Source organism: Chenopodium quinoa, unplaced genomic scaffold (genome assembly GCF_001683475.1).
Source record: "Chenopodium quinoa cultivar QQ74 unplaced genomic scaffold, ASM168347v1, whole genome shotgun sequence".
Classification (NCBI taxonomy): Eukaryota; Viridiplantae; Streptophyta; class Magnoliopsida; order Caryophyllales; family Amaranthaceae; genus Chenopodium; species Chenopodium quinoa.
The window spans coordinates 37,835-100,857 of NW_018745000.1; the positions used below are offsets into that span (position 1 = coordinate 37,835).

At 38.3% G+C, this 63,023-nt stretch overlaps 2 protein-coding genes across 3 annotated transcripts; both read left to right on the forward strand.

Moving 5' to 3' along the window:
* Nucleotides 1–4,481: 4,481 nt before the first annotated feature.
* On the forward strand, nucleotides 4,482–15,149 carry LOC110707444 (disease resistance protein RGA2-like). Its single transcript, XM_021885457.1, has 3 exons — nucleotides 4,482–7,433; nucleotides 7,560–8,301; nucleotides 15,063–15,149. Exons 1-2 carry the CDS (start codon nucleotides 4,565–4,567, stop codon nucleotides 7,595–7,597), a joined length of 2,907 nt encoding a protein of 968 aa, XP_021741149.1. The 5' UTR covers nucleotides 4,482–4,564; the 3' UTR covers nucleotides 7,598–8,301; nucleotides 15,063–15,149.
* Nucleotides 15,150–17,932: 2,783 nt separating this feature from the next.
* On the forward strand, nucleotides 17,933–60,727 carry LOC110707445 (putative disease resistance RPP13-like protein 1). 2 transcript variants are annotated; one of them, XM_021885459.1, is made up of 4 exons: nucleotides 17,933–18,233; nucleotides 55,613–58,464; nucleotides 59,630–59,697; nucleotides 59,850–60,727. In XM_021885459.1, exons 2-3 carry the CDS (start codon nucleotides 55,654–55,656, stop codon nucleotides 59,684–59,686), a joined length of 2,868 nt encoding a protein of 955 aa, XP_021741151.1. In that variant the 5' UTR covers nucleotides 17,933–18,233; nucleotides 55,613–55,653; the 3' UTR covers nucleotides 59,687–59,697; nucleotides 59,850–60,727. The 2 variants fall into 2 exon arrangements, with proteins under 2 accessions (XP_021741151.1, XP_021741150.1); XM_021885458.1 differs by having other exon boundaries at nucleotides 59,630–60,726.
* The last annotated feature ends 2,296 nt before the right edge of the window (nucleotides 60,728–63,023 follow it).

Genomic DNA, 63,023 nt, shown 5'->3' on the forward strand with positions numbered 1-63,023 from the left:
TGATCCATGTTCCAGTGAGAAATTATGAAACTTTGATCGCAAAATTTGGAGAAAGTGCAATAGGAAGATTTTCCTAATTGATTTAGGATTCTGGTTCATCATATTGTTTCGAGTGTAAACGAAATGCACAAGAGATACTTGTTAGCTGAAATGCCGGATTGCCAGAAGGCTATGCGCCTCATTCTCAGTTTGTGTCCTTCTGAGGGTTTTGATGTATTTTCGACTCTCCTATGTTCTGATGGTTCCTGCATGATTGATCACCAGATCGGTAAGCTCTTGCTCATACAACTTGCATTGTTGTTTCTATTGACTTTTGTTGTCATGGTTATATTATTGTTCTTATCTATCATGTGATTGTTGACTTCTTCATAAGAAGTTGTTAGTGAGACGAGGAAATTCAGCTTTCTGTGCAGTTTTCATATGAATATACGCTCTTTTAGAAAGGAGGGTGTATTATGAATGAGATGAAAACTGATTAGGTTTTTAGTTTGATATGCCAAATAACCAATCTTTCGTGTGACATTTCATTTTCAAAAAATTTTATGTTCTTATTTGTGCTCTGATATGATGAGTAGGGATTACTAGTTTTTATTGAGATAATGTTTTTTTCTGCAATATATTTGTGAATGTTGGGTCTATTGGAAAAAGTTTTTTATTTTTTATTTTTCTTTTCTTTTCCCATAATTTCACTTGTACATCTGTTCTTTTTTTTTTTTTTTTTTTTTGTTTGAAAGAACTTGTACATCTGTTTTTGTTTGCTCTTTCCATCCCGATTTCAACGCAGTACAGAAGAGGAACGAGGACTTGATAGCTTGAAATTATATCGAAAAAGACAAGGAAAACCCTTGCCACAACAGTATTGCTAACTTGCTGAGAGTAAAGTGAGTTTATGAACTCTTTTTTTAGAATAATTTTAAGTCTATATTTTCTTTTTCCTATAGTTAAATATTTTTTCTTTTTAATATGTTTCTCTTAATTGTGATACATGCGTGTGTGTGTGTGTGTCAGTGTGGTGTGTGTGTAAGGTTGGTGAATGTTGGTGCCTTTGCATGTTGGTCATATACCCCTGTTTCAATGAATGCCGAATGGGTGCAAACAAGTTTTGATATTTAGTTACTACTTATGATGTAATGCTATTAGTGACTTGAATGAATATCATAATCAATAGGAATGTTCAGTCTTCTGTTTATTCTAAAAACCTTAAGGAAGTCATTATATTAAGAGGGTTTAAAGGAACCTTTTTTATTAGACTTTTCTGGTTTGTGCACAGACATGGGTACAGGCTGGCACGCACACATGCGCACTCACTTACACCTTGCTCTTCTCTTTCACTACCCTGCTGCTCATATTTTCATCTGGTATACATTGATTATATATTAGTGTATCCCTCTGCTTGCTTAAACTCTGAAGTTTGGAAGAGTTCCAGGTGTTGTCTCATTATGTCTTGCACATTTGGATACAAAAATGGTGGATAATGGGTGTGAAATTGTACCTGAAGCATACATTAAGTGGATTACTGAACGGTGCACTTTTAGCCCAAAGAATGAAAAAAATTGAAAATAAAATAAATTAATAAATAAAATAAAAGCTTACTTGATAGCTTTGAAAGACCCTGGTTGCTCACCTTCCTTTGAGGGTCTGGCATTCAATGCCTTTTGTTCTCAGTATAGTGTTTTAGTGTTTACATTAATAGAAAGAAGGTAGATCTGAAATCTGAGTAATCAATTAAAAGGAGACAGGTAGAGAAGCTGAGGCTTTTGATCATTTCAGCGAACCAGATCACTGGTAAGATTTCTTTTGTTGCTGAACTAAGTTAACATTAATAGAGATAGATAGCATGTCGATTTGGGGGTGTGGGTGGCGGAGTTCAGAGTTAATATTGCACCATTTCTGGATTTAGTTTTGTTTCTGTTTCCATTGTTATATCTATAAGTTTCTATGTCAGTGCAAATGTTATAGAAGTTTTTTATTTTTAATTTTTTTGGGTGCCTTTGGCAATATGGCATATAACCCTGCTGATTATGAAAGGTATTCGTACTCTTTTTATTCACTTCAGCCTGTGATCCAGGCATCATTCCTCGCAATTTACATCCACCACGAGGAGTTTTGCTACGAGTCTTTAAAGGTTGGCTGCAGTCCTACACCGAGTCTGCGATTGCTGAATTTGTTCATGATTTTAGCTTTAATTTTTCTGCGTTAATATTACCTTATTTTAAGTAAATACAATCAATCTTTCCTTGATTCGGCTTTTATAATTTTAGATACGGAGTACTTTTGTTGATTAATATCATATGCTAAGTCAGGAAAGGAATGTAATAGTCTAGAAAGACTAAAGATGAGTGATTAAAAACAAAAGCTTCTACCAAGAGTATATTCACTAATGTAGCTCCACCAGTTTCAAAGTAAGAAATTTTATCCTTGCAATTAATAGTTTCTGATTTCCTTGAAACTTTACATCATATGACACATTAGCATATTATTAATTAATGGTTGATGACATTGGCTTTGCAAACTATGAACTTTGAGCTAAAATGTGCTCTTCTAGGCCACCATTGTATTTAGGTCAGATTTGATTCTCAAGAGGTATATGGGAGGTGCTTAAGAGAGTGAGAGTGTTTATGATTTTGTTTTGGGATACTTGGGCTCCACAATTAGCTGCTGCAATTTTTTTTGCTTTAGAAGAGAGCTTTCGTTCTCACCTCGAATTTGGATAAAAAGAATGAGTATATAAACTATGTTTATGATCTAAATGACGACTTCTTTACTACTAGGTTCCCATGGTGATGGTGGTATTCTCAAAAATAACGAGGGTGAGCGGTTCATGGAAGATATGCTCCCACAGCTAAGATCTTGCATCCAGGGATGTATCTAGATCTATAACAATGGAAATTTGACATACAAGGCCGTGGTGTAGGTGAGACACATTTTTGTTCTATTGAATATGCTTGATAGATAGAGCTACTCTATCTATGTACTTAGATATGAAATTATGGCTGTTGGGGAGGCAAAATTGCTGCAAGATTGATGAGGGATTGTATGCTTGAAAGACAGAAGAGCCTAGCTAGGTGTGGTTCAGAGCTTCTGGTAACATTGAATGAGCAATTGAAAATCGTTTGCATTGTTGAAGTAGCTCGATTTAGCTTATTCTCTTTGAATTATTACTGAATGGATATGGTAAGTATCTTAATATCTATTATGCATAACTATCGTTTACTGGTAATGAAAAGAAGGGACAAAATATATATGGTTGAAGAGAATTCCATGAATAATTAAAAAAGAAGAGGAGGAGAGAGAAAATGAGGAACAGCCGTCCTTCCTCCACAATCTCCCCCTCCGGTCAGCCCCCTTTCTTCCCCCTCCACGATTTCCAGCCCCCCTTCCTCCACGATTTCCAGCCCCCCTTCCTCCACAATCTCCGGCAGCCGTCGCCTCACTCCGACCACCTTCTCATTCCGGCGACCCTCAACATTTTCCTGCTCGCGTCTCTCTCTCTCAGTTCTCCATTGTAGCGCTTCCCCCTCCACGATTTCGAGCCCCCCTTCCTCCACAATCTCCGGCAGCCGTCGCCTCACTCCGACCACCTTGTATCCCCCATTGAAGCAGCTTCTGAGGTAAGTTGTTGTTTCTTTTACCATTTCCCAAAACCCATTTCCCAAACCCCATTTCCCAAAACCCGACCGACCCCAAACCCAGATTTCTAATCCCGATTCGCCGCTTCTTCTGCATCTGTCACTCCTCTGAAGTCGCCGGGGGATTTTGGTAACAGTGCGGCGGCTAGAAATTGGTTGGTGTCAATTTGGAATTGGAAATCGGTCTTTGGGTGGAGTGGCTAGAAATCGGAAAGGGAGAAGAAGGGTGATTTCGGGGGTTTCGGGGATGGCTGGGGTTTTGGGCTCCCAATTTCAGGCGGTTTTAGGGAGGGGTTAAGGTGGTTTAGGGGAAGGGGAGGGTGGTTCGAGGTTGAGGTGGGTGTCGCTGGATCTGGCGCGCGTTTTCAGGGGTAGTTAGGCGCCGGCGGGAGGCGGTCACGGTGGCGGAGGTGGGGGCAGGGTGGCTGGTTTTAATGTGGAGGAAGGACGGCTGTTCCTCATTTTCTCTCTCCTCCTCTTCTTTTTTTTTTAATTTTTTAATTTTTTTTGTTTTAATTCTTTATTTTTTAAAAAAAATAATATTTTTAAAAAAAATGGTCAATCAGAAGGTGACATTGACAAGTGGTGGGGTCAACTAACGGACACTGATGGTTAACTAACAGAAATTAACAGAAATGACATTTGGTAATATTGTACTAAATCTCAGTGACATTTGATGAATTTTGAAAAACACGATGGTATTTGGTGAATTTTTAAGTACTCAATAACATTTAGTGAAATAGCCGTTATTTAAGGCTAATATGGATAATAAAATACGAAAATATCAACCACATAAATTTATAGAAAAACTGGTAACTGTTCACTTACTTGGTATTTAATAGCCAAATACACTATTATTGCTACTAGTACTTTATTCAATCTTGCATAATAAGTATAATTAATTACAGTACCCTTCTCTTCTCATTGACCAAATAATGGATGGTGTAGGTAGAGCTGTATCTGCTGTTCGAACTCTTTTAGCAGAGCTGCAACGTCCAGAACTGAAGAATATTTGCTCAATTGTTGAATACAAATCCCAATTTTATGCCATCCAAGGCAGTGTCGAAGCCATCGAGCTTGTGCTCCGGGATTTTGCCGAGATCAAGCAGGAGTTCCTCTCCCATCAAGAGAGGGATCAAATCCATGAGATCCAGGAAGCCATCTATGAAGCTGAAGATCTGTTTGATGAGTTTGTCCTCATCGCGGCGCAGAAGCAACTTCTAGAGCCTGACGATACTTACATCAAGAGGAGCCCACTTACCTTTGATAATAGAGTGAGTCAAGGGTTGGAGAAGATCAAGAAGAATCTGGATGCTATTTATTACAACAACCAGTTTAGCTTTAAGCATGACCCTCAACCTATCAGGAACAGAAGGCCTGACACCTGTTCTTACGCGTATGAATCCGGTGTCATTGGAAGAGAGAATGAATTGGAGAAGATCGTTGGTATGCTGCTTGATCCTTCTAATGATAAACGTGACGTGTCTTTCCTTTCTATTGTGGGTAGGGGAGGCTTGGGAAAAACGACTCTTGCTCAACTTGTGTTCAACGATCCCAGGATAACAAGTGCATTTTCATGGAGAAAGTGGACTTGTGTGGGTTGTCAAGATCAGATCGAGCTTGATGTGAAACAAGTTCTTTGCAAGATACTTGGCCAGGATCATGAGGGATCTAATTACATGGAACGTGTGCAATCCATAATTCGAAAACAGCTAGCAGGTCAGAGATACTTGATTATTTTAGATGATGTATGGTTTGAGAACCGTAATCAATGGTGTGACTTGGTAAAATACTTGGCTGGAGGTCAAAGAGGATGTTGGATCATGGTGACTACACGCTCACATACTACTGCAATGATGGTGGATGGTGCTGTGCATGAGCTACAGATCTTTTCAAAGGAAAATTGTTGGCGCTTATTTGAACAAATGGCTTTTACAACAGATCAGTCATCAAACCCCCCCGATGAGCTGGTCGAGATTGGGCGAAAGATTGTTGATGGATGTGCCAGATTTCCACTCGCTGTAAAAGTGGCAGGAAGTCTTTTGTATGGTCAAGACAGGAGCAGATGGCAGTCAGTTCAAATAGGATTAGCCAGTTTGTGTATGCAAAAACCTGAGCTTTCAAAGCATAACCGATGGAAGACTTTGTCATTGACTCTACGTGCCATAGCAAGAATGAAGATTATGGTTCAGGAGAGATACATGATTCTTTACTGTCTTCTGTTTGGTGACATTTATGAGTTCGAAAGAGAAAAATTAATTCAATTGTGGATGGCAGCGGGGTTTTTAACAAAGGAGCCTTTGGAGGATAATGGTGATCGTATTTTTAATATTCTCTTGGAAAAGAAGTACATCTTACCTTCAAGAATTGGCATTTCGAGGCAGAGTAATTTGTATAAAGTGAATTCCGATATGATACCTGATGTTCGTGCCAGGGCAGATTCAATCAAAGACTTCAATATGAAAATAAGGGATGACAATGTTATGGCCAATCAGTTTGCTGATGTGTGGCATATATCTGTGCAGTCTAGCAACATTAACCAATCTTTCGAATCTCTCATGAAAATTGACAAGATAAAAACGCTTCTGTTGCTCGACGGATCTCTTCCCACACGAGTTCCACCTGATTTTTTTTCCACTTTGAAGTTTCTTACAGCATTAGATTTGAGTGGTAGTCGTGTAACAGAGCTACCAAGTTCAATTCAGGATGCAAAAGAGCTTTGTTATGTTGATCTTTCAGGCTCACCGATTAATAGGTTACCTCAGTCAATAGTTCATTTGCGAAAATTGCAAACTTTGAGGCTTAAAGGGTGTACAGATCTTTTTGAGCTACCTGAAAGAACGATGGAGCTTAGTAATCTTCGACATCTAGATTTTGATGTTCTCAGCCAATTGACTTTGATGCCAAGAGGAATAGGGCATCTAACGGAGCTTCGAACTTTACATGCATTCATTGTTGATGGGGAGGAACGCTGCAATATCCAAGAGTTAAAGCTTATGAATAATTTATCAGGAACATTTTGCATCTCAGGGTTGGAGCATGCGAGCTCACAGGATGCAGAAGAAGCAACTTTGATTGACAAAAAATGCCTTAAGCATTTGGAACTAAGATGGAGTGACTTTAGCGAATATTTTCCTAAGGAGGAATTAGTTAGAGTTATCGAGGGTCTAAAACCACATTCATCCTTGGAAGAGCTGAAGATTGTGTGCTATTTCGGAGAATGTCTTCCAAATTGGATGGGGGATCCTCAATATGAATGGTTGGTTAGTATTTCCCTATTCAAATGTGAAAATTGCTCTAACTTTCCTTGTCTTGGTCGACTGCCCCAACTCAACAATCTTGAAATATTCGAAATGAATGGTGTCAAAAAAATTGATCACACATGTTATGGTGAGGACAAAGATCGTGTAGCATACCATGCTTTGGAGAAGTTATCAATCAATGGTATGTATCGAGTGGAGGAGTGGAAAGGGTTAAGAGATGGGGACTTTCCTTGCCTAGTTAAGCTCATCATAAATCGATGTCCCAACCTAGCATTACTCTCTTCATTCCCAAGATGTCAATCTTTGAAGCATTTAGAATTAATAGATTGCCCACAACTTGAATGTTTGCCTGATGATATGTTGTCCTCCCCGCTTGATAGTCTAGTTATAGATGATTGTCCTTTGCTTAAAGAGACGTATTCAAAGGGAGGCGAAGATTCACACAAAATAGAGCATGTGAAAAATGTATGGATTGAATTAGAAGAGACAGAATCAAGCGATAAACATTCTACTAGTACTGAAGATGATGATTCCATTGAAGGTAAGCTTTCCTAATCAAATATACAGAGTATCATTCATTCTATAGGTTGAATTGATTAGTATTTTGAAACTCTCCTTGTACTCTTATAGTAGAATAATATCTTATATCTGATGAGCTTTTATGCAGGTACGCATCATGAAGAAAATATGGATGAATATGATTGAGTCACACTACAAGAATTAAGCTTATTTCCGACGGAAAATACGTCCGTCGGAAAACTGGAGGATTTCCGACGAAATTATGCCATTTCCGAGGGATAGAGTCCGTCGGAGACACCCTTTTTCGACGAAATTCCGACGGAAATTTCCGTCAGAAAAGGGTATCCCAGGTTCAACCACTACAAGAATCAAGCTTATTTCCGACGGAAACTACGCCCGTCGGAAAAATTCCGTCGCAAAAAGGCATATTTTCCGAGGAAAAAGGGTCCGTCAGAAAACTGGAGCATTTCCGACGATATTATTCCATTTCCGACGGATAATTCCGTCGAAAAATTTCCGAGGGAAAGAGTCCGTCGGAGAAACCCTTTCCCGACGGAATTCCGTCGGAAAAAGGTTGAACCTGGGATATCCTTTTCCGTCGGAAAATGGTTCTGCGCATAGGATACCATTTTCCGATGGAATTTCCGACGGAATTGCGACGGAAATTTCCGTCGGAAAGTTTTCGGCACTAAAAACCAGAATTGCCTAATTTCATTTCGGTTTTCCCAAATTTTTCACGCCTTCACCTTCCTCTTCCTCCACCTTTGTTCTTCACGCCTTCACCTTCCTCCATTGAAGCAGCTCCAAGCTCCATTTTTCAAGCTTCTTTCTTCCTCAAGCTTCATTCTTCTTCAAGCTCCACCACCTTCAACCCACAACCAAAAAACCCGGTTAGTTTTTTTTTATGTTAAAGTTTATGTTTATGTTAATTTATTAGTTTAACTTTTAATATGTAATGTTAATATTAATGTTAATGTAATATTTATGTTAGTTTATTAGTTTAATTGTTAATATAATGTAGGTTGATTATTGATATGTTAATTATGTTTTTATGTTAGTTTAATTAGTTTAATTTTTAACATAATGTATGTTGGTTATTGATATGTTAATTATGTTTTTATGTTAGTTTAATTAGTTTAGTTTATTAGTATAATGTATATGTTAGTTTAGTTTAGTTTAGTTTAGTTTAATTTAGTATAATGTATATGTTAGTTTAGTATAATGTATATTAGTTAAGTATAATGTATGTTAGTTTAGTATAATGTATATTAATTAGTTAAGTATAATGTATGTTAGTTTAGTTGAATTTATATTAGTATAATGTATGTTATTAGTTTAGTTTATATTATTATAATGTATGTTATTAGTTTAGTATAATGTATGTTAGTTTAGTTTGGTATAATGTATGTATGTTAGTTTAGAATTTTTGACAGAAGCGATCCCTGGCAACAGCCGGTTGGGTGAGACATTCTACGATGTTAAGAAGGTTGTTAAGGGGTTGGAGCTGCCGCATGAAAAGATTCATGCATGCCCCAAGGGATGTATGTTGTTTTGGAAAGAGGATGATGAGCTTCCTACATGTAGAGTGTGTGGCAATGATTGATACAAAAGAACTTTAAAAGGCAGCTTGGTTCCAAAGAATGCGCTATTTTATTTCTCGATCACATCTAGGTTGCAAAGGATGTTTGCAACGAAGAACATTTCAGAGGAAATGAGTTGGCATGCAAATAATCCTCGTGTCAAAGGCACGATGGCACACCCTAATGACACTGAAGCTTGGAGACAGCTTGATACCTGCTTTCAGAGTTTGCCTTGGATCCACGGAATGTTCGACTAGGGCTGTGTACAGATGGTTTTGCTCCTCATGGTAAGTTCGGGGGTCAGTACTCTTGTTGGCCCGTGATTTTGACCCCATACAATTTGCCTCCCTCAATGTGTATGAAAAGGCAGTTCATGTTCTTGTCGCTGATAGTCCCTGGTCCCAAAAACCCGAAGGGAAATTTAGATGTGTACATGCAACCACTGATACAAGAGCTGAAACAGTTGTGGGAAGTTGGCGTAAGTACTTATGATATATCAAAGAATCAAAATTTCAATTTGAGAACAGCCATCCTATGGACCATTAGTGACTTCCCTGCATATGGAATGTTGTCTGGATGCTCCACGGCTGGTAAGAAGGCTTGCCCGTACTACATGGAAAAAAGCAAGGCATTTTGGTTGCAGCATGGCGGAAAAGTTTCGTGGTTTGATTGTCATCGTCAATTTCTTCCTGCAGATCATCCTTTCCTAAAAAGTAAAACAGCATTTTGCAGAAACAGAGTTGAAAAAGGCGCACCGCCGCACATCATGTCAGGGGCGGAACTTTAGGAGTGTGTGAAAGACCTTCCGAGGGCCACGGGCCACGGATGGGCCCGAATCAGTGCAAGAGTTGAAAAAGGAAAAGAAAGGGTGGTTCAAGCAAAGTTGCCTGTGGGAGCTTCCGTATTGGAAGCATTTGCTGATTCGTAACAACTTAGATGTCATGCACATTGAAAAAACTTCTTTGATTAATTCTTTCACACTGTAATGGATGTGAGAAGACAAACTTCTGACACACCTTTGGCCAGAAAAGACATTGCCAAATATTGTAGGCGACCGCAACTTCATCTACAGGCTGATGACAGAGGGAATGAGGTCATGCCAAAGGCCCCATTCTGCCTCGATAAGGGTCAGAGGAAGGTTTTGTGTGAGTGGGTTCGTGACCTGCGATTTCCTGACGGTTACGCCTCCAATTTGAGCAGATGTGTGGATCTGCAGGCGTGTAGGATACACGGAATGAAAAGTCATGATTGTCACGTGTTCATGGAGAGGTTATTACCTGTCACATTGAGAGAATTGCTCCCTGTTCATGTCTGGAATGCAATTACAGAGATCAGTCAATTCTTTAGAGACTTGTGTTGCTACACAGTCACAGTCAGTGACATGGAACGGCTGGAAAAGAACATTGTCGAGATCCTTTGCAAACTGGAGAAGATTTTTCCGCCTGCATTCTTCAACTCCATGGAGCATTTACCCATTCATTTACCGTACGAGTCAAAGTTAGCTGGACCCGTGCAGTATCGATGGATGTATCCATTCGAAAGGTACTGAACCCTTGATTTAGTTTTTGAGCAGTCACAAATTCACCGTTTAAAATCATAATATACTTTAATTTCAGGTTCCTGAACCATATAAAACGGAAAATTGGCAACAAGGCTCGTGTTGAAGGTTCGATATGCAGCGCTTACCTAACTGAGGAGATATCAAATTTCTGCTCAAATTACTTCCAGCCGTCAGTTGACACAAAAACCCAAGATCTGGGTCGGAATGTGAATGCTGATGTTGACACCTCCCTCGACACCAATGACATCCCAGAACTGTTTTCGGAGGACACCGGTCGTGTGTCAACAGAGGGAAAATTGAGGTGGTTAGATGAAAAGGAATTTCAACGTGCACACTTATTTGTTTTATCAAACAGTGGCATATTAGGTGAATATGAAAGGTAATCTACAATAACTAAATTGTTTCCATCATATGATCACGTGTACTGAGTTTCACGGTCATTAACAAGTTCTGGCTGTCGTAGCAGGAAGTTTGAGGACCATATTCTTAGCACCCGTCCTACCTTGCGTAGAGAAGCTGTATGGGAGACATTCGAAACACAGTTCCCTAATTGGTTTAGGGACAAGGTCAGACCAATCTCAAATATAGGGATAATTATGGACTTCTATATGTACAATCCAGCTCAATTTTAATAATCCAAATATGACGTATTTTAATTTTATCTTACCGCTTATAGGTAATTGAAGAGAAACCAGGATCTGATGTGTTGCAAGCTTTGGCTATGGGTCCGTTCAAGAAAGTTCGCACTTGGAGCCGAATATTTGTTAGCGGTTTCAATTTCCATACGCAAGACTACGGCAGGCATAAGGGCACGATCAATTACGGTGTGTGTGTGTCCAGTCAAGATGGAGGAGAGTATTTTGGCATGTTACAAGACATTATTGAAGTTGTCTGCTCTGAGACTGTTCAGGGTCTAGGTGACACTCAGGTACCAGATTCGCTTACTCAGCATGAGGATCTGTCACAGCCCCGGAGCTCAGGGCAGTCGGAGCACGCACGAGGGTATGTAGTGCCACGCCTAGACCCGGGCACGCTCTGGTAAGAATATTACATCAGCTATTATATGCATTTCATGATTCACATTTCTAATTATCAAAAGCTACCGACGGCCTTTTTGTTGTTCTAAAACAGGTTTGATGACCAAATAGTGAAGAAAGCCGTCTCCGGTTCGATCCAGGGGCACTATACGGCGCCTTGGAGAAACTATGGAGAGGTTGACGAGGCCACGAAAAGTCATTGGTGGAACTTGTTCAGGGTATGTACCAGTACAAATAGTATTATTTTAAATGAAAAATATTTTGTTGTTACGTTTTACGAGTTTTGATTATGCAGCAAAATTTTACGTGGTCATCGGAGCTGGACAGTCAGGTACAATCGGCATTTAAAGCTCGGGCCGGTACCCGCCTTCGTGACATGTTTTACACTGTCACGAAGAAGATGAAAGGTGCGAGACCGTATTGGGTGTCAGAGGAAGTGCACAGGAAGATGATGGAGATTCCTGACTCTGATGACACGTACAAGAAGCGGTCCACACAGAATAAGCTGAACCGAAGAGGCGGTTCCATGGAGAATGAAGTGGAGGCAACCCACTTCCAGGGTTCCGTATCAGCCGTACAACATGCAAAACGGATGGTCAGCATATGAGATTTGTTGTTTTATGTTTTGCAGTAATTAAGTTTACAAATTAATGTGATTTATTTGTATTTATGTGCAAAGGCGGCGGAAAACCTAGGGAGGTTGCCATCCGCTGCTGATCTGTTCCTGAAAACGCACTTCAAGGATGTGTCGGGAAAAGGAAAGGTTCCGGCAAACAAAAAGTCCAAGGAGATTGCGGTAATAAATTCATTAATTTAATGTCGCTAAAATTTAAATTCAGTAACTAGGCTATGTTGGTAAAATCACAAACATTATCCCAAAACTTAGTAAAATGCTTCTAAGGTTCGTTTTCAATGCATGAACACTTGTAACTAGGCTATATTGGTATGTTAGTGCAAGTTATAGGGTAGTTTGATAAGAAATGTGAAAAATAGGCAAGGTAGAAGCCTTTTTGGCCCTTTTTCCCTCAAAAATCACGAATAGCGTCCCAAAACTTAGTGAAATGCTTCTAAGGTTCGTTTTCAATGCATGAACACTTGTAAGTAAGCTATATTGGTATGTTAGTGCAAGTTATAGGTTAGTTTGATAAGAAATGTAAAAAATAGGCAAGGTAGAAGCCTTTTTGGCCCCTTTTCCCTCGAAAATCACGAATAGCGTCCCAAGACTTAGTGAAATGCTTCTAAGGTTCGTTTTCAATGCATGAACACTTGTAATTAGGCTATATTGGTATGTTAGTGCAAGTTATAGGTTAGTTTGATAAGAAATGTGAAAAATAGGCAAGGTAGAAGCCTTTTTGGCCCCTTTTCCCTCGAAAATCACGAATAGCGTCCCAAGACTTAGAGAAATGCTTCTAAGGTTCGTTTTCAATGCACGAACACTTGTAACTAGGCTATATTGGTATGTTAGTGCAAGTTATAGGGTAGTTTGATAAGAAATGTGAAAAATAGGCAAGGTAGAAGCCTTTTTGGCCCCTTTTCTCTCGAAAATCACGAATAGCGTCCCAAAACTTAGTGAAATGCTTCTAAGGTTCATTTTCAATGCACGAACACTTGTAACTAGGCTATATTGGTATGTTAGTGCAAGTTATAGGTTAGTTTGATAAGAAATGTGAAAAATAGGCAAGGTAGAAACCTTTTTGGCCCTTTTTCCCTCGAAAATCACGAATAGCGTCCCAAAACTTAGTGAAATGCTTCTAAGGTTCGTTTTCAATGCACGAACACTTGTAACTAGGCTATATTGGTATGCTAGTGCAAGTTATAGGTTAGTTTGATAAGAAATGTGAAAAATAGGCAAGGTAGAAGCCTTTTTGGCCCCTTTTCCCTCGAAAATCACGAATAGCGTCCCAAGACTTAGTGAAATGCTTCTAAGGTTCGTTTTCAATGCATGAACACTTGTAATTAGGCTATATTGGTATGTTAGTGCAATTTATAGGGTAGTTTTATAAGAAATGTGAAAAATAGGCAAGGTAGAAGCCTTTTTGGCCCCTTTTCCCTCGAAAATCACGAATAGCGTCCCAAAACTTAGTGAAATGCTTCTAAGGTTCGTTTTCAATGCACGAACACTTGTAACTAGGCTATATTGGTATGTTAGTGCAAGTTATAGGGTAGTTTGATAAGAAATGTGAAAAATAGGCAAGGTAGAAGCCTTTTTGGCCCCTTTTCCCTCGAAAATCACGAATAGCGTCCCAAGACTTAGTGAAATGCTTATAAGGTTCGTTTTCAATGCACGAACACTTGTAACTAGGCTATATTGGTATGTTAGTTCAAGTTATAGGTTAGGTTGATAAGAAATGTTGAAAAATAGGCAAGGTAGAAGCCTTTTTGGCCCCTTTTCCCTCGAAAATCACGAATAGTGCCCAAAACTTAGTGAAATGCTTCTAAGGTTCATTTTCAATGCGTGAACACTTGTAACTAGGCTATATTGGTATGTTAGTGCAAGTTATAGGGCAGTTTGATAAGAAATGTGAAAAATAGGCAAGGTAGAAACCTTTTTGGCCCCTTTTCCCTCGAAAATCACGAATAGCGTCCCAAAACTTAGTGAAATGCTTCTAAGGTTCGTTTTCAATGCACGAACACTTGTAACTAGGCTATATTGGTATGTTAGTGCAAGTTATAGGGTAGTTTGATAAGAAATGTGAAAAATAGGCAAGGTAGAAGCCTTTTTGGCCCCTTTTCCCTCGAAAATCACGAATAGCGTCCCAAGACTTAGTGAAATGCTTATAAGGTTCGTTTTCAATGCACGAACACTTGTAACTAGGCTATATTGATATGTTAGTGCAAGTTATAGGGTAGTTTGATAAGAAATGTGAAAAATAGGCAAGGTAGAAGCCTTTTTGGCCCCTTTTCCCTCGAAAATCACCAATAGCGTCCCAAGACTTAGTGAAATGCTTCTAAGGTTCGTTTTCAATGCATGAACACTTGTAACTAGGCTATATTGGTATGTTAGTGCAAGTTATAGGTTAGTTTGATAAGAAATGTGAAAAATAGGCAAGGTAGAAGCCTTTTTGGCCCCTTTTCCCTCGAAAATCACGAATATCGTCCCAAAACTTAGTGAAATGCTTCTAAGGTTCGTTTTCAATGCATGAACACTTGTAACTAGGCTATATTGGTATGTTAGTGCAAGTTATGGATTAGTTTGGTAAGAAATGTGAAAAATAGGCAAGGTAGAAGCCTTTTTGGCCCATTTTCCCTCGAAAATCACGAATATCGTCCCAAAACTTAGTGAAATGCTTCTAAGGTTCGTTTTCAATGCATGAACACTTGTAACTAGGCTATATGGTATGTTAGTGCAAGTTATAGGTTAGTTTGATAAGAAATGTGAAAAATAGGCAAGGTAGAACCGTTTTGGCCCATTGTTGGCCCCTTTTCTCTTGAAACATCATTATTTCTTAATATATCTCGTCAATTTTCTATAGGAAACATATCATAAAATGGTTGAGGAAGCAAGCAGTCAGGAGTCTTCCAAAATCCAGGATGAACTGTACTGGGATGCAGTAGGCGGGCGTAACAAGAAAGGCCGAGTAAGGGGCTTGGTCGAGGTGCTGAGTTGTACTATCAATCCTCCTGAGGATCTGGGTCCTCTCAGCAGTACCACCCGCCGTCATCTGTTGTGGATGAGATCGATGCTCGGGTGCAAGCTCAAATGCAGGCCCAAATGGAGGCCCAGGTACAGGCTCAGGTACAGGCTCAGGTATAGGCTCAGATGGCGGAACTTGAGCGGAGGAACAAAGAGATGATGGACGAGATGTTGAGTCGCATGACCAGACTCAACACTCCATTCACATGTTCCCCGCCGATGCCGCCGCAGCCGCGAGACCCTTGGGACGACGACCCCGGTTGTGGGGGAGGCTTGGCTTCTTTTGCCGTCATGTAGCTTTTTGTTTCTTTTCACGTATTGTACATAATTTGAGATACAATGTAGGTTATTTAACAAAACTGAATGTAATAATTACAATTATTAATTTATGTTAATTGCTTTATTTTCAAATGAAATGTTATTATGTTTTAAATAGATTGTAGTAGCGAAGAACAGGTTAATATACAGAGACGAAATAGAAGCAAAAAAAAAAAATTAAAAAAAAAAAAAAAAAAGAACTTTCTGACGGAACAATTCCGTCGGAAACTACCCCCATTTCCGGCAGATTAATTCCGTCGGAAAAGAGGGAATTTTCCGGCGGATAATTTCCGTCGGAAAAGGGGAACTTTCCGACGGAATCTCTAGTCCGTCGGACATCTCCGACGGACTTTTCCACCCCCCTGGCCACCATTCTCCGACGCCATTGATCCGTCGGAAATTCCATCGGAATCGTCATTTCCGTCGGAATTCCGTCGAAAACGACCTTTTTTCCGACGAAGGGTTTTCCGACAGGCTGTTTCCGTCGAAAATGACGATTTCCGACGGAAATTGCCTATTTTCCGAGGGATATTTTCCGTCGGAAATAGGCTTAATTCTTGTTGTGTCATAACTTGGAATCAATATGTAAACATTTTGTTTGGCTTGCCTCACGCTCAAAGAATTGGATCATTCTAGTACTACTCAAGCTAGATTTGATTAAATAAACAAATACTTCCTCCATTCGTTACTTTTTAATGTAATACTGTGGTTCGATTGAATTTGTTAAAGATTATTCTTCGTTTTTTATTAGTTGATACATTTTGACTTTAGATTTTACTTTGACTAACTTTTGTGATTTAATAATAATAAAATAGCTATGTAAAACTTGTTGATAGTTAAAGATATTAACTATTGAATATTTACATGAACAAATGTAATTAAACAAATGTGTCAACTAAAAAATATAGCGGAGACAATATATAAATGGAAAACTTGTGAGAAAGGTTATTTTAAGTGGTAAATTTTGTGAGAAAGATCCTTGTGTAAAAAAGGTTGCAAAAAAAGATCCTTATATCCCATTAGGTTGTAAGGAGGACTTGTAAGAGGATTTCGATATTTGACTTTATTTTACGACCATTGACCATCACGTGACTTTAAATAACGCTCTTTTTTTTTGTCTTTTATTCCCTTTTCCCTCCAATGACTAATAAAGAAATTGACATATTTAATTTTTGAAGGATTAGTTATTGCAAAAAATTGATATATTGTTAGATATATAAGGAAATAAAATGTATTAACGTGAATATAATTAAAGTGGGAATTATAGAAAATTTAAAATTAAGTGTATTTAAAAAAGAAAAAAAAACCCTAGCCTCTTCTCTCTCTTCTTTCTCCTAAACCCTAGCCTCTATTGTTAATTTTATAGGGGTTTTCATCGGATTTTACTGGTGGAAAGCCCCAATCTTTGTTTCTTTTATGTTTTTTTGTTTCTTAGGTTATAATAATCTCCCTCGAAAGAAAGAGTTTATCTCCTTCGAAAGACAAGGTTTTTTCGATCTCCTTCGAAAGACAAGGTTTTTTCGATCTCCTTTGAGAGACAAGGTTTTATTTGCGCTTAATATGGTCTGTAGTTGTGTGGGGCTACAATTGATTTTTGCTTGGATTCGGATTAAGAAATCAGCACAAAATTTTTCTTTCTCACAATCAAATTATGAAGCGGCAACGGATCCACTCAAAAAGTTGTATGAGACAACAAATAGAGAATGTGCCGAATTGTTATATTTATGTATTTGGATTCTTAGCCCTTCCCTGGTTAATTCTTGTTTGATTTTGTTAAATCTGTTTTCATTATCGTTAATTGTCAATTGTAGATGTCGTATGACTTTCATTATTGAAATATAATGTCCTTTAGGACTTCTTTCAAAAAAAAAAAAAAAAAAAAAAAAAAAAAAATTAAAATTGTTAAAAGAATTCTACTAGGGCAAAAATTGTGACAATGTATTAACGTGAAAATAATTAAATTTGTTAAACTAAATAAAAAAACCAAACAATGAATATTAGTTAGTTGTAAAGTTGTGATAGGTTTGGTAATAAATAAGGGCAAGTTTGTCATTTAAATTCATCCTATTAAACACCTCTTTACAAACGCGACTATGAGCAATGTTTTTAAAAAAAAAACCTTATTTATTGAGGCAAATAAGCTTATCCAATAAGCTTACCAGCTACACTAAACACTAATATTGACTTACTTCCTTTGTCTCAGAATGAATGACACAGTCAAACTTTACATATAGGTTGATGCACTAATTTAACTTTATTTATATATAATTAAAATCAGTAAAAATTATACTACTAATATGAACCTTTATGTCAATATCTATTTAACAATATATATTAGGACCAAATATGTTTTTTATATAGTTTGTAAATAAAACTATACTCAATCAGCTAAAATTAGTCAAATCATCTAATTTTAACCAAGAAACTGTTTATCAAACACAACCTATATTATTGATGTTAAATTACGACCGAGATTTCGTTTGGAGTCCAGCTAATAGGCTAAATTATTACTATAATAACAGTCCATTCCCACTCTCCTCAAGTCATCAAGTGTCAAAGTCAATACTCTCCTCAAGTCCTCACTTCTTATCTTCGGATCCCTCAACTCGTATTTTCCTTCAATTATTGATTTTGAATTCCTCGAATCACCGGATCTGCTCATAAAATCATCATCTGAGCTCTGCAGTACTTGGTATTATCTCTATTCTTACACTTTCCTTTTCTTCATCTGATCTGTGTGTGATTGTTGGTTATTTTTTTTTACAGCTGGGTTTTCTTTTTATTTAGATTTTAAAAATGCTGAACTTTTTTAGCCGAGGATTCTACTTCGTTTTTATCTGCGACTTGATATATGTTTATACTAGGCACAACTTTAACTCTTTATTTTTTCAACTAAGATCCGGTTCATAACTTCATTTCACCCTATACAAGTTAAAGTAATTTCAATTTATTAAAAATTAGTAACATAAAGATGATATATAGGGCAAAAAGGGCAAAAAGGGGGGTTTGAATGTGGGGGCTGTTCTTATTTTACCTGAAGGGTTTGAATTAGCCCCCCACCGACCGTATTTCTCCAGAGATGAAAGAAAAGATAGGGAATCTTTCTTTTCAGAGCTATCGCCCCAACAAAAAAAATATTCTTGTGATAGGTCCTGTTCTTGGGCAAAAATATAGTGAAATTACCTTTTCTATTCTTTCTCCAGACCCTGCCACTAAGAAAGACGTTCACTTCTTAAAATATCCGATATATGTAGGTGGTAACAGGGGAAGGGGTCAGATTTATCCTGACGGAAGCAAGAGTAATATAGGAAATCAGTAAAAATAATTCAGTTTGGTAAAAATAATTTAAGTTTAACAAATATAATTTTAGTTTAATAGTAATTTCATTTCAGCCAAAATAATAAGGTAAGGTAAAGTGAAAAGGGCTTAAATATTTATAAGTGTTGGGTATTAAAAAAAGTAATCAGTATTATTAATCCAACAACATACATGATAACATTCATTAATTATGGTAGTATATTAGTTTAAAAAAATAATTCAAAGTTAATGTATATATAGTACAAGTACAAGTATAAAATTTCAAGTGATGTATTTATTTTTAAAAAAATATAGAGAGTATTTTGTAATACAAAGTATAAGAAAATTAATATTTTGAAAATAAATTAAAATTTACTCGACAACAATTAAAATAATACTCAATAAATTTTAATTTCATATACGTAGTATTAGTAATAATACAGGGTCAAAGTTGATATAAAATTCATGTTAAAAGTCAATGCATCTATTAATTCACACTAATAACTAAATAATCAAATATTAACAGTCTTTTCAATCTATATCAATTTTTTAACAACAAAAAATCTATAACAATTTAAAATAATAAAATGACTAGAAAATAAATGGTTTAAAATTTTTACTCCCTTTCTTTTCTTAAGCATCTTAGTGTGACTATTGTCTCATTTGTAAACTCTGTATACCGCTTTAACTAATGCTTTTACTTGATACAAAATACTTCGTATCAAACATTGGCATATAAATATTTGTTAGAATTTTTTTAATGTATAGTTTTTGAAGATTTAACTTTTTATCAAAAAAATTTATATGCGATTTCATCGTAGAAGTTACTTTATTAGTGTTATAGGGGTTACTCTATCAGTGCTATATGGGTGGGTTACTTGATCAATATTACATGATTACAAGTTCAGTATTATAGAGGTGTAAAGGATGATGATGATTAAATAATTATTACTATTAGTTATTATTTTTAATTTGTAATCCCTTGACTTACTCCTAATTTTGATAATGAAAAAATATCCCTTATTATTAGCTGATAGAGTATAAAATATATTCGCGAGCCTCAACAGACAGTTTAAGTTTTTGTTTGAGTTGGTCCTCTAACATGGTATCGGAGCAAGCGTGACACAAAGGTCACGGGTTCGAATCTCGTCCACCTCCAACTTTCAAGTGGAATATTTATATTTCACGCAGGGTATGAGGAGGCCCATGCTGCATCCACATTTCAAGCCCAAAGGGCTCTTATGTGAGGGGGTGTGATAGAGTATAAACATATTCATGAGCCTCAACAATCAGCTTAAATTTTTGGTTAAGTTGGTCCTACTAACCTACCACCACCATGATTACACTTTTTTTTTATCTCACCAATGGTGGTGAAGAAACCACTTCATTTTTTTTTCTCCCATATGTTGTAAACACATGCTAGCAAAATTCTTCATTTAAATTCTGTAATCAATGGTTCACAGGTCAACAACCGTAACACTAGGCGAAAAATGTAAATTAGCACCGGTTTAAAACCCCATTTAGCACCGGTTTTGAACCGGTCCAGATTTGAGGGATGCCAAAAACCAAAAGCATTCGCACCGGTTCAAAACCGGTGCCAATTCTTAGATTTCGCACCGGTTAATCGGTGCGAATTAAACTCTTTGGCACCGGTGCTAAAAGTACCCGGAGCGGTTTTTTTTTCTTTTTTTTTTTTTAATTTTTTTTTACATATAATTGGCACTGGTTAACCGGTGCCTTTAACAGTTTTTTTATTTTTTTTTTGTTTTCTAGCAATAAATAATAATACTACTAATAATAATAATAATAATAAAAAACCTGTACATCCTGCATTAATTCTACCATTTTATAGTATATAATTATAATTACTATTGTTGTTGTTATTATTATTATTATTTATAATATTAAAAATAATAATAATAATTTCTAAATTGAAATAATAACAACAATATATAAATATTAATTAATAATTCCAAATGCAATACAATGAAGTTTCATATTTACAATTCCTCAAAAAAAAAAAAGTGTCATATTTACAAACAATACTAATTAATAATGTAGTTAAAAAGTTAACAAAATACAAATTCAAATAGAAATCACATTTACAAATTAAAGGTTATGAAAGACGCCAACATGTCTTGAACTTCATTAAGTTCCTTGCTTGTCAACGGACCTCCCCTTTGTAACTTGTAAAACATGGAATAAACAAAACTTATGTTAGAATTAATTTCTTAGGTTATGCATGTAAAAATACATTTACAAGTTCACTTAGGCAAATATTTATTACTTAGGCCTATATGACTACTACTTCGCCTATTTCCTACATTTTCATCAAATCAACTCATTCTTTTTCATAACATGTCAATAGCACTTAGTTATAGGCGGCTAAGGCTTGAAATCACATGAAAAGAGCAATTTAAGGGTTTTAGGACGCATTTTCATCCAAAATGTCTCAAATAAGGCCTATATGAGTACTAGAATGCCTATTTCCTACATTTCTTATCAAATCAACATATTCTTTCTCATAACATGTCATTATTACTTTGTTATAGGCGGCTAAGGCTTGAAAATCACATGAAAAGAGCAATTTAAGGGTTTTAGGACTCATTTTCATCCAAAATGGCCCAAAAAAGGCCTATATCACTACTAGGATGCCTATTTCCTACATTTATTATCAATTCAACTCATTCATTCTCATAACATGTCAATAGTAGTTAGTTATAGGCGGCTAAGGCTTGAATCACATGAAAAGAGCAATTTAAGAGTTTTAGGACGCATTTTCATCCAAAATGGATCAAATAAGGCCTCTATGACTATTAGGATGCCTATTTCCTACATTTCTTATCAAAGCAACATATGCTTTCTCATAACATGTCATTATTACTTTGTTATAGGCGGCTAAGGCTTGAAATCACGTGAAAAGAGCAATTCAAGGGTTTTAGGACGCATTTTCATCCAAAATGACCCTAATAAGGCCTATATGACTACTAGGATGCCTATATCCTACATTTCTTATCAATTCAACTCATTCATTCTCATAACATGTCAATAGTAGTTAGTAATAGGCAGCTAATGCTTCAAATCACATGAAAAGAGCAATTTAAGGGTTTTAGGACGCATTTTCATCCAAAATGGCTTAAATAAGGCCTATATGACTACTAGGATGCCTATTTAATACATTTCTCATCAAATCAACATATTCTGTCTCATAACATATCATTATTACTTTGTTATAGGCGGCTAAGGCTTGAAGTCACATAAAAAGAGCAATTCAAGGGTTTTAGGACGCATTTTCATCCAAAAAATGGCCCAAATAAGGCCTATATGAGCACTAGGATGCCTATTTCCTACATTTCTTATCTAATCAACTCATTCTTTCTCATAACATGTCAATAGTACTCAGTAATAGCGGCTAAGACTTGAAATCACATGAAAAGAGCAATTTAAGGGTTTTAGGACGCATTTTCATCCAAAATGGCCCAAATAAGACCTACATGACTACTATGATGCCTATTTCCTACATTTCTTATCAAATCAACTCATTCTTTATCATAACATGTCAATAGTACTTAGCCACATGCGGCTAAGGCTTGAAACAACATGAAAAGAGCAATTCAAGGGTTTTAAAACGCATTTTCATCCAAAATGACCCAAACAAGGCCTATGTGACTACTCGGATGCCTATTTTCTACATTTCTTATCAAATCAACATATTATTTCTCATAACACGTCATTATTACTTTGTTATAGGCGGCTTAAGCTTGAAATCACATGAATACGACAATCTAAAGGTTTTAGGACGCATATTCATCCAAAATGGCCCAAATAAGGCCTATATGAGTATTAGGATGCCTATTTCCTCATTTCATATCAAATCAAATCATTCTTTCTCTTAACATGTCAATAGTACTTTGGTATAGGCGGCTAAGGCTTGAAATCACATGAAAATAGCAATTTATGGGTTTTAGGACGCATTTTCATTCAAAATGACCCAAAAAAGGCCTATATGACAACTAGGATGTCTATTTCCTACATTTCTTATCAAATCAACTCATTTATTCTCATAACATGTCAATAGTACTTAGATATAGGCGGCTAATGCTTGATATCACATGAAAAGAGCAATTTAAGGGTTTTAGGACGCATTTTCATCCAAAATGACCAAAATAAGGCCTATATGATTACTAGGATGCCTATTTCCTACATTTCTTATCAAATAAAATCATTCTTTCACTTAACATGTCAATAGTACTTTAGTATAGGCGGCTAAGACTTGAAATCACATGAAAATAGCAATTTATGGGTTTTAGGATGCATTTTCATTCAAAATGACCAAAATTAGGCCTATATGATTACTAGGATGCCTATTTCCTACATTTCTTATCAAATCAACATATTCTTTGTAATAACATGTCATTATTACTTAGTTATAGGCGGCTAAGGCTTGAAATCACATGAAAAGAGCAATTCAATGGTTTTAGGACACATTATCATCCAAAAAATGGCCTAAATAAGGCCTATATGAGCACTAGGATGCCTATTTCTTACATTTCTTATCTAATCAACTCATTCTTTTGCATAACATGTCAATAGTACTTAGTTATAAGCGTTTAAGGCTTGAAATCACATGAAAAGAGCAATTTAAGGTTTTTAGGACGCATTTTCATCCAAAATGGCCCAAATAAGACCTACATGACTACTATGATACCTATTTCCTAGTTTTCTTATCAAATCAACTCATTCTTTCTCATAACATGTCAATAGTACTTAGCCATATGCGGCTCAGGCTTGAAACAATATGAAAAGAGCAATTCAAGGGTTTTAAGATGCATTTTCATGCAAAATGACCTAAATAAGGCCTATGTGACTACTAGGATGCCTGTTTTCTACATTTCTTATCAAATCAACATATTCGTTCTCATAACACGTCATTATTACTTTGTTATAGGCGGTTAGAGCTTGAAATCACTTGAATACGACAATTTAAGGGTTTTAGGACGCATATTCATCCAAAATGGCCCAAATAAGGCCTATATGACTACTAGGATGCCTATTTCCTCATTTCATATCTAATCAAATCATTATTTCTCTTAACATATCAATTGTACTTTGGTATAGGCGGCTAAGGCTTGAAATCACATGAAAAGAGCAATTCAAGGGTTTTAGGATGCATTTTCATGCAAAATGGCTCAAATAAGGCCTATATGACTACAAGGATGCCTATTTCCTACATTTCTTATCAAATCAACTCATTCTTTCTCAAAACTTGTCAATAGTACTTTATTATAGGCAGGTAAGTCTTGAAATCACATGAAAAAAGCAATTTAAAATTTTTAGGACGCATTTTCATCCAAAATGGCCAAAATAAGGCCTATATGACTACTAGGATGCCTATTTCTTACGTTTCATATCAATTCAACTTCTTTTTTCTCATACCACGTTATTGTTACTTAGTTATTGGAGGCTAAGGCTTGAAATCACATGAAAACAGCAAATCAAAGGTTTTAGGACGCATTTTTTTTTTTCCAAAATGGCCCAAATAAGACCTATATGACTACTAGGTTGCCTATTTTCTTCATTTCTTATCAAATCAACTCATTATTTCTCATAACATACAATAGTACTTAGTTATAGGCGACAAAGGATTGAAATTACATGAAAAGTGCAATTTAAGGGTTTAGGACGCATTTTCATCCAAAATGACCCAAATAAGGCCTATGTGACTACTAGGAAGCCTATTTTCTACATTTCTGATGAAATCAAAATATTATTTCTCATAACATGTCATTATTACTTTGTTATAGGCGGATAAAGCTTGAAATCACATGAAACGGCAATTTAAAGGTTTTAGGACGCATATTCATCCAAAATGGCCCTAATAAGGCCTATATGACTACTAGGATGCCTATTTCCTAATCTCTTATCAAATCAACTCATTCTTTCTCATAACATGTCAATAGTACTTAGGTATAGACGGCTAAGGCTTGAAATCACATGAAATTAGTAATTTATGGGTTTTAGGACGCATTTTTATTCAAAATGGCCCAAAAAAGGCCTATATGAAAACTAGGATGCCTATTTCCAACATTTCTTATCAAATCAACTCATTCGTTCTCATAACATGTCAATAGTAATTAGATACAGGCAGCTAAGGCTTGAAATCACATGTAAAAGAGCAATTTAAGGGTTTTAATACGCATTTTCATCCAAAATGGCTCAAATAAGGCCTATATGACTACAAAGATTCCTATATCCTACATTTTTTATCAAATCAACTCATTCTTTCTCAAAACGTGTCAGTAGTACTTTATTATAGGCATGTAAGGCTTGAAATCACATGAAAAGAGCAGTTTAAGGGTTTTTGGACGCATTTTCATCCAAAATGGCCTAAATAAGGCCTATATGATTACTAGGATGCCTATTTCTTACGTTTTATATTAATTCAACTCCTATTTTCTCAAACCATGTCATTATTACTTAGTTATAGGCGGCTAAGGCTTGAAATGACATGAAAACAGCAAATCAAAGGTTTTAGGCGCATTTTTTTTCCAAAATGGCCCAAATAAGACCTATATGACTACTAGGTTGCCTATTTTCTTCATTTCATATCAAATCAACTCATTCTTTCTCATAACATGCAATAGTACTTAGTTATAGGCGGCTAAGGCTTGAAATTACATTAAAAGTGCAATTTAGGGTTTAGGACGCATTTTCATCCAAAATGACCCAAATAAGGCTATGTGACTACTAGGATGCCTATTTTCTACATTTCTTATCAAATCAACATATTCTTTCTCATAACATGTCATTGTTACTTTGTTGTAGGCGGCTAAAGCTTGAAATCACATGAAAACGACAATTTATGGGTTTTAGGACGCATATTCATCCAAAATGGCCCTAATAAGGCCTATATGACTACTAGGATGCCTATTTCCTCATCTCTTATCAAATCAACTCATTCATTCTCATAACATGTCAATAGTACTTAGATATAGGCGGCTAAGGCTTGAAATCACATGTAAAAGAGCAATTCAAGGGTTTTAAAACGCATTTTCATCCTAAATGGCCCAAATAATGCCTTTATGACTACTAGGATGCCTATTTCCTACATTTCTTATCAAATGAACTCATTTTGTCTCAGAACATATCAATAGTACTTATTTATAGGCGGCTAAAGCTTGAAATCACATGATAAGAGCAATTCAAGGGTTTTAGGAGGCATTTTCATCCAAAATGGCTCAAATAAGGCCTATATGACTACAAGGATGCGTATTTCCTATATTTCTTATTAAATTGTCTCATTCTTTCTCAAAACGTGTCAATAGTACTTTGTTATAGGCAGGTAAGGCTTGAAATCACATTAAAAGAGCAATTTAAGGGATTAGGACGCATTTTCATCTAAAATGACCCAAATAAGCCCTATATGACTATTAGGATGCCTAATTCCAACATTTCTTATCAAATCAACATAATATTTCTCATTACATGTCATTATTACTTTCTTATAGGCAATTAAGGCTTGAAATCACATGAAAAGAGCAATTTAAGGGTTTTTGGACGCATTTTCATCCAAAATAGCCCAAATAAGGCCTATATGACTACTAGGATGCCTATTTCCTACATTTCTTATTAAATCAACTCATTCTTTCTTATACCATGTCATTATTACTTAGTTATAGGTGACTAAGGCTTGAAATCACATTAAAACAGCAAAGCAAATGTTTTAGGACGCATTTTCTTCCAAAATGACCCAAATAAAGTCTATATGACTATTAGGATACCTATTTGCTTGATTTCTTATGAACTCAACTCATTATTTCTCATAACATGTCAATAGTACTTAGTTATAGGCGGCTAAGGCTTGAAATTACTCGAAAAGAGCAAAATAAGGGTTTAGGACGCATTTTCATTCAAAATGACCCAAGTAAAGCATATATGACTACTAGGATGCCTATTTCCTACATTTCTTATCAAATCAACTCATTCTTTCTCATAACTTGTCAATGTACTAAGTTATAGGCGACTAAGGCTTGAAATCACATGAAAAGAGCAATTTAAGGTTTTTACGTCGCATTTTCACCCAAAATAGCTCAAATAAGGCCTACATGACTACTAGGATGCCTAGTCCTACATTTCATATCAATTCAACTCCTTTTTTCTCATACCATATCATTAAAACTTAGTTATAGGCGTCTAAGGGTTGAAATGACATGAAAACAATAAATCAAAGGTTTTAGGACGCATTATCTTCCAAAATGACCCAAATAAGGCCTATATGACTACTAGGACGCCTAATTTCTCATTTTTTTTATCAATTCAACTAATTCTTTCTTCAAAACGTGTCAATAGTACTTTATTATAGGCGGCTAGGGTTTGAAATCAAATGAAAAGAGCAATTTAAGGGTTTTTAGATGTATTTTCATCCAAAATGGCCCAAATAAGGCCTAGATGGCTACTAGAATGCCTATTTACTACATTTTATATCAATTCAGCTCATTCTTTCTTGTAACAGGTCATTACTTAGTTATAGGCGGCTAAGGCTTGAAATCACATGAATACAACAAATCAAAGATTTTAGGACGCATTTTCTTCCAAAATGTCCTAAATAAGGCCTATATGACCACTAAGATGCCTATTTGCTTCCTTTCTTATCAAATCAACTCATCCTTCCTCATAACATGTCAATAGTACTTAGTTATTCACGGATAAGGCTTGAAATCACATGAAAAGAGCAATTTAAAGGTTTTAGGACGCATTTTCATCCAAAATGGCTCAAATGAAGCGTGTATGACTACTAGGTTGCCTATTTAATACATTTCTTATCAAATCAACATATTGTTTCTCATAACATATCATTATTACTTTGTTATAGGCGGCTAAGGCTTGAAATCACATAAAAAGAGCAATTCAAGGGTTTTAAGACGCATTTTCATCCAAAATGGCTCAAATAAGGCCTATATGACTACAAGGATGCCTATCTCCTACATTTCTTATCAATCAACTTATTCTTTCTTATAACATGTCATTATTACTTTTTATAGGCGACTAAGGTTTGAAATCACATGAAAAGAGCAATTCAAGGGTTTTAAGACGCATTTTCATCCAAAATGGCTCAAATAAGGCATATATGACTACAAGGATGCGTATTTCTTACATTTCTTGTTAAATTAACTCATTCTTTCTCAAAACGTGTCAATAGTACTTTGTTATAGGCAGGTAAGGTTTGAAATCACATTAAAAGAGCAATTTAAGGGTTTAGGACGCATTTTCATCTAAAATGACCCAAATAAGGCCTATATGACTACTAGAATGCCTATTTCCTTCATTTCTTATCAAATCAACTCATTCTTTCTCATAACATGTCAATAGTACTTAGTAATAGGCGGGTAAGGCTTGAAATTACATGAAAAGAGCAATTTAAGGGTTTAGGACGCATTTTCATCCAAAATGACCCAAATAAGGCCTATATGACTAATAGGATGTCTATTTCCTACATTTCTTATCAAATTAACATATTCTTTCACATAACATGACATTATTACTTTGTTATAGGCGTCTAAGGCTTGAAATTTCATGAAACGTGCAATTTAAGGGTTTTAGGACGCATTTTCATCAAAAATGACCCAAATAAGGCTTATATGACTACTAGGATGTGTATTTCCTACATTTTTTTATCAAACCAACTCATTCTTTCTCATTACACGTCAATAGTACTTAGTTAAAGGCGGCTAGGGCTTGAAATCACATGAAAAGAGCAATTTAAGGGTTTCGGGGCGCATTTTCATCCAAAATGACCCAAATAAGGCCTATTTGACTACTAGAATGTCTATTTCCTACATTTCTTATCAAATCAACATATTCTTTCACATAACATGTCATTATTACTTTGTTATAGGCGTCTAAGGCTTGAAATCACATGAAAAGTGCAATTTAAGGGGTTTTAGGACGCATTTTCATCCAAAATGGCCCAAATAAAGCCTATATGACTACTAGGATGCCTATTTCCTACATTTCTTTTCAAAACAACTCATTCATTTCCATCACATGTCAATAGTACTTAGTTAAAGTCAGCTAAGTCTTGAAATCACATGAAAAGAGCAATTTAAGGGGTTTTAGGACGCATTTTCATCCAAAATGGCTTAAATAAGGACTATATGACTACTAAGATGGTTATTTAATACATTTCTCATCAAATCAACATATTCTTTCACATAACATGTCATTATTACTGTGTAATAGGCGGCTAAGGCTTGAAATCACATGAAAAGAGCAATTCAAGGGTTTTAAGACGCATTTTCATCAAAAATGGCTCAAATAAGGCCTATATGACTACAAGGATGCGTATTTCCTATATTTCTTATTAAACTGTCTCATTCTTTCTCAAAACGTGTCAATAGTACTTTGTTATAGGCAGGTAAGGCTTGAAATCACATTAAAAGAGCAATTTAAGGGTTTAGGACGCATTTTCATCTGAAATGACCCAAATAAGCCCTATATGACTACTAGGATGCCTATTTCTTTCATTTTTTATCAAATCAACTCATTCTTCCTAATAACATGTCGATAGTACTTAGTTATAGGCGGCTAAGGCTTGAAAACACATGAAAAGAGCAATTTAAGGGTTTAGAACGCATTTTCATCCAAAATGACCTAATAAGGCCTATATGACTACTAGGATGTCTATTTTCTACATTTCTTATCAAATTAACATATTCTTTCACATAACATGTCATTATTACTTTGTTATAGGCGTCTAAGGCTTGAAGTCACATGAAAAGTGCAATTTAAGGGTTTTAGGACGCATTTTCATCCAAAATGACCCAAATAAGGCTTATATGACTACTAGGATGCCTATTTCCTACATTTCTTATCAAAACAACTTATTCTTTCTCATTACATGTCAATAGTACTTAGTTAAAGGCAGATAAGGTTTGTTCACATGAAAAGAGCAATTTAAGGGTTTTAGGACGCATTTTCATCCAAAATGGCTTAAATAAGGCCTATATGACTACTAGGATGCCTATTTAATACATTTCTCATCAAATCAACATATTCTGTCTCATAACATATCATTATTACTTTGTTATAGGCGGCTAAGGCTTGAAGTCACATAAAAAGAGCAATTCAAGGGTTTTAGGACGCATTTTCATCCAAAAAATGGCCCAAATAAGGCCTATATGAGCACTAGGATGCCTATTTCCTACATTTCTTATCTAATCAACTCATTATTTCTCATAACATGTCAATAGTACTCAGTTATAGCGGCTAAGACTTGAAATCACATGAAAAGAGCAATTTAAGGGTTTTAGGACGCATTTTCATCCAAAATGGCCCAAATAAGACCTACATGACTACTATGATGCCTATTTCCTACATTTCTTATCAAATAACCTCATTCTTTCTCATAACATGTCAATAGTACTTAGTTATAGGTGGCTAAGGCTTCAAATCCCATGAAAAGAACAATTTAAGGGTTTTAGGACGCACTTTCATCCAAAATGGCTCAAATAATGCCTATATGACTACTAGGATGCCTATATCCTACATTTCTTATCAATTGGACTCCTTTTTTCTCATAACATGTTCTTATTACTTGGCGAAAGGCGACTAAGGCATAAAGTCACATGAAAAGAGCAATTCAAGGGTTTTAGGACGTATTTTCAACCAGAATGACTCAAATAAGGCCTATATGACTACAAGAATGCCTATTTCCTAAATTTCTTATTAAATCAACTCATTCTTTCTCAAAACGTGTCAATAGTACTTTGTTATAGGCAGGTAAGGCTTGAAATCACATGAAAAGAGCAATTTAAGTATTTTTGGACGGATTTTCATCCAAAATGGCTTAAATAAGGCCTATATGACTATTAGGATGTCTATTTCCTACATTTCTTATCAAATCAACATATTCTTACTCATAAAATGTCCTTATTACTTTGTTATAGGCGTCTAAGGCTTGAAATCAAATGAAAAGAGCAATTTAGGGTTTTAGGACGCATTTTCATTCAAAATGGCCCAATAAAAGCGTATATGACTACTAGGATGCCTATTTCCTACATTTTTTATCAAAACAACTCTTTCTTTCTCAAAACATGTCAATAGTACTTAGTAATAGGTGACTAAGGCTTGAAATTAAATGAAAAGAGCAATTTAACGGTTTTGGGTAACATTTTCACCCAAAATGGCTCAAATAAGGCCTATATGACTACTAAGATGCCTATTTCCTACATTTCATATCAATTCAACTTCTTTTTTCTCATACCATGTCATTATTACTTAGTTATAGGCGGCTAAGGCTTGAAATCACATGAAAACAACAAATCAAAGGTTTTAGGACGCATTATCTTCCAAAATGGTCAAATAAGGCCTATATGACTACTAGGATGCCTATTTTGTCATTTCTTATCAACTCAACTGATTCTTTCTCAAAACGTGTCAATATTACTTTGTTATAGGCGGCTAAGGCTTTAAGTCAAATGAAAGGAGCAATTTAAGGGTTTTTGGATGCATTTTCATCCAAAATGGCCCAAATAAGGCCTATATGGCTACTAGGATGCCTATTTCCTATATTTCAAATCAATTCAACTCATTCTTTCTTATACCATGTCATTATTACTTAGTTATAGGCGGCTAAGGCTTGAAATCACATGAAAACTGCAAATCAAAGGTTTTAGGACGCATTTTCTTCCAAAATGGTCCAAATAAAGCCTATATGACTACTAGGATGCCTATTTTTTTCATTTCTTATCAAATCAACTCATTCTTTCTTATAACTTGTCAATAACACTTAGTTATCGGCGGCTTAGGCTTTAAATTACATTAAAAGAGCAATTCAAGGGTTTAGGACGCATTTTCATCTAAAATTACCCGAATAAGCCCTATATGACTACTAGGATGCCTATTTCATTCATTTCTTATCAAATCAACTCATTCTTTCTAATAACATGTCAATATTACTTAGTTATAGGCGGCTAAGGCTTGAAATTACCTAAAAAGAGCAGTTTAAGGGTTTAGGACGCATTTTCATCCAAAATGACCCTAATAAGGCCTATATGACTACTAGGATGTCTATTTCCTACATTTATTATCAAATCAACATATTCTTTCACATAACATGTCATTATTACTTTGTTATAGGCGTCTAAGGCTTGAAGTCACATGAAAAGTGCAATTTAAGGGTCTTAGGACGCATTTTCATCCTAAATGACCCAAATAAGGCCTATATGACTATTGGGATGCCTATTTCCTACATTTCTTATCAAAACAACTCATTCTTTCTTATCACATGTCAATAGTACTTAGTTAAAGGCGGCTAAGGCTTGAAATCACATGAAAAGAGCAATTTAAGGGTTTTAGGATGCATTTTCATCCAATATGGCTTAAATAAGACCTATATGACTACTAGAATGCCTATTTAATACATTTCTCATCAAATCAACATATTATTTCTCATAACATGTCATTATTACTTTGTTATAGACGGCTTAGGCTTGAAATCACATAAAAAGAGCAATTTCAGGGTTTTAAGACGCATTTTCATCCAAAATGGCGCAAATAAGGCCTATATGATGACAAGGATGCGTATTTCCTACATTTCTTATCAAATTCACTCATTCTTTCTCAAAACGTGTCAATAGTACTTTGTTTTAGGCAGGTTAGGCTTGAAATCACATTAAAAGAGCAATTTAAAGGTTTAGGACGCATTTTCATCCAAAATGACCCAAATAAGGCCTATATGACTACTAGAATGCCTATTTCCTACATTTCATATCAAATCAACTCATTCTTTCTCATAACATGTCAATAGTTCTTATTTATAAGTGGCTAACGCTTGAAATAACATGAAAAGAACAATTTAAGGGTTTTAGGACGCATTTTCATCCAAAATGGCTCAAATATGGCCTATATGAGTACTAGGATTCCTATTTCCTACATTTCATATCAATTCAACTCATTTTTTCTCATACCATGTCATTATTACTTAGTTATAAACGGCTAAGACTTGAAATCACATGAAAGTAGCAAATCAAAGGTTTTAGGACGCATTATCTTCCAAAATAGCCCAAATAAGGCCTATATGATTACTAGGATGCCTATTTCTTTCATTTCTTATCAAATCAACTCATTCTTTCTCATTACACGTCAATAGTACTTAGTTAAAGGCGGCTAGGGCTTGAAATCACATGAAAAGAGCAATTTAAGGGTTTTTAGACGCATTTTCATCCAAAATGGCTTAAATAAAGCCTAAATGGCTACAAGGATGCCTATTTCCTACATTTCATATCAATTCATCTCATTTGTTCTCATACCATGTCATTATTACTTAGTTATAAGCGGCGAGGGCTTGAAATCACATGAAATCAACAAATTAAAGGTTTTAGGACGCATTTTCTTCCAAAATTGCCCAAATATGGCCTATATGACTACTATGATGGCAATTTGCTTCATTTCTTATCAACTCAACTCATTCTTTCTCATAACATGTCAATAGTACTTATCTATACGCGGCTAAGGCTTGAAATTAGATGAAAAGAGCAATATAAGGGTTTAGGACGCATTTTAATCCAAAATGACCCAAATAAGGCATATATGACTACTATGATGCCTATTTCCTACATTTCTTATCAAATCAACATATTCTTTCTGATAACGTGTCATTATTATTTTGTTATAGGCGGCTAAGGCTTGAAATCCAATGAATAGAGCAATTTAAGGGTTTTAGGATGCATTTTCATCCAAAATGGCCCAATAAGGCCTATATGACTACTAGGATGCCTATTTCCTACATTTCTATCAAATCTACTTTTTATTTTTCATAACATGTCAATAGCACTTAGTCATAGGCGGCTAAGGCTTGAAATCACATGAAAAGAGCAAATTAAGGGTTTTAGGACGCATTTTTATCCAAAATGGCTCAAATAAGGCCTATATGAGTACTAGGATGCCTATTTCCTACATTTCTTATCAAATCAACATATTCTTTCTCATAACATGTCATTATTACTTTGTTATAGGCGGTTAAGGCTTGAAATCACATGAAAAGAGCAATTAAAGGGTTTTAGGACGCATTTTCATCCAAAATGTCCCAAATAAGGCCTATATGACTACTAGGATGCCTATTTCGTACATTTATCATCAATTTAACTTATTTTTTGTCATAACATGTCAATAGTACTTAGTTATAGGCGACTAAGGCTTGAAATCACATGAAAAGAGCAATTTAAGGGTTTTAGGACGCATTTTCATAAAAAATGGCCCAAATAAGGCCTATATGACTAGTAGGATGCCTATTTCCTACATTTCTTATCAAATCAACTGATTCTTTCTCATAACATGTTATTATTACTTAGTTATAGGCGGCTAACACTTGAAATCGCATGAAAATAGCAGTTTAAGGGTTTTAGGACGCATTTTCATCCAAAATGGCTCAAATAAGGCCTATATGAGTACTAGGATGCCTATTTCCTACATTTCTTATGAAATCAACATATTCTTTCTCATAACATGTCATTATTACTTTGTGATAGGCAGCTAAGGCTTCAAATCTCATGAAAAGAGCAATTCATAGGTTTTAGGATCGTGTCTCCTACAAGTGGAGTAGCTTGCATGGCTGAACCTCTCGAAGAGTTTTTCGTCGACGCTTTTTCACTCTCCGATCGTTGTTCACTCATCTTCTTTGTAGGTTTATCAATTCTTTTACGCTGCTCCACACTCCTTCTCTTTAAAGTTTGTCTTTTATTCGAAATTTGATAAAACAAATCACGCAATTGGTTAGAAAAGAAATCCATCCAACTCTTGGGAAGATAACCAGGCATAGAGTAAAGAGTGAACCCAAAATCTTACCTCGTTGATCAACCTTACCCAAGCACATGGCCATTGCACAAAGCTACCTTTTGCTTCCCAAAGTGTAGGAATCCCATCCTCCTCTACGGGCACCGGTGCTAGGATGTCCTCGAACCCCGCAATCACAGAATTGATCCCGACCGAGTAATGTTATGGCCTAAGCGGTCGCAAATGGCTCGTACCACAGGTCGGTTGTGCACTAGCATACGCAACCAAATGCAAAGCTCCACTGTTTGATAGCCCCGGGTGTAGAAGTGCACAACAGGTTTCTTCCTACACCAATTTGGAAGATCACTTATAAGAACCAAACATATCAGAAGGGGTCTTTTCCTACACAATTGATAATGTAACGAAATTCACTACGCTATAACTAAACAAAATCACCTGTAAATCTGGAAATTCATGAGGTGCTAGATTATCAAGTTCACTATTTTTGTATAGTGATATTTATGCAAAAGCTTCATAAAGTTCACAAGTTCATAGTTAGTTTACAAGTTTATCTGCAATTTCTTTGGTTTCCGGAGCCTTGATGACCCATTTTCCGGTTTCCTTGTCACGCGCATGCAGAGAACAAATGAAATCGCTAGCACGACTCACCAACGTAGTGATCGTGGAATCAGAGGGTTCTTTGGATGACCATAGAAGCGAAGTGGGGTATACTCCCTCCTTGACCCACGTTTCCCTCCATTCACCAAATGTCTTACACCCCATACGATGGGTGTATTGCCTCTGCAATGCATTTTTGGAATTTTGCTCCCGCAGTTCCTACATAATTAGAAATTTTAGTATCATTACTTCAAAAAGAGTTAATATATTATACAATTGTCGTAAGATTTACCCAAACTTACAATTGCTTCCTTTTTACTTCTTTGAAGAATGAAAGCTTCCCAATCATCTTTCGATACGCTTGGCCAATTTTTCCATGGGAGTTGCTCTTTCTCGATAACTTCATCATTTCCACCTCCATTATCCTTTCTGTTTCGGGGTTTTTTATGTGTCCTACGGGAGAGTTACAATTCCGAGACTGAGCTTGCTGACCGGCTGTACCTGCAAAACAACGAAACTCCGGTTGGGTGCAGTTCCGCCTCCAACGATCTAGTTAGAATGCGTACGAAGTGAATAGTGCGGAAAGTAAAAGGTTTCTCTCTGATTCAGAGAGAGTAAATGTAGTTCGGTTTTGTGTTTGGATATTTCTGAATGCCCATTAATGAGGAATTTTCCTCTATTTATAAGGCGAAGGGATCAAATTCCCTGCCAAATGAGAACTTGCCACGTGTCAGCCTGGGATTGGATCCCATTGGACCTTTCTGGGACTGACACGTGTCAGCCTCTGATTGGGCCACGTGGCTAGGGTAATTTCACCCTAAACATTTGCCCCTCACAGATGACACGTGGCTTGCCACGTGGCGTCTGTGACATGGCATGCCACGTAACCCTGGGTGACTGTTGTCACAATCTTGGAAGGGGACGGTTGGTCTCCTTCCCTCCAATTTTTTTTTTTTTTTTTTTTTTTTTTTTTTTTTTTTTTTTGAATCAAGGGAGGTGACGGTTCGTCTCCCCTACTTCTATAAAAGAAGTCCACACCCAATCATTTGCAACATTTGCAAATTTCCAAGAACTTTGAGAGAAAAGAGAGCTCTGACCCCGGCTGTTTCTATACACAACCGTCTTCCTTCTTTCTTCTTAACCGGCTTTCCTCCTTTTTCACAAACGCCTGCGTCAACCGGCATTCATTCAGGACAACCGTTCTTCACCGCTTGAGGTACTTTGAAGGCTTTTCTTTTATTTCTTTATTTGTCTACTCACCCGGCTTTAAATTTTAGTTCCCTTTGAAACACCCCCATCCGGTAACATACCGTATGGGGTAATTAGCCGGTTATAGCCTTTAGCTTTCAGACATCCCCCATCCGGTGTAAACCGCTTGGGGTACCCTTGGAAAACTTCCTCTTTTTTCTCAAAATCTCCCAATAGATCCCCATCCGGATAGCACCGCCTGGGGTGCTTTTGACAATTATTCAAATTTTCCAAAGCTTCTTCAAGAGACCCCCATCCGGTAAAGACCGCTTGGGGTATCTTTGAGCAATTTGCTGATTTTTTCCAAGGTTTTTCAATAAACCCTCATCCGGTCAAAGACCGGTTGGGGTGCCTTTGGGTAATTTTCTGATTTTTCCAAAAGCTTTCAATAAACCCCCATCCGGACATAACCGTCTGGGGTGCCTTTGGATAATTTTCTGATTTTTCCCAAAGCTTTCAATAAACCCCCATCCGGGCATAACCGTCTAGGGTGCTTTTGGGCAATTTTCTAATTTTTCCCCAAAACTTTCAATAACCCCCATCCGGGCATAACCGTTTGGGGTGCTTTTGGGCAACTTTGACCAAAAGCTTTGACCAATAACAACACCGCCTGGGGTATCTTTGGGAAAATTTTGAGTTTTTTGCTTCTTTTGCTGATCATAGACCCTCATCCAGACATGACCGTCTGGGGTGCTTTTGGGTGATTTTCTAATTTTCCGGGTGCTCATTTGCAGGAAAATCATTCGGTGACCGTCTGTGCTACATTCAAGCAACTCAAGACTTCAATTCTTCAAAGTACAAAGGTACCGCCTCTGGCCCTTTCAACTTGTTTGTCAATTTTTTCCGGGTGCATAGGTTGTTAGTGATAGATGGATTCACCCAACACACACATGGCACAACCTAGAACTGATGTCAACCGGTCACCAAGTACGGCTGAGTCTAGGACTGGGGATGCCGCCTGGGAGTGTTTGGTCCACTCTTATGCTAAGAATCCGACCGTCTCTGCTCATGTGCAGAACAGAATGGCCCGGACTAGATGGACGGCTACAGATCCCGATTACCAGTCCGAAGACTCAGCCGGAGCACCGGTTGAGGATGCCCCACTCGAACAACCGGGTGCCCCTAGTACGCCCAATGACAATATTCTTGAAGAGTCCGAATCAGGTGGTGAAGATAGCGTCCAACGATCCGGCTCCTCCTCTTCTGCTGAATCCTCCGGGCAGCCGGATGCCTCGGAAGAGGACAAAGAGGCCTACAAATGGCCGGCTGTGAACAACCCCACCGAGGCGTCTATGAGCGCCCGGGACATTGTCACCCTCAATGCAACACTGCCAGCATTTTTGGCAAAGAAGCCGGTTAGGGACGGCTGGGAGATTGTTGTACCGCCTGGGGAGGCAACCGTCGTCTGGGATGACGACCGGGACCATGCGGATAACTATTTCGGTTGCTATGAGGCGGCCTTTAAAGCCGGTCTCCGGTTCCCTCTTCACAAAGCCATCCGGGCCATACTAAGGGGGTATGACCTTGGTATCTGGCAGCTAACACCCAATTCATGGGTGAACATCCTGGGCTATATTGCCGCCTGCGAAATGCAGGACGTGACGCCTAGCTGGGAGGCGTTCGCGCATATGCAGTATCTGAGCCGTGCCCCAGGCGGTTGGAATGCGTGGTACACCCTAACCACGCATCCGGAGTTCATGATGACCCTAGACAAGCCGTCTAAGTGGTCAAGTTGGAAGAGCAAATTTTATATGGTTTCATCTCCTTCTCTCCAACTCAACCGGAGGTTGCGCCTCTACAACAAGCAGCCGGCTCTGCTGGGCAAGAAATGTGCCCTTCCCAAGATACCAGATACGGCTTGGGATCAGATCATGGAGTCGGGTCTGTTCAAGAAGACGACCATGCCACTTGATGATGGGACACAGGTCATTATCCCCAAATTTTGGGTCACTCATCTAGAGTGGCTGAAAGACGAGGCGTTCCTTTCCGCCTGCGGTCTTAGTACTATGTTTACCAAACGTATGTTAAAGTCAACCGGCCTTTTAAGCCGCCTGTGCTATGCTTGAATAACATTTGATCTTTTCTTCTATTTGTTTTGCAGAGAAAGAAAAAGAGATGAAAGGAAAAGAGATGATTTCTCCGTATATGACGCCGGCTAAATCAGCGGCTGAGATCCGCAAAGAACAGCTCGAAAAGAAGCGAGCTCAGGTTGCAGCCAGAAACGAAGGGGTAAGTTCCGGATGCTTTACTTTCTACCAGTTGTATGATATGCACTTAATTTAGCAATTCACCGGATGTATAAGTTGTAGTTCATACTCTTGAAAACCGGATGTATGAGTTGTAGCTCATACTCTTGAAAACCGGATCACTTTTAACTTGCTTATAATGACCGGCTAACCTGTTTCCTTTTGCAGTCGGGGAGCAGGAATGTTCCTCGCTCCCTTCGCCAAATGATTAAGAGGACCGGCGAAGAGCTTGCTCAGCCGGCCTCTACAAGGCAGAGAACAACGCCTCCTCCTCCTCCCGTCTCTACAAGGGCTCCGGTTCCTCAAGAGAGGTCAACCTCAGGCGGCAAAAGCCTTCGAGGCTTGATTCCGAGCTCACAGCCGGATGAGGCTGCTCCTAATGGCCGGGTGCTTACTGTAGCATTCGGATCAGGTGCGGCTGGGGGTAGTTCTACCCCTCAACCACAAACTCAAGGTATGGCTCTTGCCTTTGAACACTCCTGGCCGCTTGGACCTATTAGATTCAAGTCCCAGGCTACACAGTCGGGAGATTCTTCAGCCAGCCGGCGGAATATAGACGGTGCTTATGCAAATTACTTAACCGGTAAATCTGTTGATGTAGATACTTCTCGTTGGCCAGACCTCCAAACTTATGCCAAGAGAATGATCCGGACCCTTACTCGGTCCGAGAAAGAGGCGGTGCCGGGTATGGGCCAGGTCAACATTGACTGGATCAACTCACTGCTTGTTGAGGTATGTTTCGGTTGGGATACTTTTATGCAAATTTAGATTTTCCTGGTTGCTTTCTAACCATTTTCTCTTTACCGGCTGTATTGCAGGTGATGTTGAGGGTAGACGGGTTGAGAACCCCTCTACGCAAAAAGCAGGAGGAGGTAAGGGATGCCCAACGAAGGGCAACCGAATTAATTGATGTTCATCAATATAACTCCCTGATGTTTGAAATACAAAATAAAGCCCGGGAGATGAAACAGGATGAACTTCTCCGAAATGCCACGGCTGCTGCAGATGCTGCTAACAAGAAAGCAGCAGATTTTGAGCAACAAAGGAAAGGACTCCAGGCAGACGTCAAGAAATTGACGGGTGCTGATAAGGAGAATGCCAAGCTCAAGGACGATGTTGCCCGGCTGAAGGGAGAGCTTGCTAAGTCCCAAACTGACTTCCAAAAGAAGTTGGAGGCAGAGCAAGGCCGGCTGATAGACGAGAACGAGCGCGACTGCGGGGAACGTATGAAGATGGTGTGGTCAATGATCCATCCGGAGACTGAATACGCCTTCTTTGATTTGAGGTATCAGTATGCCTCTGCAGTCTATGATGCGCGAGCTCTCGGCATAGAGCAGCCGGCTCCTTTTGAGGAGTGGGCCGGCTTAGGTGAGCCGGAGGAGCATGCCGAGAATGAAGTGCCGGATGGGGCTGAAGCCCAAGTCCAGCATGACCAAGAGGCTCCTATTCCCGGTCAAGCCTAGCCGTCCCAGGAGCAACCGCCTCAGCAGCAGCAGCAACCTCCGCAGTAGTTTCTCTTGCCTTTTCCTATACTATCCGGCCTGCGTGCCGTGTATTTCTGTATCCATTTCCCGGATAAGGGTCCAGTTAACAATTTACTTTATCAATGTTAATATATTTACCGGCTTCGCTGGTTCGCTTTTGATACCTTTGCCTTACTTTTTGCAATCTTTTCATTATTATTGCTTTCAGTTTTTGCAATGAATCAAATTTTGCACGAGTATTGGGTCCATCTGCCCTTGAACGGTTGCTTGCTTCAAGTTAATCCAACTTGAAGTAGGCAGCCGTCCATATTACCACCCGGCTAACATATAGCTGTTAACTAGCCATGTGCAAAATGAACCAAGGGGTGACGAGCAGACGGCCAGGGGTTAGGCGAGCGCGTTACTTGCTGGAGCTGGATGCTATGGCATTCGGGTATATAGTACAACACCGCTTGTAGGGTCTTTAGATAAAGACCGACTACATAGGTTTCAAGAATACATCACCGTCAGCGTTGCCTTTGGGCACCGACTGGGTGTGCGAAGAACTAGGCCTTTCTGTGAAAGCCGGATGCCTGCCTTTGTGGATAGACGGTTTAAAGTTGTTGGGAAAATTATGCGCTTGCCCTGTAGGGCTTTTCGTTGAAAGCCGGCTACTCTTGGGGCTTCAAGATTTTAGACGCCGTCTGTATTACTTTTGGGTAATAGACGTCTGTATCTTGAATTCAAAGGATCATTCAACTGGCGTTGAGTTATGATTTCTAGAATAATGTGCCACCCGGAAGGGAGATGTTCTCTTTGACGATTGAATCCAAATTCAAATCGCCGGATGTCTGCCTTTTTGGACAGACGGTTTAATTTTATAAATCTAAGTATTACTTAGATGGGTGCCCGATTGCGTATTACGCATGGGACTTGATTTATGAATGTAATGAACGGATGAATATCCGGCTGCGCTTTGCACAATTACAAACGGTGGTCCGGATGTATATGTCATACATGGGATAGGTACAATATATATATTAAACAAATAAGTGCCGGCTGGGCATTGCACAGCTGGGACTTGATAAAAATAATTGAAATAAAGCATCTTTATTAATACACTCTATTACAAATCCTTAGAAGTAGTACTTTTTCAAGTTGTCTACATTCCAGGTTCTGGCTAGCTGCCTACCGTCTGGGGTTTCTAGCCGGTAGGTGCCGCCTCTGACTTTTTCGGTAATCCGGTAGGGCCCTTCCTAATTTGGGGTTAGCTTTCCTTTCTCATTTGCCCTACCGGTTGCCTCCATTTTTCTCAGTACAAAATCCCCTACTTTAAGAGGCCGCTTGTGCACTCGTTTGTTGTAGGCTCTCGTCATTCTCAGACGATATATTTCATGACGCAAGGCAGCATTGCCCCTGCGCTCCGGGAGTGAATCCAATGCTAGACGCATGGCCTCCCAATTAGCCTCTTCGTCATAAAGCATGACTCGAACTGTTGGCTCATAAAGTTCAATTGGCAGGACGGCTTCAGTGCCGTATGTCATGAGGAACGGGGTTTCACCGGTTGTCCCCTTTTTAGTTGTTCTGATGGCCCATAGAACATGCGGCAATTCTTCTGCCCATAGACCACCAACCCTTTCTATTTTCTTTTTGATGTCGTCTGAGATGAGCTTGTTGAAGGCTTCAACTTGGCCGTTTGCTTGGGACGGCCGACGGATGCAAAACAATGGGTGATCCCTTGATCCCCCAACCAGCTCTTGAGCATAGGAGTTTCAAATTGAGGACCGTTGTCAAAGACCATGGACAAAGGCACCCCAAACCGGGTGATGATGTTTCTCCAGATGAAGGAGATAACGTCCTTTGTCTTAATGCCCTTGACCGCCTCTGCCTCTACCCATTTGGTGAAGTAGTTTACAGCCACTAAGATGTACCTACGACCGCCTGAGGCAGGCGTATATGGTCCTAGAATGTCCATGCCCCATTTCGCGAATGGAACCGGGCTGTAGATAGCCGTCAGGTCAATTGCCGGACGGTGTATGAGCTAGCCAAATTTCTGACACTTGTCACACCTCTTCACCAATTCCATGACATCTGTCTCAAGGGTTGGCCAAAAATATCCTTGCCGCCTGGCCCTCTTGGCTAGGGATCTGCCGCCTATGTGCATTGCACAAAAGCCTAAGTGCAGATCCTCCAAGATCTCTTTCCCCTTTTCAGGAGTTACACATTTTAAGAGCGGCTGGAGGTAACCCTTTCGGTAGAGTTCCCCTTGAAATATTTCAAAACTGGCGGCCCGTTTTTTCAACACAGCCGCCTCAGCAGGAGCACCCGGCAGAGTGTCGTGTGCTAAAAATTCCCGGATGACATCCATCTAGGTAGAGCTTCACTCAAGAACTCCAATGGGGTCATGCTCAATACTTCTCTTTTCCACGACTTCCCAAAAGACTGACCTAGGCGCATCACAAGTGGCGGATGATGCCAGTTTGGACAACGCATCCGCCTGATTATTTTCTGACCTGGGCACTTGACTTAACTTGAATTCGTCAAGCGTCCCGGCTTCCTCTTTGACCGCCTGCAAGTATTTGATCATTGCCGGATGGGTGGCTTCATAGTCACCATTGTATTGGCTGACGATCAATTGAGAGTCTGAGCAGGCGTCAACTTTTCTTGCCCCTGCCGCCTTACACATGCGGATACCGGCTAGCAGGGCCTCATATTCTGCCTCGTTATTCGAGGCTTGAAACTTGAACCGTAGTGCATATTCATAAGTATCCCCTTCCGGGGATTTGAAAATTACGCCTGCACCACAGCCGTTCATTGTAGAGCTCTCGTCTACATACACCTTCCAGACCTGATCTGTATTATCCGGCTGGGTTGGCCTTATCATTTTAACAATGAAGTCGGCAAACGCCTGACCCTTCACTGCCTTTCTAGGCTCGAAGGTGATTTCTAAGCTTTGGATGGCAATAACCCATTTCAGAAGCCTGCCGGATGAGTCCAAGGTTGTCATTAGCCGCTTGAGGGGTTGGTCTGTATAGACCACCACCGGATGTGCCAAGAAGTATGGTTTTAGCTTCTTGACGGCCATGAATAGTGCAAGACCAAATTTCTCAACCATGGGATACCGCAGCTCTGCATCCCGGAGAACATAGCTAATGAAGTATACCGGGAGCTGCGTGCCGTCTCGCTCAGCAAGGAGGATGGCACTGAGGGCATGATCCGAAGCGGCTAAGTACATGTAAAACACTTTACCGGTTAACGGGATGACCAGCCGTGGCAACGAGTGAAGGTGTTCTTTTAGTTTCTAAAATGCTGCCTCAGCATTTTCCCCCCATTCAAATCTGATCTTCTTCTTGATTGCCTGGAAGAAGTAAAGGCATTTGTCACCTGACCGGCTGAGGAATCTACCCAAGGCGGCCAGGCAACTGGTAAGCTTTTGGACCTCTTTGACAGTATGGGGAGACTTCATGTCAATTACCGCCTGTACCTTGTCCGGATTAGTCTCTATTCCCCGTTGATCAATCAAGAAGCCGAGAAACTTTCCAGAGTCAATACCAAAGACGCATTTTTTGGGATTTAACATGACTTTATGCCGAAAGTCTCTCGGAGGTCAGCAAGGTGATCCGCCTGATGTCTGGATTTGACTATCATGTCATCAATGTACGCCTCTACATTCCTCCCAATTTGATTAATGAAGACCGTATTAATCATCCGTTGGAAGATAGCAGGCGCATTCTTCAGCCCAAACGGCATCACCGTATAACAGAACAACCCTTGATCAGTGACGAAAGCCTTCTTTTCTTGATCTTTTTTCCACAAGGGTATCTGATGGAATCCGGAGTAGGCATCCATGAAGGTCATCAGGGCATGACCGGCTGTAGAGTCAACCAGACTGTCAATCTTAAGAAGCGGATAGCTATCCTTTGGACATGCCTTGTTCAGATCTGTGTAATCTACACACATCCGCCAGTAACCATTCGGCTTTTTGACCAAAATAACGTTCGCTACCCAATCCGGGTAGTAGCATTGCCGAATGAACCCGGCATCTAGGAGCTTTTTGACCTCGGCGGCTGCCGCCTCATATCTTTCCTCACCGTGGTTCCTCTTCTTTTGCCTAACCGACTTTTTCTTAGGATCCACGGCGAGTCTGTGAACCGCTAGATCCGGATGTATACCCGGCGTCTCGTCCACTTCAAAGGCAAAGATGTCTTTGAACTCTTTCAGAAGTTGGTGCAACTCTACACCCAACTCCTCGAAGGAAACCGTCCCCACTTTGACTGTTCTCTCTGGACGGTTGTCATCCAGGATTAAATTTATGTTTTCACCATCCGGTTGGGGACGGAACTCATCTGATCGTTCCCCAATCAGTGATTGCTATTTTTTTGCCTTTTTTGGCGGCCATCGGGTGGTCCGCCTTTTTTTTCTTGCCGGCTGCTGAAGGAGCAGGCACGGCTTCCATGCTTTCGTCAATGAGGGTGGGTTTCTCATTGATGCCGGCTGGGGTTACAGTCGGCTTGATGGCTGAGAGGTAGCACTCCCTTGTCGTCTTTTGATCCCCACTCAGGGAACCCACCGTCCAATCATCCCTCTCGAATTTAATCAGCATGAGAGAGGGGATGATGACTGCTTTAGACTCGTTGAGGGTTGGACGACTCAAGATTAAGTTATAGGCGGTCAGTTCCACGACAACCAGGAACTTGACTACCATATGCCGTCTTTCCCCCTTCTCACCCAACCGGATGGGTAGGTCGATCCTCCCAACCGGATGCACAACTCCTCCCCCAAAGCCAACCAAAGGGTGAGGAGCCGTCTGCATACTACCAGGCTTGTATTTCAGCTTGGCCAAGTACTGGCAGCTTATAAGGTCAGACGAGCTCCCGTTATCTATAAGGATCTGGCCCACTCGCTGATTAGCGACCTTGCACTCTATGACTAGGGGTCATCATGAGGCCGTCTGACCTTGCCCCGGTCCTTCTCAGAAATGAGGAATTCGGGGAAGGTATCTCTCGACGCCTGGCCCTCATCCACTGAGTTGACCAGACGCCGGATGTTATCCTTTTCCCCCCGGATGGTTGGACCCCCTCCGGCGAAGCCGCCTTCTATTGTGAAGATGCGCTCTTCATCCGTATCAGAGCTGGCATCCGGCTTCTTGGACGGTTGCCCTTTGTTTTTCTTGGCACCGCCCTTGGCCTTTACCAAATATGACCTCAGCACCCCTTCATCAGCCAGACGGTCTAGTTGCCGCCTGAGGGTAAAGCAGTCATTGGTGTCATGGCCAATGTCCTCGTGGAATTGGAAATATTTGCTCTTGTCCCGGTTGCTGACGGGACTCTTCATTGGAGCCGGTTTTTCAATGTTGATCCGGTTCCTAATCTCCACGAGGATGGAGGACGGGTCCTTGTTGAACTCGTACCTTGGGACGTACGGTTTCAACTCCATCAATTTCTTCTGGGACGGCTGACCAGAACGGTCGGCTGCCCAGACTTCCTTTCTCTTTTTGCCCTCTTCTTTCGTAGCCGGCTGGGCTGGCCGGCTGTCCCTCCTATCGGACTTCTTGAAATTCGACGGATGCCTGATGACACACAGCTCTGTCGCCTATATATAGGCTGCGGCCTCCATCAGGGTTTCTTGAAGGGTGGCAACCCTCTTCCGAACGAGGTCGAACTTGAAAACCGACCCGTCTTTCAGACCCTTGAAGAAGTCTGTATAAGCAACCTCACCCGTCATGCTGGCTATCTGAATTCTCATCAGATTAAACCGCCTGACGTACGACCGGAGTCCTTCCTTGTCTCCCTGCTGTATGGCCCCTAGATTGAGGCTTGTCTTTTTGGCAGGGATATTCATGGAGAAGTTGGATGTAAAGTGATACGCCAACGTCTTGAAGTTGTTAATGCACCCGGTTGGGAGGTTTCCAAACCACCTTTGGGCTATGCCCTTGAGGTTGGTGTATGCCATGAGGTGATCCTCCGGGTTGGTGGTACCGTCCAAGGTACCTACCAACACGTTCTTAACCTTGGCCGGCTGGGCCGCCTCGGCTATTTCCCTATAAAACGCCGACGGCTGCTCACCAAGATTAAGCAGCCGGAGCTGCAGTCGGCTGACTGGATGGGTGCCGCCTGGCCTCCAAAGAGACCCGCCTGCATGTATGGGATTCCATAGGGCAGGTATGGCTGTTGAGGCGCATACGGTGCCGACTGGATGATCTGAGGGCCAGTACGCGCGGACATGCCGAGCGACTGACTACCTCGATTTGTTCCCGAATGCTTCATAGAAGCATTGCGGAAACTGTCTGGGAAGGTCGACGTAGAAGCCAACTCAGACATCTGCTGACTTCTCCTCTCCTGGATCAAAATCCGGGTGTCAGAGTAAGTCTTTTTAGACCCATCCAGCTGTACTTGCCGGATGGCCTTCCGTTGCGCTGATTCAAGGAAACGGAGCCTTAGAGATCGATCAGGGGTCCATCCGTCCCCTTTGGCTTTGGGTGCGGAGTAGGAACCCGGTCTTTAACTTGCTTCTTCCCCGAGGGAAAAGCCTTCTTTGCCGCCTGCCCCTCATTGAGGGAGAAGGCTTCTTTGCCGCCTGACCCTTCATTGAGGGGGAAGGCTTTTTGGCCGACTGACCCCCTGTTGGAGCCAATGGACTTCTTGATGATGTCCTTGATTTTCCCCTTGAAACTAGTCATGAATTTCATGAGTTCGTCTCGGGTGACGGGAGCTGAGCCCTCCGCCGCCTGGGGTACCCTAGCCGGCTGGCCGGCTGGGGGGTCAGGGACTGCATCTTCACCCCGCTCCCTTACTTTTCGGGAACGGGTGCGCTGTGATCTGAATGACCCGTCTGGGGCCACATAGGTGTCGATATCATTATCGTCACCACTGCCCGGGTCCGTGTGGACCTCGGACTCGACCGTAGGCCGCTTGCCTTCGGCCGGCGGTACATAGTCAGAAGTCATCTTGAAAGTACTCTCCCCACAGACGGCGCCAAATGTTTCGGGGTTTTTTATGTGTCCTACGGGAGAGTTACAATTCCGAGACTGAGCTTTCTGACTGGCTGTACCTGCAAAACAACGAAACTCTGGTTGGGTGGAGTTCCGCCTCCGACGATCTAGTTAGAACGCGTACGAAGTGAATAGTGCAGAAAGTAAAAGGTTTCTCTTTGATTCAGAGAGAGTAAATGTAGTTCGGTTTTGTGTTTTTGTGTTTGGATATTTCTGAATGCCCATTAATGAGGAATTTTCCTCTATTTATAGGGCGAAGGGATCAGTTTCCCTGCCAAATGAGAACTTGCCACGTGTTAGCCTGGGATTGGATCCCATTGGACCTTTCTGGGACTGACACGTGTCAGCCTCTGATTGGGCCACGTGGCTAGGGTAATTTCACCCTTAACACTTTCCTTTGCAAGATTTCTTCTTCTTTGGTTTTCTCACAACTCTCTTAGTGATCCACCCACGAACTAAGGTGGTCTTGAAGCCGCTGAATCTTTCCACTAGTAAAGATTCAAACACTCTTCGCTTGGCGGAATCATTAGGAATATTAAACAGACTCTGCAAGCACAAATAAAAGCGATTATTAGTTTCACCTTTTAAATAACAATAAGGTGAAGGTCTTTAAAATTGTGTAAATGTGCAAACAAAAATCTTGTCATTTCAAAATGTTTGAATCAAGCCTAGAGATACTTCCCGCCAACCAAGTGTAATGGGGATTTTGCGCGCACATAGGCCAACGTGAACAACATATTGACGACGCCATTTGCCTGTAGGTTGGCCTACCTTGTCATACTCTAGGACCATGGGACCGACGGGTTTCTTGAAACTTGTCGTCGGACCCCTAACCTTTTTCTTAGCCGGTGCCATCAACCCCCTCCACCACCTTGTCCTTGGCTTTGAGTTTGGGAAGTAGGATTCTCACCAACCGTCTTAGAAACTGCATTTTCAATAGGAGGCGCATGTTCAGCTGAAATTTCAAATTCATCAAGCCTACGCTCAAACTCATCCTGAGCCTGATCTTCCGGTTCACCCAAATCTTTCTCCTTGTTGACATCATAAAGCTTGTCCTCATCCTCATAGACATCATCATCATCATCTTCCATATCCTCTACACAATTACGGTCCTGATCGTCCTCCATGAGATATAAACACCTGCCATTACAAACATAACACGTTATTAGTTGTAATATAAATAAATATGTAAGGTAAAGTTATAATCAAATATAAATTTATGCATTAAAATACAAATCAATATAGAAAATTGGCAAGTATAGGTCATTTTTATTCCACATTTCACATGCTTTAAAGGTAACTTCATTCATTTAAAAGAAAATGTGAAAAATGGGCAAGTAAGTTAACACTTTCATTCATTTTCACCAAAATAATTCTTTAAATCACCTAACCTGTGATTTTATAATACTTTCAACGCCTACAATTTCAAAATCATAAAGAATAGTACCTCAATCTAATATTCCTTCGTTGTGGTCTGATAGCATATAATTTGCTTTGTCGTCTATGTCATTTGGTACAACAGGTCTAGGAACAGTGAAATGTGCTGAATCATCAAACACATCATATTCTTCCTCATCCTCAACATCTCCAATGCCTATGATTCTTCTTTTGCCGGCTAGCACAATAGACCATTTTGAATCGACTAGGTTAGTTATGTAGAAAACTTGCTTAGCTTGAGATGCAAGGATGAATGGTTCCGCACTATCATTCATTTGGCCAAGATCTACAAGAGTAAAGTCATCATATTTGACGTTACGCCTGATATTATCAACCCACTTACACTGGAAAAGAGCAACCGTGAAGTTACAATAATCAAGCTCCCATATTTCTTGAATTCGACCATAGTATGACAACTCTGCATCAACGGGTGATTTATCCTTAACACTTGCAAACTCCCTTGACAATGCCACAAGAGTTACACCACTGTTTTGGGTCGAGGAAGATTTCATCAAATCCTGACACTCAGTCCAAAAAGTGTACCCATTTATGTCATATCCCTTAAATGAGCGAACATCATCCCTAGGACCATAAGCAAGCCACCTTACTGTATCAGTGACACTCTCATCCATTCTACCCATCATTCGATCACAAAACCAACTCACAAACCTCTTATTATGCAACTGCATCAATGCCCTTTCACCTTTCGATGGAAATTCATCACGCAAACTAGCCATGTGCTCGTCTAAATTAAATATGGGTGAACATCTGCAACATAGTGCAACACATATAGGTGTGCTTGTAAGAACTTATCTTGGTCAGGTGACATTTGTTTCGACCCGATTGTGCCATGACCATAAAGTCTCCCTTCATGTTGAGAAGTAGGAAGACCAATAGGTTCAGCAATGGCTATATAGTCGGCCACAAAATTACCAATCTCCTCACCCACGGTCCCTTGAATCATACTTCCTTCTAGGTGAGTCCGATTCCTTACTTTATGTTGCAATGTACCCATGTGTCTTTCAAAAGGATAGCACCACCTCACAAACATTGGACCGCACAACTTAATCTCATGGACCAAATGAAGAATTAGATGCACCATTATGTCAAAAAATGAGGGTGGGAAGTACATCTCAAATTTGCACAAAGTCACAACCATATCTGCCTGCAAAGCATCAAGTGTACAAGGATCAAACACTTTGCTGCATATTGTATTGAAAAACGAACAAAGGCTTGTAATAGCTTCCCTCACGTGCTTCAGTAAAATACCACGTATTGCAATTGGTAGGAATACTTGCATCATAACGTGACAATCATAGGATTTCATACCTGTCAGTTTCAATTCTCCATTTACGGATACAAATCTTTTCATGTTAGATGCATACCCTGATGGAACCTTAATGCCGTACAGACATGCACAAAACATCCGTTTTTCTACCCTTGACAATGTGTAGCAAGCCGGAGGTAAATAAGCCTTTTCATCCTTGACTTTTCCCTCATATTTCTTCGTCGACGCATCTGTGGCCTTTCCCTTTTTCTTTCCCTTTCCCTTACTCTTCCCCTTCCTTTTTTTCAAACTCATTTCATTTTCCTTTTCCTGTTCCTTTCCCTTTCTAACCTTTTCCTGAGCCCACAATTCTGGACGAACCCACATCTTTTCCAAATCTAACCGTGCACCATTTCCATCCTTTGTTTTGCCTTGAATATTCATCAGCGTCCCCATAAGAGCATCACACACATTCTTCTCTATATGCATTACATCAAGATAGTGCCTAACGTCATGTTCTTTCCAGTACGAAAGCTTCCAAAAGATTGATTCTTTTTTAAAGAGAGCAGTTGAGTCCGTAGCTTTTTTTGTTTTCTCAAATACTGTTCGTATACCCTTAACTCGAGCATAAATCTCCTCATCAGTTAATGGTCTAGGCGCAGTCCCCTCTTTCGCTGTCCCATCAAAAGCCTTTTTCTACCTACGGTACGGGTGATCGCGCCTGAGCAACCTTCGGGTCCGCACGTACACTACTTTATGAGAATGATCAAGGCGCATGCTTGGTGTGTCATCAATACAAATGGGGCATGCTTTTTTTTCCTTTGTTCTTGTACCCAGACAAGTTGCCATACGCAGGAAAATCATTAACGATCCACATAAGAGCTGCATGCAATGTGAACATCTCATTCTTATGAGCATAAAAAACGGAAACCCCTTCGTCCCACATATTTCTCAAATCGTCAACAAGTGGCACAAGATAAACATCTATGTCGTTTTCAGGTTGCCTTGGCCCCAATATTAGTAGTGAAAGCATTATATACTTACGTTTCATGCACAACCAATGAGGCAAATTGTAGATCACTAAAAGTACCAGCCATGTGCTGTGTTGGGTACTAAGAGTGCCAAATGGATTCATCCCGTCCGTGCACAACCCTAGCCTTAAATTTCTGACTTCATCACCAAATTTCCCAAACTTCATATAAATGTTCTTTCATTGCGTGGAGTCGGCTAGATGCTTCAGCATTCTGTTTTTTTTTCTTCCCTTTGCATGCCACCTCAAGTTTTTAGAGTCTTTTGGTGTTGAGAATAGACGCTTAAACCTTGGAATAATGGGAAGATACCACAACACCTTAGCAGGAGGTCCCTTCGTACCAGCATTGCAACTCATGCGCTTGTAGTGCGACTTCTTGCATCGTGGACACTCCTCCAATTGTTCATATTCATTTTGATAAAGAATACAATCATTAGAACATGCATGTATCTTCTTATACTCCAAACCAAATGGACACATGAGCTTCTTTGAATAATAGTAAGACTTAGGAATTTCATTCCCATCAGGCAACATCTCACTTAACGCGGTCAACAAAGAAGTAAAACTATTGTCCGTCCACCCATGATTCGACTTAATGTTAAAAAGTGTTAGCACGGATGATAGTTTGGAGTATTTTTTGCACCCAGGATACAAAGGCTTTTTAAAAGCCTCCGATAATAACTCAAACACGACACCTTCAACACCACGCATCATCTCATCCACCTGATCATCCTCAAATCCATCATCATCACCATTATCAATAATATATTCATCATTCCTGTATTCCTCGTCTACACGAATCTCATTGCTTCTATCATGCACATCATTCCTATCAACATCCCCATTGTACTCTCCTTCTTCACCGTGCCAAATCCACACATGGTATTTAAGCCAAAACCCACGACAAATTACATGATCTCTAATGATTTCAACACTATTGACCACCTTCACATTATTACAATCAACACAAGGACAATAGAGGCAATCAACACCCATTATGTGCTGATAAGATGAAGCCCTCTCGTAAAATTCTTTTTACCTCATGAAAGAATTCCAATGTATCACGTCTACCATACATCCAACCACGATCCTTCTCCATTTAGTAAATTGTCTTTAAACATAGCAACATATTATGAATAATGTATAATTGCTACATATATTATATATGTAAATCAAATTCAACCATATACCATGCATATACCATTCATATAGTAAAAAAATGCATATATGCTTCCAAAGGGTCCTTATCACTCCAACCTAACCAATCCTTGACGTTTAATCTCACTAGTGAATGTATGTCGACTTTCCAATTTTAAGGAAAATCCGGCAGCATTTCTCCTCAGTTCTCCAAGTACACGATGTAGATAATTACTTACTCACATATGTAACCAGAGAACAGGGTGAGGAGATGGTAAGCCAAGATGTTCCTTAAAATCGAAAAAAAAAGACATACATTCACCACCTAAGTGAGAGTAAACGTTCAAGAACAGTCCCAACTGGGGACTATTCAAGACTTTCTCCTAATGAGAAATCCTTGAACGGGTATCTAGGCATATGATGATGCAAACATTTTATATATTGTTGTATTTATTTATCATTAAACAATGCACAAGTTGTAATAGCATGAAAAAACTTTTATTAAATGGATAAAGAGAAAGAAATATAGCTTAGTAAAGTATATAAATCATACCAATATAGCAAGTACAATGGATGTATTCTTTCTAACTTCCCACTTGAGCTAATTATGTAGTTTTCAAGCTAAACTTGTGCTTCAATTCACATATGAATCTATAAAAAAACAAAAACAAAAACAAAAACAAAAAACAAAAGTTAGTAAATATAAACTATCATTTGTCAATTGGAAACTATGAACTATCAAAGTATCAATCTATCATGTCTATCAATTAATTAATAATCAACAACTCCACAAGTATTCAAATCCAACTATTCAACTAAATAACTAATTGTTGCAATACTTTAATTCAATCAAATAATCAATTATTCAACAAGACAACGATTATATATCATTTTAATTCAAATTCCCAATCAAATTAGCAATTATCATTTAGCAATAACTCAATACGACAATAAGACAATAAGGCAGTACCGCCGTGACAAGCTTACAAGAACTCAATATGACAATAAGGAAATAAGGCAGTACCGCCGTGACAAGCTTACAACAAGGCAATAACTCAATCCACAGCAAGCCAACAATAGGCATTAAAGGAAACCGAAAAGGCAAGCTCACCAGACACTAGGTCGACTGTTTGAGGCCGTGCCGCCGTGACAAGAAGTCCGTTGTGGTTGAGGGGGAGCCATGCGCGCAGGTGAGAAAGCTTAAAAGAAAAATTACTAAACTGAAAATCAAATCAACGACAAACCCTAAATTGCGAAATTAGAATTCGATATTTAAAAAAGGCAAGAAAAAAATCTTACCTCGAAGCTGCTTCAATGGAGGTGAGAAAGCTCAGAATCAATGGAGAATTAAGAGCACTGCTTCAATGGAGGAGAGATATGGAGAGAGAAGGAGGTGCAGCGAGAGAAAGCTCAGAAACCGCTTCAATGGAGAATTAAGAAACTCGGAGGTAGTGGATTCAAGAGAAGGGCGAAAACTTGGGAGGGAAAACAGAAATAATGAAAAGCAGGGGGAAAGAAAGAAAGAAGAAAAAGGGAGCCCGATTTTTTTTTTTTTTTTTTTAAATTCGCACCGGTTTGAACCGGTGCTAATAACTTTATTTCGCATCGGTTTGGTTTGAACCGGTGCGAAAACTCTTTCCCTCTTTTTTTTTTATTTATTTTTATTTTATTTTCTAATTCGCACCGGTTTGAACCGGTGCCAATAATATAATTTCACACCGGTTTGGTTGGAATCGATGCGAAAACTCTTTCCCTCAATTCCGCCCAAGGTTGTTAGAATCAAGATCCTACCTTGGATCGATAGGGGGGGTGGGATCAAATCGATAGAATCGGATCGTAGGATCGCAAGATCCTACTTAATAACAAATAATATTATATATTATGTTATAAATTGACTTAAAAACATTTTTTCTAAGGGGTTACAATGCTAAAAGACATTGGTTTGCTTAAGAAAGGTCGATCTTCATTTAGCTTTGTCTGTATGGTAGTTAGAAGATTAATAACACAAGTTTAAATTACTAAATTATGTGCAAATTTGTCAAGAATGAGACCTTAACTATGACAATTGCAAGTTGTCAATTGATAAAATCATATCAATGTCTCGGATTCGCTTATTTATTAGCGATAATTATTGAATACATTAAATTTAGGTGCATATAACCTAATGAGTAATAAAAAATATGTCAAAATAAATCAAAGTCTCATATTATAGTAAAATGTTGGATTGGATCGTAAGATCGTAATAAAATTGTAGGATCGTGTTGAGATCCTACCACTCATAATTAATATCGGAGTAGGATCGTAAGAGCCTACAAACTTTAAGATCCTACCAAAGATCCGGATCGATCACACAATTTTGGATCGTAGAATCGTAGGATCGTAAGATCTGGATCGGGATTTTAACAACTAGGATCCGCCTATTTTTATTGGCACCGGTTTTTAAAAACCGGTGCCAAAATGGCGGTGCTCATTTCTGTTTTTCTACTAGTGTAAAAAACACCTATTAAACAACTCCTTATTCTTATATTTCGTATCTTATAATAAAATCATTAAAATAAAAAAAATTACTCAACAACACTTTTATCTCATAAAAAAAATAAAGTCCAATATTCAACTCTTTCCAAGCCCTCTTAGAAAATTACAATACAATGCAACCCTTCTCACCTACACTTCAATCCCTACATGAACATTAATTGCGATACTATTTATCTAACAGTGGCGAAGCCAGGATTTCCAACTCATTCAACTTTACAACCTATAAATCCAAAATACTCGGTCATACAATTCAACCCAAAAATTTGGAAGAAAAAAGGTTTTAGGTGTTACGTAAAAGAGATGAATTTACATAGTTCGTTGAGAAAGGGGAAAATAAAGTTCTACAAATGAATAGCATGATAGTTGAGGAAGGGGGAAAAAATTGTTCCACAAATGAATAATTGTTAGTTGAGGAAGGGGAAATATAATTGTTATACAAATGAACAGCATCATGATAGTTGAGGAAGGGGACAGAATTGTTCTACAAATGGATATTCCGTAGTATGGTAACAAAACATAAAAGTAAAAATGCTTATGGGAATTAACCAATGACCTTGGAGGATACTTATAAGCCCTTTAACCATCGAACCACTTCCTTTTCTTAGTTATAATTGTAAACATAATTAGTTATAATAGTTTTTTTTTCTTCTTTTCTTGGTTATAATTGTAAAAGATAATATTGATCAAATCATTATTAGTTATTGTTTATAGATTGTAATCCCTTAATATACTCACAACTTTGATAATCAAAATATATTCCTTATTATTAATTAACTAATGTACCTAGTCATAGGTTATTGATGTTCAATGCTCTAATCTCATACTCTATATACTCTTATATACTCTTCAATATAATTAATTTTTCTCATTCTCTCTAAGCTTTTTCTTATACTCTTTCTCATAACTCTATCAATTTTGTTCTCTAACAAGCTTTAACTATGTTTTCGTAATTTAAAGTTTTTTAGGATTTTCTAACTTTACAATATTTAAGTTGCACCATTATTATTCTTATGATCACTTGCTATTTTCAGAAAGGAGAAGCAAGGGAAATCTTATTTGATTAAAGGGCATTATGGATAGTGCTTTTCTAGATGCCTTTGCATCAAATGTTCTCAAGACCCTTTGGAATCCAGTATTCAAGGTCATTGGTGATGAGTTATATAAGATAAAAGATATGGATGTAGCACTGAGAAAGCTGGAAATGAGAAGAAAGGAAGCCCTAAACCTGCTATATAAGGTAAAACCTAGCAGCAGACGTGAAGCAGATAAATTGTTAAGCTATTTATGCAAAGCTGAAGATCTCATTGAAGTGATTGAGTATGAGATTCAAAAATTGAAACCACCCACATATACCAGTGTCTCCGGGCGTTGTATTCTAGTCTCACTAAAAAACTTGACTAAGCCTCATCAAATAGATGAGCTGCAAAAGAAGATGGCTAAAATAATAGATGATTTGAAAGAACAAGAGGACTTGAGTCAACAGATTCAACCTCTGATTAAACCAAGTCCTCCCAACAAAAAGGTGAATTTAATCGGGAGGGATGCAGATGTTCAGATCTTACTTGAAGAGCTAACTTGTTCAGAGAAATATGGTTCGAATGGAGTCTCTATAATTGGCATGAGAGGTGTTGGAAAGAGTGCACTTGCTGATCACATCCTTAATCACAAGAAAGTGCAAGCTAAATTTCCTCTTATATTACAAGCTTCAATGTTTGGCACAAGATTTTGTATGGAAGACTTGTTTTCCAAGTTACAGGTGGTCTATTCTGAAGGGAGGCTCAACGGAAATGGTCAAGGTCATCTCTTGGACTGTGATAAGTGGTTATTAATGCTAGATGATCTTGAAGAAGTCTCCTCAAACACTTGGTGCAATTTCCAGACAGAGTTTCTAACAGCTGCGAAAAAAATTCTCATTACTTCTCTTAGTCCTCGAGTTGGAAAAATGGCTCAAACTACCCTTCTTTACTTAAAGCCCATGTTAGAGGAACATTGTCGAGACTTAATCCGCCATGAAATAGACCGTGTACATCGTTGTCCACCACCTCAGCCTTCTATAAGCATTGACTTGGCTAAAAAATCTCGTGGCTTGCCGTTGGTTGCTACTTTCTTAGCACAATCATTGCTTGGGACTGAGGAAGAGGATCGATGGTTTATTCACGAAGACTTGTGGAAGTGGCCAGGAATTGAAAAAGAAATTCTTCCAATTCTAAAATCAAGCTCCATGAGTCTTGAATTGAAATTGAAGAGATGTTTTGTTTACTTCTCTTTGTTCCCTCATGACTACCTATTCTGTCGGGAGGATTTGATCCATATGTGGATTGGAGAACGACTGGTTGAACCTCATGCTTCAGGTTTTGAATTAAATGGGCAGAACTTTTTCAACGAGTTACTGGAACGATCGATTGTTCAACCTCAACCGGTTGATAGCTATGGCTTGACTAGGTACGAGATTCATAGATTCACTCATGACTTTGCCCAAATGCCTGCATTCTCAAAAGCATATGTCCGAAGTGGCGATGAATGCATGTCTAGCTCTTATGAGTGGGATAAATACACCCGTCATTTTTCCTTGTCTTCCAATAAGCAGATCCAACCTTCCTTATGGGACAAAATTAGGAAGCACCTTCAGGGTTTAAGGACATTGCTTCTTCTTTACAATAGGCAACAGATTGGACGAATTGGTGAAATTCCTTCTAATTTTTTTGATAAATTATCTGGTCTTAAAGTGCTATCCTTGAATAATACCGATATTTCCGACCTTCCCAATTCTGTAAAAAAGTTGAAGCACCTTCGTTATCTAGACATTTCAAACACTAATGTCAAAAAATTACCTGAAAAGCTTGCTAACCTTTCTGCCCTGCAAATTCTCAAGATTAGAACCGACCTTGAAATCCCTCAATTACCTGTAGATTTCAACAAATTGACTAATCTAGCATTCATTGATTGGCATGAGAGTCATATACTGAAAATGGCCTCTAAGCTGAGCAAAATTGGGAACCTCGTCAACCTTCGGACTCTTCCTGTATTCATCGTAGATAACAAAGAAGGGCATCGTATTACAGAGCTGAAGGATATGAATCATATTCAGGGATCAATGAAGATAACAAACCTCCATAAAATCACTGACGAGGCAGAGGCTAAGGAGGCAATGCTATCTTGTAAGTCTTCTCTCCAAAAGTTGGTGTTAATATGGAAAGGTAATGTTTCAGTTGCAGAGGAGGTTCTCAGAGGCCTAAAACCTCATGATCAGCTGAAAGAGTTAAGAATTGTAGATTACAGTGGTGCTACATTTCCACAATGGCTTTCACACGACGTAACTAAGCTTCAGAAACTTGAGTTAGTTGGATGTCAGTCTTGTTGTAACTTGCCTAAAATCGGACAGCTCCCAGATCTTAAACTCCTTCATCTTAAGAAAATGAGCAACATTAGAAGTTTGGACCAAAATTTTTGTGGGGTACCTAGTAGTTGTACTACTACTGGGTGTCTCCGTTCGCTTGAGTCATTGGTATTACATGATATGACAGAGCTTCAAGAATGGAATGGAATGGAAGCCAATATCATGCCATTGCTTCGTGAGCTTAAGATTGTGAATTGTCCGAAGCTGAAGAGTCTGCCTTCTTTTCTGTACCAGTTTACTTCACTTGTTGATTTACAGATTGAAGAGTGCATATCTCTGAGCTTGATACCAAAGCTGCCATCATCATTAGAGGCATTGAACATTGGAAATTGCAATATGCTGATAGATAAATGTCAAGATGGAGGTGAACATTGGTCAAACATAAAACATATTCCGGATGTTTTTGTTGATGGTATAAAAATGCCTACAACACCTGCTGAACACATCTCTTCTCGAAATGCAGAAAATCATAACACGTCTCTCCAGGTATGTTGGATCAAAATGATCATGATTTTGTTAGTGATTGTGCAACGATTTTTCTTAAAGAAATTGTGTGGTTGGTTTGGATCATATTGTGTTAAGTTCATATGATAATTGTTAACATCACCGTTTAGCACAAGCAATGACTCAATGAATTGTATATTGTCAGGAAATACATGTTTATCTCTGAGATAAACAATTTATCACATAGCATTGATGATGACTAAGTGATTGATTAATTTATCACAAAATTCACAATGTCATGTAATAAACATATTTGTTTATCACAGTGATAAACTTGGGCCTCCTCGTATGTTGTTCTTACTGTTTTAATCTAGAATTATTCCTATGTCTCTGGTTTTAGATGGATTATTTTGAAAATACTTCAGTTATATCAGAGCCGTTGAATGTAAGCTAAAATTCAGCTGTGATTACTGCTTTACTCTAAAAATAAAAACCCAATTCTTTTCTCATAGCTTTAGCCTAAAAAATCTAGCCTTATATCCTTGACTTTCTCTAATTTTAGAGATTGAAGGTTTTTTTAAAAAAATATCATATTTTCTTCTTGAATCCTTTGTTTTTGCACCCATCAGATGCTGCTTCCTCTTTATATATTGATAAGTTTCAAGGAGCTTCATTCCAGATTATGAAAATCAATCGATCTGTTATAAAAAGAAAGCTCGGATTTTTTACTAGAGCCTTTGTTAAAAACACGAACTTTGTGATATTAGCAATGGTTGTTGCCTAAGATATGTCACAATATTTTAACTTCCATTAAGAAGTCCATATTACATTTGTAAACCATGTATGTAAACAACTTCAGGTTTGCCTTGAAAATTGGCTTTAGAAATTACAAAGTCAATAAGAATCAATATGAAGCCAACCTTAATTGTGAATGATGAATACTGCACTGCACTCACTATAATATGGGAAATAATTTATGATGAGTTTCATGCTTATTTCTAGGAAAAAGAGTGATATAATGATATATGCAAGTAAACCTTTTTGTATAGGTACCGAAAGATGAATATACTCTGTAGTAGACTAGTAGTAGTTATGAATCTTAAAGTGTGGTTGAAAGTCCATTTTTGTTGGAAGTATTATGCATTTTGTTTAGCTTTGCACTTGAAATGGACAATTAAACTGATCTCTTAAACCAAAATGTTCCCAGGGTTTCCAATATGTCATTCAAGGTGTTGTTTCAGCATTTGGATGGCTGAAGCATTGAATCAATACAAGGTAAACCATGTACGCTTTGTTTACCTCACCTTCATTTAAAAAAAATACTACGAGGTGTTTCTCAAAGGGAAATCTGTGTTTCTCACTGTGAGAAACATAATTGTTTCTCACAATGGCATTTCTGTAAATAAATAGATGTTTTACACTTACAGAAATGTCGGTAATGCCCCCATAAAAATGACTTATATGAGGTGAAATGTCGGTAGTGTCCCCATGAGAAACATAAGCTGTTCCTCTTTATTCCTGGGTTTCCATTACATATTGAAGCATTGCATCAATAAATTGGATTATATCAAAGTCGGCGCAGTAGAGAAACTGATCATCAGCATCATGGAGTCCACATTACCTGATAATGTCTATCAACGACAGATTTGATGCAGCTTTCCATGGCCGAGTAACTCTCTTCTTGCCCAATTTTCGACATCTACTTACTCTGGGTCTAAGACGACACCATTTACTGATTTAGTTTACTCTACTTTGGTTTCTTTGGAGATTTGTCATGTAAGTGTGCAAATATTTAATTGTCAATAAGACGTATAACTCATATTCCCTCTTTTCCGAAACAATGACTACATTTTTTAGTTGTTTCAAAATAATTCCTTGCTGTGCTCATCATTTTTATATAATTCTATCACTTTTTTTTTTTTTTTTTTTTTTTTTTTTTTTTTTGACGACATTCTCAAATTTTTTTGTACAACAATTTGATTCAAGACTTAGGAGTTAGGATTTTGTATGGCCATGAGTCGAGTACTCTCTCTATCTCAAACTATATCGTCACATAAATAGGTTAACTTACTCCTATATAGATATATACTAGTACATTACATGACAACTAAATGCAAGTATGCAACAGATACTACATTAATGATATGCATATATACTCGAGTAAAGTTGACATTTACGCTATAATAAAGACTAATAATACGAAGTATGCATAGGTTTTTCCTAGGACCTAGGTTAACAAATAGACCAAAAAGCAAAATGTTACATGATATGGGCACTTCAACTACAAGGTGTGTACAACTTCTGCTTCTGCTTCTGAAACAAGGATAATAGCTCTTCATTCAACTTTTCGTAGTTGGCAACACAATTTCCTTCCAACTGTTAAATAGACGAATAAACAGCATAATCAAAACATTGATCTTTAATTATCCTATAAAAGAAAAAAAAAAAAAAAAAAAAAAAAAAAAAAAAAAAAAAGGGAAATTGAATACTCCTTAATTACGTCCTGCTTTGACAACATAATATTCTCTTAATGAAGCCATGACCACTACTTAGCACCTAATTTTATTCTCTAATTATTAAATAACTTAATTATTACCTGATCATCATAATTTGCCTTACCATCCACTCAATAAGCTTCAATAACTGCATCAAGTGTAGTAGGATTTTTAGTTGGGTAAACTAGGTTGTAATCACTGTATTTTGGAGCATGGCTTGAGCTTTGAATTGAGTTATAAATTGGGTTATGGTGTGGGCTAGCAAATTCACAATATGTTTTAGAAGAAATAACGTTGTACTTTTGGTGAAGATGATACACTGGTAATCTTTTATTTGAATATGAATCATCATGAACTTTGGGCCTTTTACAATGTGAAATTTGGCTTTTGGGCTTGGACGCCTACATGAGATATGAGTCTCATAACTTGGAGTAAGAGAAGGAGAAGGATAATTCTTATGCCTTTCAAAAGGTGGTATGGATTCCTCAATGAAGGAAACAAACTCCTTGTGAAGTCTTGGATAACAAAAGGTAGTAGGAATTTCAAGTAATGAAGTTGGTCAATTCTTTCAAGGTTTGGTTCTCCCCAACTGTGGTGGTTTTATAGCTCTTCTTCTAGGTTCAAAGTCACGTTCAATGTAGTACAGGTCACTTTTGAATTGAGTCAAGGTTGCTAGCCACTTTCCCTCATGATGGTGCTTCTCATTCTCAAAGAAGGTTTTACATTTTAAATTTTGGTGAATAGGCTAGAGATAATAGAAATAGCCATGATGATTGAGTAAACACTTCAATTCAAGGTCAAACTTCTCGTAAAGAGACTAAATAAAGGTAGTTATTCTAGTCACAAAATCATTAATACGCACTAATCCCTTCACCTTTCAAGCAATAAATATTAAAGATCAACATCTACATAAATAAATTACTTTAATAAAAACATGAATACTATTCGACATGAGCAATTCAAATCGAAACTTAATGAATTCCATTTTCATGAAGCAATACGTATAAATCAACAAATATAACTTAAGATGACTCAACTATGAGCATCAAAATACCAAAATTTCGGACCTCCCATCACCTTTCAAATAATACAAATCAAATAATTCTTCCTCAAATCATCAATCGATCATTTTTATCTTGTTTACACATATAAATTTATCAATTTAATGCTATTTTACATAAGCAACTCAACTCATAAATTCCATTTGAATAAAGCAATACATCATAACTCAATAATAAACCAAGTATAACTCCAGATCACCCAACCATGGGTAATAACTCATAAATTTCGGACCTATAGACCTCAAATCAAGGTGTTACAACATCAACTTAATGCACAAGCAATCACACCGACTCAAACTTTGAAATAATTTCAATTATTTTTGTTTTCGAAAATAATAATAATAATGTACTTGAATCATGATACTAGACGGTCGAGCACGCGTCTCCCAGGTAAGTTACCTACAGCGTTGAGGCGAGCCTTACCTAGACAAAGAGTCGTACACGAGAATCCTTTTCACAATCATCTTTCCAAATAAGAAAATAGTTTTATTTTAAAAAACAAAATAATGCTTTTGACCTTCACACACAAATGCAAAACTCTATCCTATATGCCCTTTTAATGTTTACCCACAATTTTATTTTTTCAATTTTGATCTTTTTAAGACCCGGTAAACTGACACCACTTTGTAACACCCCTAAACTTCCCTCTACAGAAATACTAGTATAATATGTATAATTATACTGTAGAGATAGACTTAGGTGTATTACCGCCGCGTGATTTCGCAAGGCTACTAAAAAATACTTAACTCAATAACAAAACTTACAGCAGAAAACTCAACTATACTTTATATTAATACTTGTAAAAATAGTAACATTGTTATGAGTACTCAAAATAAAGATAAAACCAACATTCCAAAAATCAACGAGTTGATCATATCCTTCTATGCTCATTCATGACTCCACCTGAAAATAGTTAACACTGCTTACTGTTAAGGTTAGGTAAACAGGGTTTTGGGGGTGATTTGACACCATTTGGCAGAAATTGCAGACTGCTTACTCCAGCAGAAATTGCAGCAGATTTGACACCATTTGGCAGACTTGCCAA

Coding starts and splice junctions, on each gene's coding strand:
- LOC110707444 (XM_021885457.1), top strand. CDS start 4,565: ATGGATGGTGTAGGTAGAGCTGTATCTGCTGTTCGAACTCTTTTAGCA. Junction 7,434..7,559: donor AGATGATGATTCCATTGAAG/GTAAGCTTTCCT, acceptor GCTTTTATGCAG/GTACGCATCATGAAGAAAAT.
- LOC110707445 (XM_021885459.1), top strand. CDS start 55,654: ATGGATAGTGCTTTTCTAGATGCCTTTGCATCAAATGTTCTCAAGACC. Junction 58,465..59,629: donor ATCATAACACGTCTCTCCAG/GTATGTTGGATC, acceptor AAATGTTCCCAG/GGTTTCCAATATGTCATTCA.